We start from the raw sequence: 63,021 nt of genomic DNA, 5'->3' as shown, positions 1-63,021 counted from the left end.
AAATCTTCAAATCTTCACGCGAACAAGTGAGTCTTCATATCACCATACCTATGATAATAATACATGTGTTTGTCCATACTTCATTCAAAATATCTGTTTAAAGTTGTCTTACCATTATGCTTATGCCTTCTTCTAGAGGCCGTGAATAATAGAAATCGATGATTATTATTTAATCAAACATTCCTTAATGGCAACATAAAATATTATTAATGTTGCTCTTCAATCTCGTATGAATTAATATAACACATGTAATTATATACATTGATCATGGTTCTTCTAGACCATAATAAAACACTCTCACACATAAATATCCTGTTGATATTCAGTAGAATATTCATAATTGACATGATAGTTCTCTTGCAAATACAAATAGTAATTCTCAGTAACTTGCATATGCTCAATCTTTAGGTTGAGATGTCAATGATGTAGTCACATAGACTAAAAGTTTGATAATAATTACAATATTCAAAATATAAAATTTGTAGGGCTACAAATACGTTGCATATAAGTTCTTCGGAAATTTTTCTTACATTATTCATAAATAATATTAGATCAACGTCATATATAATTTCATCATAATTATAAGCCCATTGGAATATAAATATGTCTTTCTAATTTTCCATCAAAGTTGTAAATATGCCTTACTATATATATAATGAACATTTACATATACCACAAATATTATATGGAAACTAATGCATGCAATTTGAAATATTGTAAACATGATAACATATTAAACAAAATATACAATAAGTAATAATGCATCTAACAACTTCTTACATATGCAATGAACAATCCATTAACCTATGACTCATATATACATGCATATGAACATACATAGGACTCAAAAATAATGCAAGACACTGTATAGTGTGGATTTAGAAATCACTATTTCATTGGACTTCTGGTCCATAATAAACTTTTGATCATTATCATTATGTCGACAACAAAATGGACAGATATTTCAAATTCCTTATTTACTAGTCCATTCTATCATGCATATGCATATTATTCATCGGTTCCATTGTGTACCGTATCATAAAATTCCTTTAACGTACATTTCGCATTCTGTTTTACTATGATATCTAAATGCATATCTCATTGGTACCATTATAACTTTTCTTACATAATAGGCCATTTATTATAATAATTCAGATATCTATACCACCTATCAAGGGTGTTTCTCACACTATTGTATCAATATACTATTATTATACTTTAAAAGTATCAACTGCACTATCTTGCCATATATCACATGTTTGTATTGGAGCCGATCATACAAAGTACACTTCAGGTGTAGTGGTTTAAAGAAAAATTGGCAAGATCTATCTTAATGTATGCACATAATATCATTATCACTATAATCAAAATATATCTCTCTATGCCTCTAGACGGGTCATAACGGTATACAAATCAAAATCATAGATGTGCAACATATGTTGATACAAAAGTTGGGATGTAACTTTACAATGTATCATTATTAGAGGGATCAACTAATTATAATTTTATAATTTTGCCAACTTACTTCAATTCTTCCCCCTAAGTTGGTAAATATCTCAAATATTGGGGTAATTCTTCACCAACTTAGAATATAATTTCATGTGCAACAAATTTCATCTCGTAGGATAATCATATATATTCAAAAAAATTCTAACTCTTCTAGAGATCAATATTAATAGGGGGTAATAAATTGTGTAGTTGTCTATTTTTGTATTCTATTTCTTATGTGCTGACATACAATAGCCCCAATCAAGAGAATTGTAATACAAATATAAACTTTCGTATAATTTCTCTAGGTGGTGATCTTCGGGATCATTGAAAACATTAATAGTAGGATACTAGCTACTTAAAATTTCCACATATAACTTGTACGTGGTGAGCTTCTGGTCACCTAATATTTGTCAACATATAAATTATTCTAGTGAACTTTTGGTTACCAATTATTCTTTTGTATATATAAAAATCAAAACCTATTAACTCTTGAAATTTTCATCAACACAAATTATTATTATAGCTCAATCTCAATGTTATGTCTTGCCATTCAATTCATTTCATGTATCTAACATTGAGAAAGTGTCAGCACATTATTAAATGAAAATTCAGGTTTTCATAATGGGTAATTATTAAACCCGGATGACCTAATTTAATTGTCACATCCAATCACTTCTCTAAATTTGAACTCTGGTCAGTTTTCCAACACTAGTGATCACTTTATTAAACTTACTTTATGCATGGCCATGAATATGATGTGATAGTTGAACACAACATGTGTTTCTTTATACCATTGGCAAGACAATCAACTAATATTTTATCCAATAATTAATCATATACTCTGCTGGAGTTTTGACTATAATCTTGATACATATTAATCTTATTGGATATTTCATACACTTCAGAAGTCTTTTATATAATCATGAAACATATGAATTTTACTAATAGTGATTTCTTCTAGAAATGTAATGAGATTTATCACTTCCTCAAATTTGTCATTGTCAATAGTATGTAGCTCATTTCCTTATCAAAGATACTTAATTATCTTTAGAACCTATTGATCTATCACGCTTCAGGCGTGCTATAGGTTTATCAGCAATCGATGTTGTCCTTCTAGGACATCAATTTTAATTGGAGCATACATTTACAAATAGTATATGATCAATGACATTTATTTATATCTATCTTCATGATAGTATAATTTTTAAATATTTAATTAACATGAGGCCTTTTCTATTAGATAAATCGTTGATATTTAAGTTAATGTATGTATCAAACTAACCATTAATATATATTATTATTTATACATACAATATCCCCCTAATCCTTGCATATGGAGATATGGAATCAATCCAATTCAACAACCTTTAAAATCTTTTGCACCTTGTAAGTCATAAATTCTTTTGATAAATTCATGTATTAAGTAAAGTGTTTCTCTTGCGTTCATTTTAAATTGGAATATCCTATAAGTATGGGCATAATAAATATATTTATCAACGAGTTGCTCAGAATGCCATGTTCAATTTCTTAAACTCATGAATAATATGTCTTGCTCAAAAGATAATATGCTCATGTTTGCAATTCTTATGAACTTTTTCATGAATTATATATAAACAAAAGAACATCATGCAAACATGCTTATAACTCTTTCAAGTGTGCAATTTTTCATTCACTTTCTAGGAATGTGTATATCTAGTTATTTATTAATACTCATCTAGAGCTTGGTATCTTGAATATCCACCCAAAAGACAATATATAACTATACAAATTAGGGTTGTCAAAAGCTGACACGACACGATAACCCGACACAAACCCAACACGAAATAAGCGGGTTTGGGTCAAGAATTCTCAACCCATTACATAATTGGGTCGACACGGACACGACACGAAAGCAAACAGGTTGAGTTTGGGTTGAAATTTTCAACCCGAAACCGACACGCATAACCCGATTATATAAATGGGTTGAACGACAACCCGTCAACCCTAACCCGACACGCTTAATCTATTAATTGAGTAGTAAAAAAAACTGAAAATTTTTATTCAAAACTTGTAATTTTGTAAATTACCTTGACACCATTTATACATTTTGGTAGTTTTTTGGCGGTTAATTTGGCGAAAAAATTATAATTTTCATCTTTTGTAAATAAAATCTAATTTTACGGTTAATTTGAAACAATTCTTATGTATGGTTATATAGTTAAAACTACTAACTTTAATCCCTTGTGGTATATATTGTTAAAATTACTAACTTAAAACTGTTGTAGTATCGATCTTTAATGAACTAATGATGTCTGTTTTTTTTTTTGATTGAATTATTAATTAGTTTATTACATACTATGTGGGTAAAAAGTTACACGGGTAATCCGTTTAATAAGCGGGTTAGGTTTGGGTCAAGGGTTTTCAACCCGTTTAATAAACGGGTTAGGTTTGGGTCAAGGGTTTTTCAACCCGTTTAATATCGACACGAACACGAACCTGACACGACACGACCCGTTTGACAGCCCTAATACAAATACTTTGTATTTTCACATGACATTGTGTATATAGAAACACATTATTTATATAAATGGTGGATTATCTAGGCAAAAGCTTGAGAAACTATTAGAAAAGTCTAGGTTAGTATATGTCTTCATATTGAACTTCAAGTCCATATGTATTAGTACTCTTTATATATATCTAAGGAACTTCAAGTCCATATGTAAATGAGCTTCATCACAATAATCAATTTCATGTAGGTGTATATAATTGAATGTAATTAATCACACATCAATCAACATAATATATAGTATACTTCATAGTATTAATATAACCAAGTTATTAAGTTAAAGACAAAGTGTAATGCATATACATGAGATGTTAAATAATTAAAGATGATAGTATTATTTTAGAGTAAGACAGTATCACTTGTAAGTTCCTAGCGGCACACTACTGGACTTATGGCACATTTATTAGAAAATTAAATTTGCAATACGTCATAAAATTGTCATTATGGAATCACTATCAATTATAATCCATAAATCGATTCATTTCATCTCAAATTAACAAAATAAGAGACTAAGAGTAGTATGAGTATATAGTAAAGTTAATTACTTAAGGTAAAATCAGAAACATATTCCAATCAATTACTCCGTATTATATAACTTTTACATAAGCTTTTAGTATTAGATGCAAAAGTATGAATGCCAACAAATATTATACCAAACATATACATCCATTTGTTTGGCCGATTCTCCCACATTAGATGTTACATACGGAATACTTGATGTAATTATAAGATCAAATAAATCACATATAGAAGCATAGTATAATTTTATGTAAGAAACAAAGTAGAGGTATTGAGACAAAATAGTATTTACTTTGTATTATACTAAGACAAAACTTATAAATCAAAGACAAATAAAAATAACATAAGGTTTTGTGTGAGTCTGTTTCACGTGAGTCCGGTTTATAATGCATATTTCCATTCTCTACCCACTGTCACTGCTCAGCCTTGGCCAGCGACCTTCTCCCTCCCATTCCCCGGTGTCGGCAACCCTCCCCCACCCATCCCCAACAACTGTCGTACACCTCTAGTATTTCCTCTCACTCTCTCTCCTCAAATTCCCGACTCTAATTGCAATATGAATTTGGATGTGTGGACTCTAATGATTGCTCTAGGCTTTAATGCAACAGTCAGGTAAGCATCAATATGATATCTTCACTCTCCACATCTTGTTATTTTGTATAGACAGATCGAAGAGCAGTGCTTATATGTTTCATCATGGTTTTGCAGTGTGAGAGTATCTAACGAGTTACGAGTTAGGAGCAGGACACCCCAAGGTTGCTAAATTTGTTGTTCTGATGGCAATTTCGACATCAGCAATAATAGGGTCCATTTTTCACAGTCATGATCATAGCAATATAGCATTGAAGGACCAGTTTTCGAAGTTGTTTTCTGACAAGCCGCTTATCATATATGAGGCTTCGAAGCTTGGTTATTTTTTTAATATCTGATATATTTAACCTATTTTCTGATATAAATAACCTATTTTCTGACAATTATAATATAATATCTTATATTTATAATTTAATATCTGACCATTATGATCTAATTTTTAACCATTATAATCTAATATCGGACTATTGTTATCTAATTTCTGATCATTAAGATTTTTTTTCCTCAATATCTGACCGTTATAATCTAATTCTGACCGTTATAATCTAATTTCTGACCATTATAATCTGATATCTGACTATTATTATCTAATTTCTTACCATTGAGATTTTTTTTCTTCAATTTTTTTTCCTATTTGTATGATCGGACTCATGTGAGTCCGTTCTACACAAAACTTTTACTAAAAATAAACTTATTTATTCAGTTATGATCATTAAATTAAAAATGGATAATAATAATCAAATTATGTATCATGGTAATATTTAATCAACAAATATTCTTTGGTATATGAATATATATACTTTAAGCCGCAATTCATAATTTTAAATTATTCGATGCTTTAAGTTGCACAATGATGCATATCCCCTTAACAAACTTTACCTAGTTCACTATAAAAAGTCACATATAATTATATTACTGACTCTTATAAACAATACTAGAAACAAATCCATATATTTCACTTATAGTTTAGTAAGTCAGAAGTCTCAAATTCAATTTCTGTAAGATTCTAATTCAATACATATTGCTACATAGAAAAATATTAATTGTGAATCGACTGAATTAACAAACTATTATCACATGTACATAACTGAAAAGATTTAGTCAAGTTTTAGGAATTCCAAAAATTAGTGAAAAAAACATGAACTAAGAATAACAATTGTATACTACGTGTACACTATACATAGACTTTATTATTATAATAGGTAAATATTGCTTTATCTTAAAACGATAGAAAATAAATAAAAAAATTTCTTAGAAAATATGTAAATATCTTTTATTACCATCTTTATGTTATGTATTTTTTTTCTCCTTATCTGATCTTGGGATCAAGAGATAAATTTATCCTTTTGGATAAAACTTGTTAAATATAAATCGGACAAGTGCTCATAGCTTTCATGTCGGTTCAATGATAGGATCAGATGTATTTAATAAGATTGAATATTCTCGCCACTCATGGACTCCACATCCTCCAGGAGCTTAGCGTGAAGAAGCTAAAACCAATTTAATTATCCCAAAATTGTATTATATTTAGATTAATACCACAAAGCAATAATAAGCCCGACCGATTATTGTGACACGATTATTGAATAAATTGGAACATAAGTTTGAGCATTCGAAGGACTTATTTAAGGGTTGGTTTCTGGTGGCTTAGAGATTGGTGCTGATAACATGTTGTAAAATAAAGGGAACATGAGAGAAATTGGGAAGAGAATGGATCAGTCTACATTATTCCATAGAGTGGGGATATACATATATATACATACAATATAACTAGGGTTTGCTTAGATAACAATAAACCCCAGATCTAGAACATTCCGGTATGATAAAGGAGTATAATGGATATCCACACAATATTTCATCATAATTTTTTTTTTTTTTTTCTTTCTCATGCTTTTAATAAATATTTTATCTTTCCTTAAAAAAAAATATTTTATCTTAAGTATTAAAAACTTATTTATAGATGCATTAGCTAATAATTCAAAGCTAAATATGGTTACCAAATATTGTATGCTAGCTAAAATTTTGACAAAATCTTATGTTGACAAAGTCAAGTTTGTTATTATATAAAGTAATCAAAAAATTTAAATTTAAAAATTGTAAAAAAAAATCAATGAAAGGTGAAACATACCGTACAAGTGAATGTGTACAACCTATAATCTTGTAAACTATAGTCAATTTTTTTTTAAAATAAAAAAAGGAAAATAGTCTACCTACCTATATGTTAGCAGTGCGTTTCTGCTAGCCGCACGGTGCGACAGGGTGTCAACCCTTCAAGTAATTCCTCTAGTAACCCCTCAAGTAACCCCACTTGAGTAAACCCCCAAGTAACCCCTCGGTAACCCCTCTAGTAACCCCACTTAAGTAACCCTTCTAGTAACCCCTCAAGTAACCGCCTAGTAACCCCTAACCAAAGTAAGTAACCGCTAATCCTACACCACCTCAAAGCCTTAAACTCCACCACACCCCCACCTGCTACACCTCACTCATCACACAAACCACTGCCCCACACCACCACCCTTATCACCAACAACCATGCCACCACTTGCATCTTGCTCACCAAAACTCACAATGTCACAAGTGCTTGCAATTTTAATATTCTCCATGAAAAGATCTACTAAAAGTAAAATTAAGTGACAAGCTAAAGAACTGGACTACCCTACCTTACCTTGAGTACCCTAACCCACAACCAAATTAAACCTAGATTCAACCAAAACAGCAACAACACTAACATAGCGCAAGTAGTAGTAGCGTCCCCTGCTCCTCACACCACTTCTCACAGCATAGCAGCCAAGGGTCGGTGGTTTCGGGTCCACGTTGTGGTTGAACAAGCAGCACGCTTACAATTTGTGGCTAATTGCTCAAATTTGAACAATAAAGAATGAAATTGAAAGAACCCTAAAAATTGGGGAAAATCCAAGAATCAAGAATCGATCAATCCAATTTGTTTTGAACAAAATCAGTATGAATATAAGAGTCAAAATTGACTGAATAATCAAAATAGGCTCAAAAAATGAATTAAATTGTTGATAAACTCAGCAATTCGAGAAGAAGAATAGAGGAAAGAGAAATAGGAGAGAGAGAGAAGCAAGTTTTTTTTTTTAAATATTGTGGCTAGCCACACCGTATGGCCAGCCACATATGAAACTTTGTGATATGTTAGGATTAAGATTAGTCAACATCACGTACCTCTTAGTTTCACAACTCCTAATACACATGACTCTTTTTTTTGGTGGTGATTCTCGTTGGCGGGCATTGATTATTTTTTTTTTTTTTTTCTGGGTGTACCTCTTAAATTGTACTCCCTCCGTGTTTTTTTAAGTGTTACACTTTCCATTTCCATCCATGTTTTTTTAAGTGTTATACTTCCTTTTTTGGCAAAAAGTTACATTTAAATATTATATCTCTCTCCTCTCATGTTCCCCACCCAAACCCACTACTACTTTTTTATATTATATCTTTCCTCCCACATTCATTACTTTTCAATAAACTATTAACCCCAATATCTTTCTCTTATAATTTTTTAATACTCCAACTACCTCACTTACCTCTTATTTTATTTAAGTCAATTAAATTGCATAAAACTATGTGCTGGTCATATTGTAACACTTAAAAAAAACACAGAGGAAGTAATAATAATGAAAGCTCAAAGGAACAGGGCAATTGATTAAAATTGGAATATTATGTTATTATTATGTATACGACACATAACAAAATCACATTTTTCAGAAACAAAAAATATTAATAATACGCAAGTACTAAATGCAGTACAAAATAAGCTAAATGCAGAATTAAATTAATGATAATAATAGAATAAAAAGACTGAAATACCCTTTTACAAAATTAAAAGAATGGAAAAATCACTTTGTTTCAGTATTTCACGCTCAACAACCCTTTTTTCCAGTTTCTCACTTCAATTCATTTTGTTCTCAATTTCTACCTCTTGATTCCCTAATCCCTCAAAATATTTCAATCTCAGAAACAAAGAACTTGTTCACCATTTATAAATCTTCTACTCTAAGGTATGTTTTTTTGTTTAATTTATTGATAAATTTGTTGATTTTGAAATTTTTTTTGATCGTACAATTGTTCTCAAATTGAAGAATCTTGTGACTATTTCTTCTGATTTGTAATTTTTCATATGAAGTGGCTTGATTTTTTATATTCATTTGGGTATTAATGATTTTATTAATATTGGAAGAACCCAATTGAAATTAGTTTAATACATTGAAATTTATTGAAAGAATTGGGGAATTTGGGATTGTAAATTATAAGAATTTTGCCCAGATTGTCATAACATGAACATGCATTGTAGCTTGGACCCTTTGTGTTGATAATTAAATAATGATTACTCGTAGAATTGTAAATGTTGAATTTGAGTGGGGTGAGGTTTGTTCTGACTGCAGCAAGCTTTACTAGTACTAACAGTAGGGGAACAATTGTTGTGCCTCAAACTTTTGCCCATAGGAACAATTGTTGTAATTTTTCTCATGAAATGGTTTAATTGTTCTATAAATAGTTGCTCCATTTGATTTCGATTTTCACAAACTCAATTTCCTTGGATTTGAATGTTTTAGATGAGAGCAACGCATCAACAACAATCCATCAATCATATTAAGATAAACAATTGTGCATCCATAAACTTAACTAATTGACCGGTTTTCTATTTGTATTCTTCGTTTTATTTTTCCCTTTTTTTTATGATTAATGTTGTTTCTGTGATGATATGAATGTTGTTTTAGAGAGAAAAAGTATTTTGTGGACATTTTACTCAGTGGGATGGTTATTAGTAGATTATTTTACAATGTATCCTTGTCTTTTCTTTCGTCGATCTTTTCCCATTTTCTCCCAGCTCTTATTATTGGATTTTGTCCTTCTTACTTAGCTATATTAGTGTGCTTAATTAGACTAATCATATTTAGCTAGCTTTAGTCAATGACAACCATTTCGTGCCAAATTGCTTACTAATTACCTACTCTTATGTTTAATGTGATCTTTTATCTTCTTACCAACCTAGCAAGCTTTGCTATAATTTAGAGTGGTCCAACTACCTCTTAGCTTGGTGGTGGTGGTTTAACTATCTTACTACTATATAAATTAGTTTTTACTAGTTTAATTTGCATGCAAATCATCATAGTTTTTAATCGATTGATCATTTTTTTATAAGTATTTGCTTGTATTGGTTAATACTCACAGTAGTTTAAATGAGAATCAAGTTAGATGAAAAATAATGTATTATTTATATTCTTTTTGCATAATTACTCAATTACTACAAATTATTATAACTTTTTTTATCATTATAATTATTTAATTATTATAATTTTTTTTTTTTTTATTTTTTTTTTTGTAGATGTCACAGGGTTGTAAAGGAAGAGGTTCAAAAAGTAAGAGGTTAAAAGAGAGTTCTAATATCAATGAGGATATTCCTATTTCACGATTACGTCCTACAGTATCCAATAGGGCTAAGCGTGTTAAGACCAACAAACTTCTCTCAATCGGTACACAAAATCCTAAATTTAGACTTGAATACATTGCACAGGATAAAGGGGAGCAAGAATATTTGGATTCCTTTGAAATAGCAATTCAACAATCCGCTCATACTAGTCAAACCAATGATGATGAAGATGATGATGATGAGGAGGAGGAGGAGGAGGAGGAGAAGGAGCATGAGGATGTGGAGGAGGTTGGGGAGGAGGAGAAAGAGCATGAGGATGTGGAGGAGGATGGGGAGGAGGAGGAGGAGCCATTGTCAAAACAACAATTTGGTTCAAGAATGAGTAGTTCTCGAGGTAATTTTGAGGTGCATGGGCGATTTGGGGGAGATAAACAGGTTTGTCTTGAAGACTATAGTGAGTTGCAAGATTCAATTGATGGTGGCCCAACAAATCCCGAATTGCTAAAGAGTTTTCGTGGTCACGTTGCATATTATATTTGGCATGGTCGGGTAAGTCTAAGTAGTTAGTTTATTTTTTTTAATTTGTAGTGTTTATTTAATCTGTTTCACACTCTACATTTCAACATTTTAATTGGTAAGAGATAAATACATATTTTATATTGAATTCTTACACTTTATTTGTGACTTGAATAGGAACGAAATGTATTGAAGGGTCACAAACAAAGTGAGCGTTTACAAAAGTGGAAACCTCGTAATAAGGAGGTGAAGGCATTAATTATACCTAGTGAGCTTTTTCATCTGGCTGATTGTATGCATTCTAATTTGAATATGCCGTTAATATCTGCTTTTGTGGAGAGGTGGAATCCAGAAACAAATTCATTTCACCTACCTTTCGGAGAGCTAACAATAACGCTACATGATGTTGCATACATTTTAAGTATTCCTATCACCGGACAAGCAGTTTTTGGCAAACCCGTAGTTTCCCAATTAAAAGAGCATCTAAAAACCACTCTTAATATATCAACATCTGAGGTGGATAATGAATATCGTAGGGGGAGCGTGCGGTTAAACTTTATACAAGGTTGTTGTCCATTAAATAATTTGCATTCGTCATCAGAAGCTATTGGATACTTGTTGTGGTTGTTAGGGTGTACTATTTTTGTAGACAGGTCATCTACTAGTGTTAGTCCTTATCTTCTACCATACTTGGTTGATTTGGAAAAGGTTAAAGATTATGCTTGGGGTGCTGCTTGTTTGACATATATGTATCGTCAATTAGGGGTAGCTTCCAGATTTGACAATGCTCAAATTGCTGGATGTTTAACGCTCCTTCAGGTATTATTAAATAAAACATTTCCTTACATTTTAATATCAAAATTGGTAATGTTAATAAAATACTATTACTTTTTTTTAGGCTTGGATATATGCTTATTTTCCGACATTTCGACCCCAAAAGAACAAGGAATGGGATTTAAGATTACCGCATGCACAACAATGGATCCCTCCACATGTTCATAATGTTGGTATTGATTCTTTGGTGTCTTATAGACACATACTAGATGATATGAAAGTTGATGAGGTTAGCAAATTATATATATTTGTACTATTGAAAATATTTACTATATCCTTCACCATTTTTTTTTCTCATATTGTTATTTTTAAAATTTAGGTAGTGTGGACTCCATTTGATAGAAATCCTCATCAGACGTATCCGATCACATTGTATTCTGGTGTAATTCATTATAGGGATATTACAGAGCCATATATGCCTGATCATGTATTGAGACAATTTGGATATGTTCAAATTATACCCCTACGTTTATTGCATCCCAAAACTAGTTATAGAGGACTAGAGAACAACAAATATAAATGCAAACACGATGAGAACCTTCGTGCATGGGATTCTTGGATGAATCATTGTTTTAGAGTAGGTGAAGCAGGTTCTTACAGAGCAAATTTTTCTACTGAAATGGTAGAAGGATATCTCGACTATTACCAAGCTCGCACTCATATTCGAATTCATAGAGATGTCGCATTAACATCAATGCCAATAGAACCATGTGATATGTCTGAAGTTGCAGTAAGTTTTATTTTATTTAATTTTATTATTTTTATTATGACTATATTGTCGTACGATAACATTTATTTAAAATTGCAGTGTCTGCAATACTTAGGTGCAAGAGATTATCCACTCCACCCAGACATTCGACACCGAACTGATGATGTGACATTTTGGCAATGCCTTGATGATTTAACCCGTCATTTAGAAGATTGGATGCCAAGACTACAAGATGATCGTCAAAGAAGAGGTGGAGGTGGTAACTCAAGGAGGGGTATTCGTAGGGGATAACATTTGTTTTATAGGCAGTTTTTTTTTCTAGATGCAAAGTAACACTTGCTATAATCATATTGTTTCACATATATATTTTAAATTAGATGCAAAGTTTAATATCCAAAATTGACACTTGTTATAATCATTTTGATTGATTTATAAACACTTGGTCTAAATATGAAGCAAATAAAAGGAAGTGGGATAAAATAAAAAATTATAACAAGAACAAAAGTAAGATCCTTTATAAATTCAATAACAATGACCAAATTTCCTCCATAAATTTGTAAAACAAAAACCAGAAAATTGTCTATTTATCACCATTTAATTGACGATATAAATCAAGTTGATCCTTGAATATAGTTGAAGCCCATTGTTGCACATCAGAGCTGCCATTATGGATGTTAGAGGAAAAAATAGGTGGTAAAGGAATATTTAGTGGCATGTGGAGAGAAATATAATGATTACTCCATACGTAAGCTAAATTGATGTATATAGATGGCGGTTGATCAACCAATCGAGTCTCCAATGGTAAGAATGTAACAGATTGATCTTTTGACCAACTAGTCACAATTCTTTGATATCTAGTAGCGACTACCATGCTCAAACCTAGTGTATCATACCAATTCTGAAACGGAGCTGGACACTTGTCACAATTTACCACATCAAGCATTCTATTATACTCTTGAATACTTCCCAATGCTTCCTTATCTCTATATAACTCCACATGCTTGGTTAACTCATCTTGTAAATCACGCCGCACATCAAGCCATTTATTTTCGTCGCCATACTCAAAAGTGGCAATTGCACGAAAACCACAGTGTCCATCACCACGCACATTTATATGTCCTTCAACATAAGGCAATATGAATTTGGGTAATTGACAAGGCCATGGAAATGAATATCTAGTTGACTTTGTTGTTTTCTTTTGCCCTTCATATAACATATTAAATCAGAATTTTTGATTTGTTAACAACACGAACTATTATTAATAAAAGTAAAATAACAGTCAATACCTTTTGATTTCTTTTGGGAGGTTGGTACATGTCCGGTACAACTTTCTTTTGCACTCTTTTCCTTATTTGGTTCTATATATGTTATAAATTATAATTATTTTTGAGATAACTAAATAATGCACTACATAGTTAATCAAATATAAACCATTAAAAATGTACCTTTTGATTTATTTTGGGAAGTTGGTACATGTTCAGTATGACTTTCTTTTGCACTCTTTTTCTTCTTCGGCTCTGTATATATTATAAATTATAATTTTATATATATATATATATATATATATATATATATATATATATATATATATATATATATATATATATATATATATATATACATATATATAAGATAACTAATAATGCACTACATAATTAATCAAATTTATACAATAAAAAAATATAACCTTTTGATTTTTTGTCAGCAACTTGTTTAGAATCTTTATTCGAATTCTGTTTTTTCTTCGATCCTGCATATAAGTACATACATTAAAATTAAAGAAAAATATGTTTGACACCGTGACAATAAAGTTGTTAAGTTCACCTTTAGTAGCATTCTTCTCGGAATGCTCCCAACCAGATTTATCCCTCTTTGTTGGATTATGTTTTGGACGACCTTTGTGGGGACGATGTATTGTCTGCTTCAAATTGGTAGATTCAGGAAACAGTATATTATACATTGCATTTGCAAAAAAGTATTGTTGATCAGGAGGGTATTGTTTCATCATTGCTACTAATTCGTCTATTCGTTGTGAAGATGTTTGTCGTAAACCCTCTTTCTCCTGAAAATTCCGTCCCTCCATGTCCAAAGTCTTCCAGAATATATGGACATCTAACAAATCAATTGGAGTATACGTATTCATTAATTCACACATTTCATGGGCACACGGTAAACCATAAATGTTCCTCATTTCACATCCACAAGCCTCGGCATTTGTACCTATTTTCTTGCATCTATCATTGTATTCGTTTTTTAATAACGAGATAGCATGATGAGATACCTTACACTTAAGACGACTAAATAACTGATATCTAGCGATGTGCAGACTTTTTGTACGAGATTTTTCCATTTCAGCTTTGATTTCATTAAGTTGCATCTCCACTAAATCATGAATTCTTGAAAATATCACATGAAAAGCTCCGGTAGCCGTTCCTAACCAATTCTTCAATTGAGAGTGTGCGCTCTCCACCCTACAAAAATATATTATGACAATTATATCGTAAAATATAAATCTGCAGTATTATAATAATCATAAACTATAATTGTATCATAAAATTTACCTATTTGTCGTACGAGCCCCAAAATGAAGAATTGTTTTGGTCCAAGCGGATACGAATCTCTTTTTATAAGGATCTAGCCATATTTTGTGAACATAATCAACTACTGTCGATAAATTAGGACTCCATGCACATACCATTTCAGCAACAGCCACATTGTATTCTTCCTCTGTTAAAGAATCGACTATTTTTTTCCACCTAATTGAAAAAGCTTTTGCATATATTTTATTACCCGTTACATCTGTTACATATCTCTCCACGTCTTTAGCGATATGCCTCTTACAGAGTAAATGTGCAGAAGATGGAAATACATGTTCGATAGCATTCATAAGTGCCCACTCTCTATTTGTGACAACTACTCCGGGGTTATTCTCAGAGCCAAATAATTCTTTCACCCTTTGCATCGCCCATAAGAAACTTGTAGTTTTTTCATTTCTCATGAAACCAAATTCAACATGAAAGTTTTGTCCCGTAGAAGATACTCCAATCACCTCTAACAAGGGCACATCATACATGTTTGTTCGATACGTTACATCTATTAGAATAACATGAGGGAACAATCGAAGCAGATCAACTGCTTTTGGATGTGCAAATAAGACATCCCCAACAGCGTTAGTCCCATCCTCTTTTCTATGCCATTGATAATACCCATAGTCCTTCAATAACTTAAAAAAATATTGCATAGGAGATAAATCACCCATTTGTTTTCTTTTGATTTTTTGTAATGCATTATCGATGTGTCTCCTTCCACTTACATTTTTGGGGTTTTCTAATTGTATTTGTTTTAACATTTGTTTTGGCTTCATGTTGCTTCGTGTAAAATTAGCAACCTTCTCAAATTCTTCTGTACTCAATTCTGCAGCCGATGTATGCCATTGCTTATATTTACCTAACATGTGGTTATGTTTACTTTTATTCACATCAACTAATAATTTCCATTTACCCCCAACTTGCTCAGCTCCAAGAAGTTCAAAGAGACAACAATTCCTTTTTGTACTAGTGTTGTATCTAGGTTTGATTTTTTTGTCGGGTGAAGGAACATTATACCTATAGGGTCCACTTCTTTCACATCCAATATAAACTCGTCCAAATCCCAATCCATTCCCTCTACGAGAAGTTTTGATAGCAAAATACATATCATTATTTTTGCCGACTTCTTTCACCCATTCTAAAAGTTCTTGGCGATTATTAAATAATGTGTCTGTCATAAAAAGATAGCCAACATCAGGATAATTCTCAATGTTCTCATCAGGTTTAAAATGATAATCTTGTCCATAGTTTTGACAAAAATCATCTCAATTAAACATCACTTAGAAGAATATTATTCTTATCTATTAAAATAATGATTAAGAATAAAAACAATTTTTAAACAAGTGCAAAAGTTAATGATAATAACAATAATAATAATAAAATTAATAATAATAATAATAATAATAATAATAATAATAATAATAATAATAATTAAGCCCTAAAAAATAGAACCCCGAAAATCATATCCGGGGGTCGACAATAACCCCCGGAAATCAAACTCGGGAAGAATAGTTAACCCCCGGAAATCATATCCGGGGGACATTGTCGACCCCTGGAAAATTTTTTCGGGGGGTTATGTCGATCCCCGGAAATTATATCCGGGGGTAATAATCTATCCCCGGAGATCAATTTCGGGGGTTAATGTCGACCCCCGGAAATCATATCCGAAGGTTATTGTCGACCCTCGGCTATAATTTCCGGGGGTTGTTGTCGACCCCCGGCTATGATTTCCGGGGGTAATTGTCGACCCCCGGATATGATTTCCGGGGTCATTGTTGATCCCTAAACTCATATCGTTGATGTTCAGTGCAAGATGAAAATTTTAACTTGTTTGATTGTTCATCGATGAATTAGATTTTGCGGAAAAAAAAAAGTTACAGCACATAATATTCATACCTCAAAAAAATCGTCATAGTGCACTTCGTTATTGTCCATGAGATTGTATATTATTGAATATTAGATAGGATGAAAGGATGTTGAAATATGTTTGTAAATTAAACGGTACAGATGATTATATAGGTGGGAGTGTAAAAGATCAAATTATAATAAGGGCAAAATTGGAATAAAATCTTTTTTAAAAAATTAATTTATTCTACATTTAGGAAAAACTAATCCTGCATTTAGTACCCCCTAATAATAATGGTGAGAGCTCTTGCATGGCTTCCTTCCATTCGAACCGTATAAAGCTTACACCGGGATCCCATTTTCTTTCATATCATTTTCTTTTGATTTTTCTTCTGTCACCCCAGATTCTCTGTTTTTTTTTTTTTTTTTTTTTTTTTTTTTTTTAAGACACCCCACGAATTTATATTTGCTTCCCAATTCTTAAATGATCTTGAATTTTTCTGGGTTTGATCAATTTTTCGAGCAATTTGATTCATCAAACTAATTTTAAGCAATTTCTGACGATTTGACTCCGAAGGTGAGACTAATTTTAATTTTGTACTTGCTTAGTATTGTGGCATTTTTAATTTCATATTATATGCAATTTATTTGAGGTGGGTCTTTGTAATTTTGCTTGAAATCTTTTATTTTTAATGGGTGTTGATTTTTATGTGTTTCTTTGTGGTGGGCATTTGTTGTTTTTATTGATTTTTGAAGTTTATAGGTTGATTACTTTTCAATTTTATAGGTTGAATTATGTTTGTGTTAGTGCTAATCTTTGTGGTCAAGCTAAGTCAAATTATTTTCATTTTGGATTTTCAAGAATTTCTTGTTTGTTGTTTTTCATAATTCATTGCACTATTGCAGTAGCTTATTCTTATGTAACAGCCTCTTGTATTGTATTATTTGATTGTGTACTGATTTTGGACTAAGATAAGGTATCTTTAAAACCTGAATGTTCAATGTTCCAGATTATAAATGTAGTAATTTTCTTAGGGGTAAATTATGAATTATATTCTTTGTGGGTTACAGATTGAGCATATGCCTGGAAACAAGTATAATGGTGATTCGAATGCACCAACGAGTAGAATATCCAGGCTACTGGAACTGAGGCAGTTAAAAAGAGCAAACAGGGCTAAAAATAAAATTTCGGATGATAACAATAACCCCAAGCCTGGTGGCAGGCATGATTGTTCGCATGTAGCAGATGGTGTGGCTGGAAGTCCTTCCCAAAGACTGTTAGTGGTTGCTAACCGTTTGCCGGTGTCTGCTGTTAGGAGAGGTGACTCTTGGTCATTGGAAACTAGTGCTGGAGGGCTGGTTAGTGCACTTATAGGTAATCTTACACTTTCATTTTGATCAGTCATTTCTGAATTATGTGCATGGAACTATATTGTAGGAAGCTTCCTAAAGTTCAATTATCAAGTAGAATTTTGAATTATATGCAAAAGGTATAAAGGAATTTGAGGCAAGGTGGATTGGATGGGCTGGTGTTAATGTTCCTGATGAAGTCGGAAAAAAAGCTCTCACAAAGGCTCTTGCAGAGAAGGTTTGTTACTTTACTTAGATTAATTATTGGAACATATGTACTGCATAACTTTCTTTGCAAGAATTCCTTCTGCATGACATTTAGTATTCTTACTGCGCTACTTTTCTATCTGTTATAAGATTTCAATCTCATGCAATTGCAGAGGTGTATACCTGTTTTTCTAGATGAAGAGTTAGTGCATCAATATTATAATGGTTACTGCAACAACATATTGTGGCCTCTTTTTCATTATCTTGGTCCACCTCAAGAGGATAGGCTTGCTACCACAAGAAATTTTCAATCTCAGTTTGCTGCTTACAAAAAGGCGAATCAGATGTTTGCTGATGTAGTAAATCAGCACTATGAAGAAGGTGATGTTGTTTGGTGTCATGACTATCATCTCATGTTCCTCCCAGAATGCCTAAAAAGACATAACAGCAAGATGAAGGTTGGATGGTTTCTCCACACTCCATTTCCTTCCTCTGAAATCCACAGAACCTTGCCATCTCGTTCAGAACTGCTCCGTGCAGTTCTTGCTGCTGATTTGGTTGGGTTAGTCATCCTCTATATATCACTGTGTTTTGTTAATGCGTTGTCTGTATTCTGTATATATCTCTTACAAGCACAAACTATGATTTGCCCATGTCATATCTATCACAATTATACCCTGATCCTAGTCCTACATCTACAATGTTGAGACTAATGCCTTCATCAAATACAATAATATACGTATAGACGTGCTTGGGTGTTAACAGTGTTATCTATCTAGCTTTGACACTCTTCAGTAATTCAAATATTGCCTTTTCGTTTATTGAGATTCTGTTTACCAATGCTGTTATGTTGATTGAGTGAACAAATTACATTCTCAGAATCTCAGTTGTACAACCTTAGATGAACAGTTTAATAAATCATTTTGTAAGTAATTTGTCAGAGTTTTTGGGAGTCTTGGAACCCCTTGTGATTGACACAAGGATTGGCCGATTGGGATCTAATATGTGCCTATGTTATGTAACTGGTTATTAAATGTTTCATAGGATGTAGTTGAATAAATCATTGGAATACGGATGGATAGCTGTTCTAGAAATTGGTGAAATCCAAGTATAGTATGGAGTAACATTTTATGGAGGACGTAAGCATTTTATACATGATCTTATGGCTGCTTCGCTCACTTGATAGGTTTCCTTTGCTTGCTTCATAGCTATATTTTAGTCATAGATCTATCCCAGCTCAGTGCAAAACTGTATTTTGGTAAAAGTTTTTGAGTGGCATTGTGATAGGTTATGTTTCTAGACTTCTTGTTATCACCATTTTATGAATGCTGATTCAAATTATGAATTATGTAAAATCTGTATTCAACAATAGGTCATTTTGTTGACCCGTTAATATACTCATTAGCTTAAAGGAGAATTTACATCTGCATTTTCAGTGATAGAGTTTAAGTTGTTGTCATGCCAACATTATTAGTTCTGACTATTGAGTGTGTACAGAATCACTCCTACAAATATCTGGTGGTTGGTTATATATTACCAATTGGACTTCTGGAGTTGTGCATTATTTTATTTTTTGACAGCAGAGAATTATATTTCGACATCAACTAGATACTCATGTGTACATATTGACTTAAGTGCTTCAACTATAAACAGTTAATATTTCAAGTTGCAATACTGTTCAAATTTTGTCAACTGTAGTATCAATGTTGTTCCTTGCAGTTTTCATACCTATGATTATGCGAGGCATTTTGTCAGTTCTTGCACTCATATTCTTGGACTTGAAGGCAGACCTGAAGGTGTAGAGGATGATCAAGGCAGATTGACCCGTGTGGTAGCTGTATGTTCAAGCAATATGTTTTTCTGATTAGCTCGTTGATTTCGAATTAGCTGATATATATTATTTGGTTTCATTTTATAAATTTCTTTTTGTTTCTGTTTCCTGGTTCCTAATTCTTGAATTGTGTGCATCATGGTTGATAATTTTCAGTTTCCTATCGGGTTTGATTCTGATCGTTTCATTCGAGCACTTAAAGTTCCTCAAGTTCAAAAGAGTATTAAGGAATTAATGGAAAGATTTGCTGGTTGGAAGGTAGGCTGTTGTCTATTTTGAGCTCACCTTTTGGAATCAACTAGCTAATTATTTATTTCTTTTATTTTATTTATTTAAAACAACTACCTCTGTCGACCTTTTTGTTTTGGTAGCACTACTATTTCATCCATGTGGCTCACTCCAATTCTTTTCCTCTATTCTCAAGTCACAACTGATTTTAGATTTTGAGTTCACCATTAAAACCATTCCATACACAAAAGCTGAGCAACATCAAACATCCAAGCAAAAAAAATGAGAAAATGGGGCTTGGGTTTTCTTCTTGTCAACGTATTTTGTTAAATGTCCTTAGTGTTTTGGTATTATTCAAGAATATCCATATGAAGCTATCCAATATTAGGGACATTTTTCAATATTCAGATTTTAGAGTATTTGCTTCCATTTGAGATGATTGAATGAATAATGCCCCTTCTTAATAAGGGGTAATATCTATGTTACTTCGACACCTTGTTCGCATGTTGTACATTGGCTTTGTCACAACACGACGCGACACCCAAATATATAGTGGCTTTATATGAAAATTTATCGTGTTGGAGGATCTGATCCCAAATCCGAGTATGAGCAACATAGGGTGATATAGTAAATTTATATGTTAGTAAAAGGGACAACGTTATAATGGGCCCTATGGGCCCTTAGAGAGAATCAGTTACGGTTTTCATGAATAGGTACATTCTAGATTTTACAAGCATGATTTTACACACACACACAAAAAGTAAAAAAATACTCTTGTACGTTGCAAATAGTTTCCTCTATACTTTTTCATTCGACCTGCTTCATTCATCACACTAATCAATTTATAAGTTTAACCATCAATATCCACTTTGTATGGATTGAAGGAAATGGAGGGAAAGGAAGGAAAGGGAAATAAAGGGAGTTATCTGTCATTTGGATAACAAATGAGGAAGAAAGGGAATTGGAGGGGAGAGAAATGAGAGGAATTAAATAGTATGATATTGATCTCTTCAATAGTGGAGAGATTTGGAAGGAAAACTCATCATTTTTTATTCCCCTCCCCTTCTTTTCCTCCTCTTTCTCTATCCAAACACACTGTAAACCTCAATAAGTTAAAAAATAAAATAAAAATGTCTAATAAATAGGTGAGCGAGTTAAATTGCATTATGGTGCTTTAATAGGAGTCTTCAATTTTCCTATCATGTGCAAAATCTGGAAAGCTACTGCTAATTATATTCTTCCGAATCGTCTATTTGAATTTTGTCAAATTATCACTATGCTACACAATTATATTCTAGTGCTATCTGAATTTTTATGTCGCAGGTAATGCTAGGTGTTGATCGGCTTGACATGATAAAAGGAACTCCACAAAAGATACTCGCCTTTGAAAAATTTCTGGAAGAAAATCCTTCCTGGCGGGATAGAGTTGTTTTGCTCCAAATTGCTGTTCCAACAAGAACAGATGTTACTCAATGTAAGCTCTTTCCCCAACAACCTGCCTCTCCTCAGAATGATATAAACTGTACATATGCATATATCTGCACATACACACACAACTGTACGTGTATGAATAGCTAAGGAAATATTATATTTGAGCGAGCATAATTTATGGAAAATAGCAATAATGGGATATAATTTACTTTGCTTGTTTCTCCATTATAAAATTTTCTAAGTTCTTATAGGTTCAATGAAAAAATGACATGTTATTGCATGCATATATTGAATGTTACTGTTGTAAAAGTATTCTTTTGCATCACTCTTTTCACTAGTAAAAAGAGCTGAATAGCTTCATGCTGGTTGAGATTTTGCTCAACATGATGATAAATGGTTCAATAAAATTATCTATCATGGGCTATAAAAGTTTTTAAGTGCATGTGGTAAATTCACTAATTCAGTGACACAATAATGTTACCTGGTTATTGGGCGGGTTGGGTCAGGGTCGGCATGGGTCAATTATGGGTTGGGTAAAAAAGGGTCATGTTTTATAGGGTCAATGTGGGTTGCGGGTCAATAATGGGCGGGCCAACGAAATATCATTTAAATAAATATTGGACAAAGCCATAATTAAGTACATATGAATACATAATATGTATGTAAATTTTTTTACATTATCTATTTTCTTTATGTATCAAATTGGACAAACATTTTGGCCCTATATTGACCCTACCCAATAAGAACCTTATAAGCTTGGCAGTGACCCTATTATCATTGGACTATCCTGTCCAATAACCAGGTCTAAATAATGTTACTAGATTGCATCTCATTGCATTAGGACTTGTTTGTTTTCCAATTCTGGATATAATGCAGGTATATGTGGCACATTTAACATATCCGATTTGTAATGTATTTTTGCAATGATGTCTGATTGTTATTTGTGCTCCATGAGTTGCTTGAGTTTATGTTCTTTATCTTTATTGCTCCATTTCCACATTCTGGTGTTTATTTTTATCTTCACTCTCTATTTTTATAATCGTTTTACAGATCAAAAACTTACTAGTCAAGTTCATGAAATAGTCGGACGCATAAATGGGAGATTTGGAACTTATACGCGTGTTCCTATACATCATTTGGTCTGTTTCTAAACTCTTACTATGATTCTTTATGCATGTAATCTCAATAATTCTAGATAAGTTTTTTGAGTTGCTAAGGGAGAATTGGGAGTTGAGATTATATTTTATTTTATATTTTTCTTTCTTTCTTTATTTATTTTCCAATTAGAGCTCTGAATAGGTTATATTTGCTTTTCTTCTAAGATGTTAAATTTGTTGCCTTATCTATATCTGGAGTCAAAAGTTTATACTAACCTCCTCTGTGTAGTATTTACCTCATTTGATGTATCTTTATGATTTATATCATTTGAGGGTTCCATGGGATGATGTAGTCAATATAATACTGAAGATTGAAGCTTTTTGTCGGTTTTTCAGTCCCTGTAAGTGATAATCATGTTTTTGTGTTAGGCAGGATAGAAATTTCACAGTGCTGGTTTCTGTAAATGAAATTGAATGTTTGCAGACTAAATATACTGGAATGGGCACAGAAAAGAAGCTGCTTGTTTCTTAACTCGGTTTGATCACTTTGATATGCTTTCCCATGATTCATTCTCTGCCTGTGCTGTACACCATGTATGCTGAGTGTAGTTTCGTTACACTTGTCCTATGATGAAGGATCAAAATTGAGAAGGGCTTCTTGCTTAGGTTCTGTTGTTGTTACCTGATTGGACAAAGTGACATTGGCCGACTGGATGATACTTGAGAAGGCATCAATGAGTAGGTAATACTTTGGAGGGATACTTTGGAATTGCAATGCCTAAAATTTTAAGTTCAGTAAATCCAAGTGATGTGGGTATGACCATTGTAAAAAAAATCAGCAAGAGGGACAAAAATCTTAGGATGGAATGAGAGATGCAATGACAACACCCCGTGGAAGTTCTTCTATTGGTGAATGGAGAATGATAACAATTTGAGTATAAGCATACAAATATATGACGAATGGACACACCCTGCTTGGTAACACTTATGAGCTACCCTCTTGTGAAGTGTTTAAGAGGATTTCAGAGAGGAATTAAATAGAGAATGTTGTGAAAGTGATATGATGATATTTTCCTAAATTAAAATGTAAGGGAATTGTGATATGCCAAATGTTGGCGTATCTATAGGCAACCTTAGGTTTGTAATCTTTTAGAACTTAAATATTGGTTAGCCATTTAAATGTTATCAATTGTCATGCTGAGGTTGGTCTTTGCATCTTGGAACTCAGATATCGCTTCTACTTGCTGTCTTCCCCTTTGGTTAGGAGGGATACTACTGAAATCTTCGTAAGACTTATTTCATAAGGATATATCTTTCTTTATAGAATGTCCATTGATCACAAATATGTACAAGCTGAAGCTCGATTACCTAGCAGTGAGTTAGTGTGCTCCTACATAGGTGGTCAATGTGGACATTACTTGCATATGGTTTTCTTCTGGCAAGGGTTGGGTGTTGCAGTAAGTCACAACTATACGCAAGTTATCATTCTGTGCTTCTGTCATAAGCTTCTTTTTGGGGGTGGGGACCATTTGACATATTGAAACGGTAAGTAATGATGGACCATGGATGTCTAAGAGAGATTGCAATAGATGGCCATCGATCATGTTGTTCTGTGGTCAAGTGGTCGACCTTGTTCAATCAAGAGCTTTCTTTTCAGCTGAGGGGTTCCTTTTCTTTGGTACTTGATTTTCCTTTTGTGGGTTCATCATCCAGACATGTCTGTATAAGCTGTCCAATCAGGACATCCACCATTGCCACCTTGGTCTTTAGGTTGAACTACACAACACCAATTCCATGGAATGTAATAGCCAAGGCCTCAAACATAAGATTGGGTTGGATGTTTGCTGAAACACAATATTTTTACCAGTTCTAAGTGGCCAGTGCTAGAGTTGCATGCATATGAAACTCTCTATATACGGGATCTGAACTATGATTTATATTGTTCAGGTAAGATAGTGAATTTAAAAAAAAAAAAAAAAAAAAAAAATTTATTAAAAAAACCTCCTTGACCTTTGTGTATGGAGATCAATTTTCTCATGAAGCTTCTTGTTGTCATCTCTAATTTCATAACTTTCATTGGAAAAATTAATACTCTTCCATCCAGTCAAGCATCCGTTTCTCTATTTGTCTCATTATTGAAATGAAATTGTTGGATGTGACCCTGTGAAATCTTATTAGCATGATTTGTTGGATACATCTGTGGCATTTAATCATTCTGCCTTTAGTTTTTTCTTAGGTTTCCTACCCAAAGTTGAAATAGATATATGATCTATGTGCAGGATCGTTCTCTGGACTTCCATGCTCTCTGTGCTCTATATGCAGTGACTGGTATAAGTCTATCACTGACATCTTAATTATTTTAATTTCTTGGGTGTTTAAATTTTTTTTGTTCCACAGGTAAATTCATGTGTTTGTTGAGGTGTTTGTGTTTTAAGATCTGGTTGAGATGCCAATATTTGTAGCTAAAGTACAAGACTCACGGGCACTATTGTAAAATTTGGTTTACTGTAATATCAGCTAACATTTATCTGCACGTTTATGTTCACTCATATTGTTTTTCTATAATAACCATCACTTCACAGATGTGGCATTGGTCACTTCATTGAGAGATGGCATGAATCTGGTCAGCTATGAGTTCGTGGCTTGCCAAGATGAAAAAAAGGGAGTGCTCATTCTTAGTGAGGTAAGACTTAAGATTTGTACAGATATATATTATATGCATGCATCATGCACCAAAAGGAACCCTGACAGTTCATTTTACTGGAACAAAGTGGATGGGCACTTCTGAAGTCGAATTTGACAATATTAGCAAAAATTGTTGTCAAACCAAATGCATGATAATGTAAATCTCTTATTTTCTGAACATGACAATTTGGGTGGTGTTGAACCTTGACTGGACCATTCAATTTTATTTACTTTTGTTAATATTTATATGTATATGCATACGAGGACGACAATCTAATCACATTCTCTAGAGATAAGTCTAGTTTTGGATATTATATGTGTTGAATCTTGTAATTGGCCACTACATATGTGCCTAATTGTTGTATTACACATGTCTTGCCTTTTTTTCATTTTAAATGACACACTCCAATCACACACACACACACACAAGGAAGTAATCCAATGAGAAATTTCTTACAAAGAGAAGGGTGAGAAGGACAATACATTGTTTTTAAACACATGGTACATTATTTGTCTGCTTAAGATGCATAACTTTTGAATTACAGTTTCATCTTCTTTTAGGTACATAATTTGTGAACTGTACACGTACTTAATTTTTATCAGATAGCTATATCTATAGTATTGATTTTAGGAAAATTAAAAATTTACATACCTGTAGTTCAAATTACAGTTTGCTGGTTATTTTCCTTTTTCTTTATGTGGATAGTTTGCTGGTGCTGCACAATCTTTAGGAGCTGGCGCTCTTTTGGTAAACCAATGGAATATCACAGAGGTAGCTGCTGCAATTGGCAAAGCCTTAAATATGTCAGATGAAGAGAGATCAAATAGGCACCAAATTAACTTTTCACATGTTACAGAGCATACTGCTCAGGAGTGGGCTGAATTTATTGTAAGGTATGTGAATATAGATTCATTTTTCCGGTTATTCTTTCTAGTTTATTACTTGTGTTAAATTTCCATGGACATCAAATCCATTCACTGTATCAAATACATGCATAAGACAACTTTAAAAATTTGGCACAGTAGGATTGTGTAAGGATAACATAACAACCTCACAGTTATTCCAGAAATGAGGTAATTATGAAAATTTTGGTTCGATAAAATACTTTTCGTTTCCCTGGTAATTGAAATATTGTTCTCAAACACTGACTTATTTGAAAAATGCTGCATTCTGGCTAGCTAATGTACCTTCCCTATTTTGTGAAACTGTATTGCACCTGTGCCACCTGAAACAAACATTCTTGAACTGATGTCAAATTGTCGAGAATTAATAAATCGTGTATGAAACATAAGACTTTTTATTCAGAAATTAAACCTAAGTGGATCGTTCCTTACCTAAAAATATATGAAAACTAATTTTCCCTAAATACCATTCCATCTAAATGCCCCCACAAACCTTTTCCATACAAAACTGTAAATTTTTCGCATTTTGAATAGTTTTATTTTTTATTTTACAAAAACAGAAATGCAGCCACCAATTCTCTCTCTCTCTCTCTCTCTCTCTCTCACACACACACACACACAACTACTACTACCCACGACCTCAAAACACATCCTAGTTTTTATGCCACCTCCCACAAACTCCCATCTCCCACAGAACACAACAAACACCACCAAAATCCTGCAAGTCTTACCATCCTCAACCCCCTGTCACCTCCATCTCCTTTACACATTGAAATTACATCCAACTTGACCCAAGCCCTGCCCCAACAACTAATGAAACAATGGCCACCTGAATGTCAAGATTTGGTGTGTGTGTGTAGGAAGAAACCTTGAAATAAGACCTATTAAATAGCACCAAGCTGATGCAATGATGAGTATTAATTTATTTATTTTTTTTAATGAAATAATAATGGAGAATAATAAGATGAAACCTTGAAACAAGACCTACTAAATAGCACCTAGCTGATACACTGATGAGAAAGATAGAGAGCACCAAACTGTTACATTGATGTCTGTAATATGGTTTGTACTTGATGGACAGCTTGTCCTTTCTCTCTGTTCTCCTTTGTTTCAGCTGTAAACAAAAGAAGTTTGGGAAGTTAGGCTTTCCTAAAATTCTGACTTGGTTGTTTATCATTTTAATTGTTGCTTCGTTTTGTAGCGAGCTGAATGAAACAGTTGAGGCTCAACTGAGGATAACTCAAACCCGCCCTTTACTTCCAGTTGACTTAGCGGTGAACAATTTCCTGAATTGTAGCAACCGACTACTCATACTGGTATTGTATAACTTTCCTTATGTGTACTCCTTCCTTTTCGATTAATTTAGCTGCAAGTTTGCATGCAAGTTTATGTAATTCTTATATGTTGATTTTGCTGCTTATTGTTATTATACATAGTTTGCTCCATGGTCTATACCAATTCTTTCAAAAAAGCTGAATCAATGTTCAAAACTATAAATCTTTGTGTGCTGTGCTAGTCTTAATATCCATGTATGAGCTGTACCTCCGTGCTGTAGCTTCGATATGTGCAAGTGAGGTCCAAGCTTTATACCCTGGTTTGAATATAGTTCCTATATTGTAACTATTTGCATGGAAATAATTAGAGTTGAAATTTATGTCAATTTTTACTGCTCTTGTCCCCCTTAACCTATTAAGCTTAACTTTATTTCTTTAACTGGCCATTTGTCTAAAAGATCTTTTTTCCTATTAAAAAAAAAAAAAATCACTTTAAAATCCATTATGTATTCTCCTAGGTAGGTAAATAGGTGACAGAATCATATTTGTATCCTTAACTAACTCAATACAACCGTATCAATTCATATATTTTCCCCTAATATAAAAGCAAAACCCAAGTATGTGTCTATGTGTTGGTATGTGATACAAAGAGATGCCGCTAGCTACAGCTTTCTTTTATCTAACACTTATTAGAGTTTAATGCATCTTTTTATTTTTATTATTCTTATTATTATTAATTCCAACTCCCACCCACCAAAATGGACTTAGCTGGAAAATACTTTAATTCCTTCTGAGATTAATTTAAGCTCTCTACTTTTTCTTATATCAATTACAGGTGCCTTCCTAGCATATTTATTAATAAACTCAAGTGTTACAATTTCGGATCCTGACTGGCCCAGCAAGAAACTCCTTAGTTAGGGCCTAGAATTAGGGTAATTTTAAAGCTGGAGTTTTTTGTGGTGAACTGAATCAAACTAGAATTGGGACGTATTGCTAATAAAGTTACAGCTTTACTATAATTGTCATATTGCATATTTTCCGTTGTATGAAAACGTTGTGGGTAACCTCTCATCATTTTCAGGTTTCAGGTTCCTATTCTCTATCTGCAAAAAGATACCACCATTGACCTCTTTTAGTAATCAGTGTATCAATTTTTACTTAAGTGCAGTTAATACAACCAAGGAAGTGGTCCGCTGTCATGGTATCCAATGTTGCTATTCAAACTTTAACTGTCATGTTCTCAGAATGCTTTTCCTTTGATTTTACATGTTGATGTTGAATTAATTAGTCTATGTACCTTTTGAGTCTCTGGGATTTGTTTTTGATTGTTAATGTTCTTTTTTTAGAGAGGTTTGTCCTTTTAACAGTCCATTTCTTCCACAGCCAGTGGATGTAAACATTTGTTTGATAATTTTCATTGAGCTACTACATCTGTCTTTACTAAGATGTCTTCTGAATTACAGGGATTCAATGCTGCTTTGACTGAACCAATTGATAGTTCCGGTAGAAGGGGAGGAGACCAAGTGAAAGACATGAACTCTAAATTGAATCCAGAGCTGAAAGGATCTCTGAGTGTTCTCTGCAATGACCCAAATTCAACAGTTGTTATTCTCAGTGGAAGTCGCAGAATTGATTTAGTTAATGTATTAACCTGTCCTATGCTTTTCTTTTCTTTTCCTTTTTAAAATAATTTTTCTGCTTCTTTGGTATGCTTTGTGGTTCAATTAGAGTCACTTCTGTTATTTTGCTATTTTTTGAGTAAAAGTTGTCATATCATTTTAGACATGAGATTGGACGTGGTGTTTATTTTTAACATGTATAGTTTCTGTTTTTGATCTTATTTGTCTAGAACTTTGGGGAGTATGACATGTGGTTGGCAGCGGAACATGGAATGTTCTTACGGCATACAAGAGGAAATTGGAAGACGACAATGCCTGAACATTTGAACCTGGATTGGGTTCCCAGTGTATATGTACATCTCTTGTCCCTACCTCATATACGAAAGTTTGACCAAGTTCTCTGAGCGATATTTGTTTTTAATTATGATCTACTTTCTATAGTCAATGTCTGATTTGATTTTGTGCAGCATATTTTTGAGTATTTCAAGGAAAGAACTCCTCGTTCAACTATTGAGCATCGTGACATTTCCGTTGTATGGAATTATAAATATGCTGGTATGCTTCATGGCCCCTACCTTTAAAACCTATGTTTCTTTGTCATGTATATTTTGATTCGGGTTCTGCAGATTTCAAGTTTGGAAAATTGCAAGCAAGAGATATGTTGCAGCATCTTTGGACTGGCTCTATTTCAAATGCACCTGTAGAAGTTGTGCCAGGTAGTACGTCTGTTGAGGTTCGACCAGTAGGTATTACAAAGGTGAATTTTCTTCTCTTTAAATTTATTTACATTTCTTTATTGATCTTCATTTGTGGGAAGGTATTTTACATGTTAATTTTTTCCATTTGTGCTTCTGAGTGCAGGGCTCTGCTATTGATCTCATACTAGGAGAGATAGTGCACAGCAAACCATTGAAATCACCAATAGATTATGTCTTATGCATTGGTCATTTTTTGGAGAAGGTATATTTCAAATCTTTGATCCCAGCATTTTGCTTGGTTGCTTTAGCTGAGGGAAATAAATGTAATTGCATTTTTTATTTTTTGTTGGGTCCTAACATCTCCTTCATTAAACCCTATCTTTTTCCAAGAGATCCTACTTGGTGCTGTATAATAGCTTTTCATGCAGTAAAGCAAGATGAGTGTGATAAGATCTGATGTTTAATCTATTCTCTACTGAGGATTGATAGCAGGATTGAGTTTACTTATATGAATATTTTAGTGGTCATATAAAGTTTAGATGTCTAAGAAAAGCCACAATGCTCAGTGCCAAATATATAAGTATATTTGTTAATTGATGTAGTATATTTGTTAATTGATGTAGTACTCTCTATTTTAAGTATATGATTAACTAGTTTAAAGCCAATGATCAAAGAACTCATGGGGTGTCACTATCTGAGGTTTGAAATATTTATGGGAACAAGTTGAGAAATTATATTCTCGTATCTATTTTATCTGTTAATGTTTATAGCAGCATAAAGTCAAAGGCATTGACCTTTAAGAACCCACCATGGATGTTCTTAGTCTATTGTAAGCTTATTTAAAGCATGATTCATTCATACTTTTAATTTCATTAGCTGATTAGTACTTGAATTGACCTTGTTGGCTTGTTACCCTTTTATGATAGGTCGGTGAAGTTTAAATGCCCTTATATGATCCTTCATGTCTAATAGCAAACCAATGCTTTTAATCGCCATTCAGGAACACACTGATGTTTCTTTATAGAAAGTTTAGGTTCCAACATGCTTAGGTTCCAAAATGCATAAAGACTGAATAAGGTGCCTTAAATACTTCAGAAGAGGGAAGAAAAAAGATACTACTATATTAAAAACACAAAATCATATGGAGAAGTTCAATTTTAATATTTTTGAGGCCATTGCCAGATTTGCCACTGACACTTGGTCTCTGATTTCTAAAAAATTCACTTCATTTCTTATATTTTTCTTATCCTAAGTTTTCATGACAAACTTTAGCTCATTTCTTGTCACTGCAATATTTTGTTATAATATGAGTACATATATCCTTCTATTCCTCACTATTCCACCTCTCCTTCCAATTTAAAGAAAAACACTAAGGATGGACTTTGGGAGCGCTCTTATTTATTGTTTTAATCTCCCTCCAATCTCTCTCCCACCTTTATATAGCTTACCATATTCTTTCATGTAAAATTGTATTTGAGTACTACAAGAATAGTTCATGGTTAAACTTCCCTGCCCATTCACTAAGGAACCTCTCATCAACACCTCACTTATCATTGGTATAGAATCACTTCTTTTTTATGTTTTTCTTCTCAAAACTTCGTTTATTAATCAGCTCTAGTCTGCAAATACAGATCTGATATGATTGTTGCTAGCATGATTGCTTTTCATATAGGTTGAAGTAGTTAAACTTGAGGTGGAGAAACTGTGTTGCCAATGGGTATATGTTTCATTGTACTGGATATTTCATCTAGGTCATTTATACTGGACTCAGATAAGCCCGACAATTAAGCCAACTCTGAGTGTCATTTTTAATCATAACTCAAGGACATCTATCATCAATTCATTAAAAATGTATAACTGTTCATCTTAGTATTGAACCTTTCCATATCTCATCTGTTACAGGTCTTCTTATTTCCATTCTGTAATGTTGTTCCGATTGCTTCCCTCCAATAGGCTACCTATTATCATATTCTGTCATTTTCCTCTTTATATGCACGCCGAAGACTAAAATTTTAATTGTGCACACCATGTTATCCCATACTACGTATGAAACAATTAATGTTTCCATGCAACTGGCTGATAGATGAGTTGCACAGAATTAGTTTTACTACGACTTTGTTTAGAGTCTTCACTTGCATTTTACTTGATTGACCCCTGTGCTCATATATTTTGTTCTATTAGTTGTTGATTTTTTATTGAATTTGACATTAATATTTTGTTTGATTGTGTCCAGGATGAAGATGTATACACATTTTTTGAGCCAGAGCTTCCCAATGACAATGGCAGCCTCCAATTTCCTGAATGGCCATCGCCAATTTCTCCAGGTGGATCAAAAGCATCGCATGGAAAGACCCAACATTCAATCTCAAACTCAGAGAAGATAACAAATAATGGCAATGGTGGGCTCTCACAGAAGCAATCATCAGAGAAGACCAGCTGGAACGTGCTGGACCTGAAGAAAGATAACTATTTCTCTTGCGCTGTTGGGAGAACTCGTACCAGCGCTCGTTACACAGTAAAATCTCCAGATGACGTCGTCTCACTTTTAACAAAATTAGCTAAAGCTGTGTCATCAACTTTATATTCCTGACCTTATACCCTAGTCTCAATTCTTGTATAGCATCGTTAGTTCTTGCTACCTATAGGCATCATGAATAACCTGAATAGTTGTAGACCATAGTACAAGGCGTGTCTGATGCGGAGTAGTTCAGACTGCTAATTTGCTAATTGATTTTAATAGTCAGGATTGTTTAATAATCTTCTTACAGTATCAAAGGGCAGAAGAAAAGTATTGGTCTGCAATTGCTGTAAAGCTTCAATTAGCTGTACTGTTACGGCTTTGTACTAGTCTAAATGAGTAGTATATATTTGTAATGCTCTCTCATAATCGAGCAATCGGATGAACTGCCACAATCGATGGAGATCTTCAAGACTGAAACAGTTTGCGATCCCATTTTTTGATATACAATATTACAATATGTTGTAGTCATGTAGTGTAGTTATAATAACATGTAGTAGCGACATTAATCAATCAAAGGAAGTCACAATACTTCTACATTATCGAAATGCTAATAATCAATGTATATTGTCTTGATCATTCTAGTATAACTAGCAAAACTAGTAGTATCATCTCTCATAACATCTACGTATAAACTTATGCTTACAAGATTTCGATCCAATTCCGATCAATTCTTATTGCGTACAAAAATCATTTTTGAAATGTTCGAAAAAAGTTGTCACGATTGATTAAATTTTTTTTATTTTTTAAATACCGCCAATAGCTAGGAATGAAGGTAATAACATTGAATTTTTTTTTTTGGGTAATATTATGTTAAATGTTTAATCATACCCATTAACACGTTAGCAAGATAAAATAATTATTTCTTTTAAATGATCATATAATTGTTTCCCGACATATAAGATTTATTTTAATGAGGTAAAAATTATTTCTTTCATGCATGTTATGTTGTGATGTATTTATGATGATATTCCTACTTGCTTACAAGAATGATACGATTTAGTTAGTGGGTCGCATGTGTAATTCATTAAGTAGTTGACAAAAAAGGTCGTTTTAGGATTATTGATCCGTAATATATGGGGAGGTGGAGTTGTAGTTCCATACAATTTTCTTACAACTCTCGTTTTCTGAATTATTGAAATCGGTATATAATACGTATAATTCTTAGCGTTGCACATATAGGAGGTCAAAAGTTAACATATAAAGTTTAATTAAATATTAATTATATCAATTAACGTGTAATTTGTCATATTTCCTCCGTTCTTTTACTGATCCGTTTTGACTTTTACACTATTCATCACCTTTTTATTTTACCGTCTTTTGTGAATTATATGCACAATAATAAGTCGGAGAATTTGTGTTATATGCAAGGAAAAACATATTCATGTAGAATCTTGTTAAAATCATCCCAATAAATACTATCATAATATAATAACTTGTATAATTTTTACTTATGGAGAATCAAAGTTATTAAAATGTCTAAAATTCAGCATTGGCAAACATGCATATTATAAATGAAACAAGACAAGTAAAAAATAACCTAAAAGTAATAATTTAGAATGATATTAGTATTTCTTTTTTAATTAAAGATTAATTAAAATATACAGTATGTTAAATGCTTATACGTGCATTATCTTTGATTTTTAAACTACAGGTAATAATATATTCTATCCTTGGGCTAGTGGGCTACATTTAAGTTTTTTTTTTTTTTTTTTTTTTTCTAAAGATATTTATTATGTTTTGGAAGATAAATAATTATGTTTTGGAAGATAAAAAAATAATAAAAGGGTCGATGGGTGATAACTAAGGAACGAAAGAAAAAAATAATAATAATAAGAATAATAATTGAATATAGGTGATAATTGAGGAATGGGACACAATAGAGAAGGGTTAATTGAAAATATTAATGGTGGCTTATGTAGTTGTGTGCAACACAAAATTAGGGAAATATATGTAGTTTGATTTGATTGTGAGGGTAAGTAGAACTGGTTAATGGGCGGGTCGGGTCAAGGTTGGATCGGTGCGAATCGATTATGGATCGGTGCAGGTTGATTATTATTGTTATTACTATTTAATTATTTTTTAAAGACTATAATTATTTATTTAAATTACCTCTCCTTATTCCATTCAAAAAAAAAAAAAAAAAAAAAAAGAAAAATATTGTCATCAATTAATATTTGCCTGTTTGGTATTAATGTTTGATTTACCGTGTTTTTCAAGTGACACTTTTCATAATCGATTTTTTGTTTCCCTAAGTGACACTTTCACACTACTACAATTATAAATTATTATTCTCTTCTAATGGTCTTCATTCATACACCAGATTTTTCTTCCAGCAAATTCTTTAATTTTAAACAAAAGAGATATTGAGTACTCCGTCTGTTCCTTTTTTACATTTCTGTTTGTAAAATTATACGGGAATTAAGAAACTAAGAATAAAACAAATAACAATAAACCAAAACACAATGGGAAGTACAAAATATAAAATGATGTCTTTGAGTAAAATAAAGATAGATTAATATTTAATGATGTCATGTCATTAATCCTTTGCAAAAAAAAAAAGGACCAATTATGCTCCTATTGGAAAATTAAGAAGCAATTATATTCATCTAATTTAGGCACAAGGATTAATGGAGGAGTGAGAAAATAAGAGTGAAATAGGAAAGTAAGAGTGAGAAAATAAGAGTGAACATTAATTACAAAACAGAAAAAGAGGAATAATTTGGGATATTTGGAAAAAAAAATACTTACTAAAAAAGAAAATGAGGAATGTAATTTTAAAATACCCAAAAAGAAAAGCAGAAATATAAAAAAGGGACAGAAGATGTATTAAATATAGTCATAAAGGTAAAGGGTTACACATAGAAAGCTGAAAAAAAGACAAATTTAAGAATAAACATTTATTGTGCCAATTTACACTTAATCAAATAAGTGTCAGAGTATTTCCTTCAAAAAAAAATAAGTGTCAGAGTATGAACAGGTTTAATTATTGTAGTTGGAGAAGTAAGATGGTTAAAAAAGGTTCATCAAAAATAGAATTTAAAAAAAAAAAAAAAAAAAAAAAAAAAAAAAAAAAAGCAGAACAAAAGAACGAAGGGAGCTACGAGGAAGAGGTGTTAGAAGAATAGCTCCGACTCCGAAAGTCATGCTGATGGAAATATAGAATAACAAGCAATTGCAGAAAATAAGTCCCTTTACCAGAAGTCGAGCTATGCTTTGACAAGAGATGAGCAATATAGCCTAAAGTATACAAGAATTCGGAAATGAGGAAAACAAAGCATAAGCAATATAGCCTCAAGTATACAAGAATTCGGAAATGAGGAAAACATCAGATGGGCGCGCTAATATGGTTGAAATACAGATCAACAGAAAGAACGTAAATACAATCTAAACAATAAACGAGTTTTAAAACAATTTGATGATAAATAATTATATGAAAATTACAAATGGGTGAGCAAATAACAGAACTGTTATATGTAACAAGCTACAATCTCTTTTCAAATTCCCAGGAACGGGAAGAGGAAGTGTAATCACGTTTAAACAGAAGACGTAAAAAGGTAAAAGATGAAAATGTAAACACCTAATAAAAACTCTACGAACAGGCAATCTAGGTATATAAAAACAGCACAATGTGAAGCTAAAATAAATGAATGTTTTGCCCAAGACCCAATGGAATAACGCTATGCAACCACAATGCCTACTGGAACGCTATGCAACCACAATGCCTACTGGAAAAAAATTGCAATCCTGCTTACTACGGCATCTCTTAATTCTGCAGAAAAGTTCGCTCAAGCAGAATAGTTTGTCTTCTTGTTTGGCTCGAAAACATACTTGATTAGCGAGTCCTTAATATGCAGCAATTCAGGGAATTCCTTTTTCAACTTGGAGGCGTCCATCTCATTGTTGCTTCTTGGAGCAACAATAACCTTGGCTTGCTCTTCAAGTGTGAAGTTTGCCCACTTGAATTCTGGGTCCATGTAATTCTTGTACATCTCGAGAATCTCATTGTGGCTAACCACCCCTGGGTTTGTGAAGTTGTAGATGCCCTTAAGATTCCTCTTTGCCATCTCAATGGAAATGGGTAGAAGCTCGTCCAAAACAGTCATGCTGTTGGGAATGTCGACCACCTTACTGTAGCGAGAGATCTTTGTGATAAAGTTTCGTGGGTTGTTGAGGTCAGAAGAAATGGGCATTCGGACCCTAAGGGTGCACACATTATCAAACTCTTTCAACAACTCCTCCACCTAAAAAAAAAATAAGTCAGATATAATAATAAGTTAGTGCACTAAGATAGCACTTCAAGTAATACGGAGTAGTTACAAGTCAACAAAAGAAACTTGCATTGAAATGGATGGGAGTAAGAGAAAAAGGACTCGGAAATAATACCATAGCCTTGGTCTTTGAGTAGAAAGAACCAGTGAAGTTTGGTGTATCCTCTTCCTTGAAGCCAATCCCAGAGCCCAAAGGATGTGCAGCATCATACTCAAAGATGCAACCAGTTGCAAAATTCATCATCAAAAGCCCATGCTCTCTGCAGACATCAGCCAAAGTCAAAGTACCAGCAACATTGGCACGAATTGTCTCTGCTTTGTGAGATTCACACCAGTCAACATTCGGCCTACCAGTCACACCAGCAGCATTAAAGACGTGAGTAGGCTTGACATTCTGGATATCAGCAATAAGAGATGCTCGGTTCTCCAAACGGCCCTTTCCATACTCAAATGTAATACCTTGCTTTTCACACAACTGGCCAAGAAGACCACCAATCCACCCAGTTCTACCATAGATCAGGAACTTGAAAGATGGCTTACGAGGAGAACTGACACTTTTCGCAGGGGGTACCACCATTTTAGACTGGGTGTTGGAAAATTCAGAAGAAGCAGCATTCTCATTGTCTGCTTCTTCAAAATGCCTCTCGATCCCACCAGGCATCATCAGCATCCTTGGGTGAGGAAGCAATGCTCCTGAGACATCACCCCACCAATCGGGGTTACTGGTATACCACTCCATTGTCTTCCTCAGGCCCTCTTCCCAAGTGGTGCGCTCTGACCACCCTAAAATCTTCAATTTTTCATCATCAAGGAAGTACCTCTGATCATTAAACGGCCTGTTCTCAACAAACTTGATGCTTGCATCTGGATCCATTGAGAACAGTTTGCATACATCTGTGGCCACATCAATGACTCTCCTCTCCTTTTTGGTTCCAATGTTGTACACATGGCCAACCTCTCCCCTGTGGAGAATGACCTCAAAGGCCTCAGCAACATCCTCACAGTAGAGATAACTTCTCACATTAGACCCATCTCCGTGAATTGGAAGAGGCTTCCCTCTCATGGCCAAAAGAATGAACTTTGGGATCAATTTCTCAGGAAACTGGTTAGGGCCATACACATTGTTTCCACGGGTAGTAATAACTGGCAAACCGTATGATCTTCCATAAGCCATGACAAGCATCTCAGCACCAGCTTTTGTAGCAGAGTATGGATTTGTTGGAAGAAGCTGAGAAGCTTCGTGATTACCCACAACAGCATCCTCATCTGTCTCCCCGTAAACCTCATCAGTACTAACATGGATGAATCTCCTAATTTGCCCGGTGACCTTACAGGCTTCTAGGAGGACATGGGTCCCATAAATGTTGTTCTTGGTGAACTCAAAGCTATTACCAAAAGAATTGTCAACATGGGTTTGTGCAGCAAAGTGCATAATAGTATCAATGGACTCGGTGATGAGAAGGTAGTTTACAAGGTCGGCACTAGCAATGTCCCCTTTGACAAACTTAAAATTAGGGGATGATTGAGAAGGACGTAAATTTTTAAGGTTTGAGCAGTAATCAAGCTTGTCAAGAACGACAATCTTGTAATCTGGGTAACTCCTAATGAGTCGGTTTGCGACATGAGACGCAATGAATCCAGCAGCACCAGTAATAAGAATATTCTTTGGGGTGTATGAAGACATGATTGCAACCACCTTCTACAACAAACAAATCACAACCATGAAATAAGTCAGATCCTACTCATATCATACACAAGCATAACTAATCTCAAAAACCCACAAGATGCACACTCATAGCACACACTCCCACATAATGTGACAACTAGTTCCAGGGCAGTGCAACAATATCCGATCCATCTCACCCAATCTGAAAACCCGGTGATCAAAACATAATTTTCCAAAATCCTAGAAAAAAATTCGGGTTTTTGGGTCGGATACGGATTGAATTTTCTCAAAAAATCTGGTGATCCGATCCAAAAACCCAATGACTCTGTGATCCAATCCGCGGATCGGATACAGATTGCAATTTTTCCGTGATCTGAGATCGGAAATTGCACAGCCTTAGTGACAACAGTCCAAACAGAAATTTATTTACTTGTTCACCATATCACATCAAAGCACATGATCCCAGGTGCAACTTAGAAATTAACAAGCCTAACATTCACTGAAATCCACAAAATCAATAATTCGAAAATAAACACAAACAAAAAAAATCCAAAAATCGAAAAACAAAATTGATCAAACATTCAAATCCTCAGATCCGGCAATAAAAATTCAATTTTCATACTCCATTCTAACATATAACAACCAAAACCATACAACACATTATCAACCAGACTCAATAATCAAATCAAAATTCTAGCAACGAAATTCCACGTTAAAATTCTTAGTAATCAAATTATAACAAATAGTTCAATATTCAATCGACCTTAGAAGAACCCTAAATCAAACAAAATCATCGATTTAACACTAGATTGTAAAATTGAAATTCGACGATTAAAAAACCAAAACAAAAAAATAGAAATAAAATATAAAAAATCAAACCTTAGAAGCTGCTTCAATGAAGGAGAGAAAGCTGAAAAGCCGCTTCAATGGAGAATTTCAGAGCATACTAGATTCAAGAACACAATAAAAGAGAAAACGTACGTTTTTTTTTCCCCTGTATTTTCTGTGTGTATTGCCTACCGGCTGCGTGATATATATATATATATACAAGAACACAAAATACACAATTAAGAAAAAACTTTTCTTTATTTTGTTGACGATTTTGTCCTCCGGTTTATTTATTTATTTATTTATTTATTTTTCTTTTTTTTTTTTTAAGAATTATCACAAATTTTCATATGCTCCTTCCGTGTTTTAACAAGGGTTACAGATTAACTTTTTTCAATATTCACATAATAGTTTAAATTGATTAATTTACTAATATTAAAAACTATATATATATGTATATATATATACATATATACATATATATATATGTATATACATATATATATATATATATATTTGTTGCATTCGTTATAAACTTATAATATACACTTTCATAAATTCATAATATCAATTTTCCTATAATTTTACAAATATATAATTAGTTAAATTAACAAACCCATATTTCGGCATGCATATTTGGTCAAACTGTAATACTAGTATAACTGAATACGCGATGTGATCAGGGTTTCTCGATCAGGATTTACTCAGTTAGAAATTACTCTGTACCAATTTAATATTTTAGTGTGTATCAGCTTTTCCCGCACTATGGCTTACCACACCAAAAAAAATGATAGAATTATTAACCAACAAATTTATTACTAATTAATCACTACGTGCTACTCCCTCCGTTTTAAAATATTTGCTCCATTTCTCTTGGACACGCATGTCGATGCTAATCTTTTATCACTAATATCTTTATTTACCAATAAGTATAAATTCTAATAATTGAAAATTAATAATCTATTCATTGAGATGAATCCAACAAGTACCCACAAGACTATATTTTTTCTTATGTATAAATCATAAACATTAGTTAAAATAGGACAAATGAATAGTGCAAAAAATAAAAATAAAGCAAATATTTAAAAATAGAGGGAATATGTTTTTTTTTTTTTTTTTTTTTGACAAGTGCTACGTGCTAGTTTCAATCTAACTAATTTGTTTTAATTGTTACCGCGTTCACGTCACATGGACCTCGTGGCTGGGTGGACTGTGTTATTGGAAGTTATTATTGATGTAACACCACTTTTGAGTTTTGATTAATATAGACTATTTTCTACTTTATAATATACACATATACGGGGTATATATATCAATATCAATAAATGTTGGCTAATTTCTACCATATGATAGAGTCCACCAACCCTCCGTAGTGCCTCGTAGGATTAAGATCGTTCATATGGTTGCCTAAAATTTTCTACAACTAGAATGTACATTATGCAACCGTGTAATAAGCACGGGATATATTCTCTGTAACTTGTAACATTGGGGTTTTAAAATAAAAAAAAAATAAAAAATTATTGAAAAATGTGATAGTTATATCTTATATCTTTTATATAATTGTAGAGTTAATTTTGTAACACTTCACCTTAATCTTTCAAATCCCCAATTCTCAAATTTTATGCATTTCATTTTATTTATTTATTTATTTATTTATTTTTTAAAAAACACCAATAACTACCCATCCCACTAATTTTTTTTACACCAATAAATAATCATTCCAGCTACTAATTATTTTTTAAAGGGACTCTAGTAATTACTAATATTTCACTTTGTATGATTTTCTTTCACGGTTATAATTTAAGAGTTGTTTTTGCAGTACTTAACCACATCACTCCAAAACCCCAACTTTCAATTCTCATGCACTCTTTTTTTTTTTTAATTACTATTTTTATTTATATAGTTTAATAAAATAACTTCCAAATAACTGCATGCTATAACTCCAAATTAACACTTATCCATAACTTCCTTAACAAAAAAAAAAAAAAAAAATAATAATAAAATAAACTTCCACTTATATTTTTTTTTCCCCTAAATATATGTATATCCCGTGCAGTAGCACGGGTACTTTCTAGTATGAAGTAAAATGAATAGTTATTGGTTATATTTAAAAATGAATTTTTTTTAAAAAAAAATAGTATATGGGGTAGAATTGCAAAGATAGAGTTTTGGAGTGCTGTGGTGAAAAGTTATTAAAAAGTGGTTACATTATAATATCAAATAGATATCTTTTTCAGATTACTGGTAGAATTATAAAATGATATATTTGATAATTCATACCTTTAATTATCAATATTTAAAATGATATATTTTTTAATTCATATCTTGTTTCATTCATCTCAATTTATATTCCACATTATCAAATTTTTATGTTTTTACTAAGCTATAATTAGAGATGGGTTAAAATTATATAATAACAAGCGTGAAAGTGAAAGTATTATAATTAAAATAATTTTATTTTTTTTACAACAAAAGAAAATGTTTGGGAGTACACATTTAAATTTTAAATAGACCCAACAACATCATACTTGCTAACTTTTGCTTTCATAAAAAAAAAATTAAAAAAATGGTCAAAATAAGCTGTGTGGATATAGTCTAAAATATAAGTAATTAGGGACGGAGGGATGTTGGATTAATGGCTTCAAAGCCTTATTAAAGTTTTTCTTGGAATTGTCTTTGTTGTTATGAACTGCATTAAACAAACAAACTTCTTGAAACCCCAAATTGATGGCGTTTTATGAAAATATAATGGTTGCTAGTCCATTTTAATTGGAGGTTACTAACTATTCATTTGATATTCTCATTTAATTGTTATGTTTACTAGGTTAGAACTCGTGCGATGTACGGTTTATATAAAACCTATTTTTAATTTATACATTTTAAAAATAAATCGATATTATATATGAATATAAATAAGAATTATGAATATTTTTTAATTTTAAAATTTTGTATATTCATCAAAAATTATGATATAGTATTTGTTCAACGTTGTCTAATTCATAGTTCAATATAGGAGGTCATTTATTAGTGTGCTATTTAAAATTGTTTTAATTTCCTACGATAAATTGATAGGTTTAAGTTGTAATGTAGATGCTTCCAAAGTTTAAATTTCAAAAATGTTAAATATGATAACTCTATAAAAAAAAAAAAATAAAAAAAAAAAAAAAGGATGATATCATCATTGCATTTAGCGCGGGAAATTTTTTTATTGAGAAAGCGACACGTGGGCATTGGTGACGTCAGCAACTCTGTTTTAGTAATAGTTAATAGATGAGACTTGTAACATCCTTTTAGGTTAAATCTCTAGTATAAAGCTATCCTATTAAGAAAGGGCACATGAATACATGATGTTGTATTTTATTATTCTTCTAGAATAGCCCATGCATTAAATATAATTACAATTTTGAGCAAATCTTGTATGACTTCAATCCATCAGGAAGAAATTGACCATAACATTTTACACTTTGGATAGGCCAAATGTCATTTTTAAAATAGTGTTTTTTCCGCAACATCCCATATATAATATCTCTAAATCATATACTTCCTCCGTTTTTATTTTATTGCACCATAAGGACTTTTACACTATTCACTTAATCTTTTTTTACCATCATTTGTGATTTATCCATTCGGAAAAATATAGTCATGTGGGATCTGTTTCGGGGTTTTTTGTGTCCCTTGGGAGAGTTACAACTCAAGACTGGATTCAGCAAGAGCGCCTGTACCTGCAAAACAAACGGAACTCTGAATGGTCGAAGGTCCGCCTCCGAAGATTAAGTTAGTACGGAATCGGAGTAAAAAGTGCAAAAAGTAAGTTATCTGCTCGGATTCCAAGCTCAGGAGTTCTCTGTTTTAGAGAGCAATAAATGCCTTAATGATTAAGACGTAAAGTTTGAGGTGTCCAAAAAGATTGTCCCAATAATTGGGGGAATCTCCCTATTTATAGGATCCTAGGATAACGTGCCCTACCCTAGGGTTTGATGACCTAGGGATTAGGGCAGCGCCGTTTTGCGGCACCCTTGGAATTTGGGCCTTGAAGGCCGCCATTTCCAGGGGGCGTATCTGAATGACACGTGTCACCTGTCTGGAGAGTCCATTTGGACGCCTCTTAGAGGGACACATGTCGCTCTCTTATTGGTCCACTTGGGGGTATTAAATACCCTAAATTATTTTCCCCTCACAGGGTTGACGTGGCATGCCACGTGACACCTGTGACAAGTGCCGGCCTTTGATTGGTCGAATAGTTACTTTTACAGTTGAAGGGAATCTAGGGTTTTACCCCAGGTTATTTACCCCGTCTATAAATAGGAGGGTTGACTTTCCTTGGGTTCACACATGCGTGAATCTTTGGGAGAATCTTGAATCTCTGACTTTCAAAGACTTTGACTTCTTCAGCATCCAACACTGTCTGTGCCCCTGCAGGACACGATGGCAAGAACAAAGCAAACGACTCGGAGATATAGGACAGATGGTTCTTGGTACCATTCGGAGAGCTCGACGGTCTACTCGGATGGCTCCATTAGGGCGCCTGCCTCCGAGGTTAGCAGAGACCCCCCAGGCAACATTAGTACTCCGAGCGACTCAATTTTAAAGGAGTCGGATGATGAACAATAATTTCCCGGGCTGAGTGGGTCGGTGCCGGATGTTGAGATGGGGGAGGACACTACTGGCACCAGCCAGCAGGCCCCCAGCTCTAAGGAAACTTTTGATGATGACTCTGTGTCATCATCTTCTGACAGCGCCTCCGTTAGCTTGGAGGAGGCGCGGTCCAACCTTCAAACCGCCCGAGAATCCCTCTCCGTAGAGAAGGGAGAGGGATGGGAAGAGTCGTCTGCTTTACGGCGACAAGAACGTGCGCCCTATTTTTGCACGTCGCCGAAGGCAAGCGGAAATTAATGTCGGCTGAGCTTCCTAAATTTCTTTCTACCCATGTCATGGAACATGGCTTTTTGTTGTCCGTGCCTGATGCTGAGGACACGGTCACTTGACCAGAAATGGCCAACTATGGTGACCAATGCTTCGGATGCTACGAAGCATCCATCCAGGCAGGACTACGCTTCCCTCTCCATCTGGTCGTGAAGAGGATTTTGGACGGATACCAACTGGGTGTCTGGCAACTAGCCCCCAATTCTTGGTTAACATATTGGGCTACGTTGCCGCCTGTAAGATGCTGGAGGTGGAGCCTAGCTTCGAGGTATTTTCTCATATGCATTACCTGAGCAAGACTCCACATGCAAGCGGGGCCGGCTGGTTTACTCTGACCAGCCAAAAGGGTGACATGATGACTCTGGAGAAAGAGAACGAATAAATGGAAAGATTGGAGGACTAAGTTTTACATAGTCTCTTCCCCAGAGTTCCAAAAGAACAAGCGGTACAATCGCTGGACCAAGGAGTCGCCCCCTCCTTGTTGGGAAGAAAGCCATGCCACTTGTACCCAGGCAGTCGTAGGAGGAGATTTTGGATCGAGGCCTGTTTTCTGTGGTCGTCCGAACCAATGAGGAGACGGGGGTTAAAGAGGTGACCCCCCAGAGTTACATTCCCCGATTCGAGTGGCTCTCGTACGGAACATATTTGGTCGCCTGTGGCCTAAGCTCTGAGAAGCCGAGAGGTAGTGAGCCACATGCATTTTCACTGCTCAATCTGCTCATAGTGATTATTATCTTTGTCTGAGTTTCTAACCCCTTTGCTTTATTTGCGCAGACTTTGCAATGTCGAAGCTTCCTCCTCACAAGAGGCCGACTGTTACTTCTGCCGCCTTCTAACGTTCGAACCTCAAGCGAACAAATGAAGAGCAGCCAACAGGCGGCACTCCTCAGGTAAAAGTCTCTTTTACTTGTTGAAATTTTTCATGAGATCTCAACTAACATGCGAACTCTTGTAGGGTGGCTCAACAAAGCATGCTCCCTCTCCACAGCCGGATCCCAAGCTGCGAAAGCAGGTACCTGGCGATGTCACCTAAAGCCGCAAAAAGCACATTGCCTATAGGCTAAGGAAGGGAACTGGCGCCTCCACCCCCAGCCAAACGCCCACAAAGCCGGATGCTCAGCAACGAGTATCGAAGAGTGGAAAGCCACTCACTACTGTTGTCGGCTTAGCAACAGGCGGCAGCGATGCCGCCCCTGGGGAGGAGGAAGGTAATACATTCGGCCATCCTTCATTTTTCCAATCACATAGCATTGATTACAAACACAACTGCCCATTCTTAGTTTTTTACTTACCTTATTTTGTGCGTTTTGACTGAGGCTCCAGCGAGGCCGACTGTTCTACAGATGGCCAAGCAGATGCTCCGGACGCTTGATCTTGAGGACAAGGCGTCTGTCAAAGGAGTTGGGACTCTTGACCTTGACGCCATACTGGCGCTTCTTTGCGAGGTAAGGCTTGTGTCTTTTGACTTGAGTGATGATTTAGCTGAATGTTTCCTGATTTCTTCTTTTTATTTTGGCTGTCTGCATGCTATGCTGTGCGTGAGTGGTCTTAAAAAGCCACTTAATGACAAGACCAGAGAGATAAAGGCAGCGAATGCTCGGGCCGCCTCTTCCTTGGACAAAGCTTAGTTTGAGATTGCCCAAAATGAGATTCTGACACTTGATATGTTGTATTCTCAGGCGTTGGTCGATCTGCAAGTCCAGCAGAATCTGGACGCAGCGAAGAGGCGGGTCAAGGAGCTCCAAGACGAGGTCAAGGGCCTCAAGGAGAAGCTGGAGCCCCTCCAAGAGGCGCAGAAGAAGGCTGAGGACCTCGAGGGTACGGTAAAAAAACTCAAGGGGCGGCTGCAAAACCAAGAAACTCAACTCAGGACCAAGTATAGGTCCCTGATGGAGGAGGAAAAGTAGGCCCTGGTCAAACAAATGATGGACGATAATGAAGTCATCATGCGTGCGGCCTGGGCAGAAGTGCAGCCGTCCGCCGACTATCAGACTTGGAAAGTCCAGTTTGATAAGACAAATGATGAGTTTAATGCCCAACTCTTGAGGGAAACAGAGGAGGCGGCTGCCAAGGAAGCCGATGAGGAGTCCGACTCCTCAGATGACTCGTCCTCTGGGGACAATGGGGATCAGGCAGAGGATGAAGAGAAAAAGGAGGGGCAGACGCCGGAGGACAAGGTGGATGTCAATGTTGAGAACCTCCCCTGATCTTTAAGCTTTTAGTTATCTATTTTCTGCGACCGAATGGCCAAGTATTTGCTTTTCCGGCCTGCATGTTGAGTATTCAGTGTATCTTTTTACCGACCAAGGGGTCGGGTAAATTAACAATCCCTGGCTATGCCATTCAACATTCACAGTCGTCAATTTTGACGGCTGTTTTATATATTTGCTAATCATCTGGTCGTTTGACCGATTCATATTGGTGTTATGCTTTAAAAAATTTTTATGCATAGAATTTTGGCTAAGTATATTTAACTTATATACCATGCGAATGTCCTTGCCCCTGGCCGGATGTCGGTTGGTTTCAAAAAATGGATTGATTGACTAGAAATTATTGATACTTTAAGGAGTATGCATGGTTTCTAAGTCAATCAATCACTATGGTGATTGCCCCAAACAAAGCAACAGACGGCCATGTGGAACAGGCGAATTTTTGTATTTTAACGCATCCGGCCATAGGCCTTATGAAGTTTTGTTAAGCTGCTAAGTTTTTGACTTAGCCCATTTTTTGAGAAAACAATCGTTCGCCTACCTTGCCCCAAAGCAAGGACTGACGACTGTATAGCCTCTAAAATGAAATAGTAGCCGCTTTCTGCATGTACTAGAACAGTTCGAAAAACTCAATGCTTTTTAGATTTCAAGTTAGATTATCAAACGACTGCGGGCGTTGCCTTAATGCATTCGGTAGGGCCGCTTGTTTTTGTTCATAGAGTAATGTGCCACCTAAATGGGAGATGCTTCTCTTCGACGAATTCGCCCGAATGGATGTCGCCGGTTGTCTGACTCATGTTGGAGCAGACAGTCGTACTCATGTTGGAGCAGACGGTAGTTTAAATAACGTATATCCGGCCATTGGCCTCTTTTGAAAAGTAAATAGCCACTAAGTCATTGACTTAGCTTGTAAAAGTTGAGTTAGGTTAGGGACGACTGTTTTGGTGCAGTCGGCTCTTTTAGTAAGGGTTTAGGTGTCTGCTGTTGGGGCAAATGATCCCTTTATGAAATAATTTAAACAAAGTATAAAGCACGCAAGCTCGTCTGCACATTGTGCAAGCGGTACTTTATAAAGATCTGTACATTGTCCACCTGCACATTGTGCAGACGACATCCTGCAAAATTGTGAGCATGGTCCTTCTGCACATTATGTAGTCGACACTCAAAAAACATGTCTGGAAATGAAGGCAGATTTTCAATAACAAGTCAAAAATTTACAAGTTAATTTCAGAAGTAATACTTTTTTAAGTTATCTACATTCCAAGTTCTAGGTAGCTGCCTGCCGTCTGATGTTTCCAGGCGGTAGGTGCTGCCTCTTACTTCTTCATAGATTCGGTAGGGACCTTCCCAATTTGGGGTTAGTTTCCCTTGCTCATTCGCCCTACCGACTGCCTCCATCTTCCGTAGCACAAAGTCCCCAACTTTCAAAGGGTGCTTGTGTACTCTTTTATTATAGGCCCGAGTCATTCTCAGGCGGTAGATCTCATGGCGCAAGGCGGTATTGCCCCTGCGCTCTGGGAGTGAGTCCAATGCCAGGCGCGTGGCCTCCTAATTTGTCTCCTAGTCATATAGCATGATCAGAAGAGTCGGCTCATAATGTTCAATGGCAAAGATGGCTTCTGCCCCATACACCATGAGAAATGGGGTTTCTCTAGTTGCCCCTTTTGCTGTTGTTCTGATGGCCCATAGGACGTGTGGTAATTCATCCGCCCATAGGCCGCCAGCTCTTTCAATTTTCTTTTTTATGCCATCTGAGATTAACTTGTTAAAGGCTTCGACCTGGCCGTTTGCTTGGGGTCGGCCGACTGATGCGAAATAATTTGAGATCCCTTGATCTCCCAACCAACTCTTGAGTTGAGGTGCCTCAAACTGAGGACCATTGTCAAAAACCATGGACATAGGCACCCCAAAACGGGTGATGATAGTCTTGATGTTTTTGACCACCTCTGCCTCTACCCATTTGATAAAGTAGTCCACAACCACTAGGATGTACCGCTTGCTGCCTGGAGCAGCCGTATATGGTCCCAGGATGTCCATGCCCCATTTAGCAAACGGTACTGGGCCGTGGATTGCCGCCAGGTCAGTGGTCGGACGATAGATTAGCTTGCCAAACTTTTGACACTTGTCACATTTTTTAACCATCTCCATAGCATCCGACTCAAGGGTTGGCCAGAAGTAGTGCCACCTGGCCCTGACGGCTAAGGATTTGCCGCCTATATCCGGAATGCAATTCTTCGAGAACTTCTTGCCCCTTTTCTAGGGTCACACACTTCAACAGAGGCTTCAAGAAACCTGCTTTGAAGAGCTCTCCTTTTCTTATCTCGAAGCTTGCAGCCGGTTTTTTAAGCATGGCCGCCTCTTGGGGTGAATTAGGGAGCGTGTGTAATACTGTAGACACCAAATTGTGTCTCCCCAAAACCAAACCCAGTGATGAATTCCTTTTACGTTGTGTTATTATCGAATTAGGTGAAAGTGGTTTGGAAGTCGAGTGTTGCGGTTTAGTTTTAATTAAATTCTTTTCTCTCTATTTTTGAAAATGACTTTATTTATTTGAAAATAGCCGAACCAGTTTATTTTGGTCCATAATTAAGGTCCAATAATGGTGTAGTTGGATGGGGCTTGAAAAGACCTTTCCAACGATATATTATAAGCCCAATTCCGATGAATAATGAGGAAGTTATGGCCAAAATACTAAACTGGGCCTGGTTAATTATTTTAAATACCGCCCAATGATCTAGAGGAGGGCCCAATGTTAATTATTATTCCTAAAATTATTAGGATTAATTATAGTTTTCTAGAAGTTTCTAGAAAGTTCCTTTTAATTATAATATTATTAGATTTAATAATTAATTATTTAAAATAGATTTTTATTTGGAATAAAATATCGTTTTGTTATCTTAAAAATATATATTTTATCTTCTGTACGGATTCCGTAGATCAAGTTGATTAAAGATCGGATTCCGCGTGAAGAAAAACGCGCTAATACAGGTTGGCGCCAAACGACAAGTCTGTCGCCGCGCGACAGACCCTGTCGCCTCGCGACAGACATTGTCGCGTCGCGACAGAGTTAATTCCTGGCCACAACGTGGAGTTTTATTCCTTATCAAATTCTATGATTTTTCCGGACTATTTTCATTATAAATAGCGTCCGACTCCCTGTTTTCAGGATCATCAATTCACATTCAATTATTCTTTAATTTTCTCAATTCTCTCTTTTCTCTCTTGAGCAATATAGTTTAATTCTTTCTTTCTAAACTACCTTTTTACAAACAATATTCCGCATTCACAAGAGTTAGAGTCTCTTAGCCAAGTTCGAAGTTGCCTTCGCCCTAGACGTGAAAGGTTGATATTTTCTGAGGGTTTGGTCCAAAACTAGTCTAAACTTTATTTAATTTGATTTCAATTTAATTCTTTAATTCTTTAATTAATTTTTATTATTTTCATTGAAGTTTACTAACTTGTGTATTTTGTTATTAGAAAGAGGTACGAGGTTTCAAAGTATGTAATCTTATTACTCTCTTTCAATGTAGATTGCATGCTTATTATTGTTTTATGCTTCCTAGTATCATGTTAGGATGTTATTTTATGCTTTCTAGTATCATGTTTAGGATGCCTTTACTCTTTTCTAATATCATGTTAGTACCATGTTAGGTTTGAAGCTTTGATCTTTATTATTTAGTGACATGCTAGGATTTGTTATTAACCTTATTAGTATCATGCCTAGGATCTTGCTATTATTATTTAAGCTTTATTATGCCTTATCATGCTATTATCATTATTGCTTTTGATTTATTATTTATGTTTCTTGATATGATTATATATTATTGTTATTGCTTGATCACACCTTTTATGCAGGTTTAAAGGGAATTTGTACTTGTAATCACGCTTAATAAGATAATTATTAATTTGGTTTAGGCTAATGTGATTTTAACTCAAGTGATCGCCAATAATAGATTTGTTTGTGCATTAATATTCAACCAACATAGATTAAACAGGGTAGGTTTAATATAATGTTTGTATGTTATTCGAAAAGCGCACATGAATACGAGCAGAACAAAGTAGAGGCCTATTTTATAGGGCGGGTCCTTTCTTTTGTAGATTGGATTCGTACCTTCATCCCCGGACCCTGTTTGGTTCAAGACCTTATGGAGTAGTTGATGGTCCTTTTGGATTGTCTTTTAGGTTTACAAGTTCCTAAAACTTGTTGGCGACTCTTTTTGCTCTTTATCTTTCCCTTTGGAACGCCACCGTACTTTAGTGTATGATCACAGTGGGGTTCAAGTTTGGGGTTATCGTAATGCTTGAAATATTCCCTACAGTTTTTGGCGACTCCACTGGGGAGGATTTCTATTTATTCCTGAAATTTATTTAATTTTGGCAATTATTTAGAATGAGCGGACGAGACTTGAAAAATTCTAAGTATTTCATGTGCGTGATTTGATTAACATTATTGTTATATGCATTAAAAGGTCCTCATGGGAGCACCCCATGAGTCAATCCATAGGAATTTTACACGTAGGAAATTTGAGAAATATCTTTCATGACTAGAATCGAAAAGATGATGCGAAATCTGGAAAATTCGAAGAACACAGAAACTTGCCAATGCATGTAGGAACTAGCGTCTAGAAAACAGGGCTTGTCGCCCGTAAAAAGTTTCTGTCGCCTGGCGATTGTTCTGTAGCCTGGCGACAGAAGCTTTTTTGCGGCGACAGTCCCTGTAGTCTGGCGCCAAGTTCTTCCAATACCGAGCCAGGGGTCTGCCTTCTTGCTTTGACCATTTCTAGTGTTGTTTGCTCGATTTTGCTTATTGATTGAGTCATTTTCTCACTTTTCTGAACCCATATGTGTTCTACATATGGAAATAACCCTCTGGGGGTTCCTGCTTCACCTGCCCAATGGAATATTCCACTATCATGTGCAAAGTTCAGATTTGGGTACGTGTAATGTTTGTGAATCCACCAAACCATGGCGTCGAGTTCGATTTCATCACGAACTCGCGGAATCCTGTCCATTCGCTCCAACCCTCCCGGTAGGCTTGTGTGCAATGCATATGGATTCTTAACCATGGACCTTTTTGACTTAACCCATATCCTCGAACTTTAGAGAACTAGAGCCATGGTTAGGTTGCAAACTCATCTTGTGACTGTGTGAACTACTTGTGCACCCTTGCTTGTATTTATTATATATGTGTTAACCGTTTGTTTGACTTGTGTTAAAGACTAAATAAATTGACTAATGACTAAAAGGACTTTGTCTAATTAATTAATTAATTTTGAATTAAATAAAGGCTAATAAATTAATCAATTCGACTTAGCATGACTTTAGGCATGTCCATTTAGAGTAAAATTACTGGAAACAGTCCAGATTAATGTTCCAGCAATGGCGCAGGAATTTGAACTGTGGCGCTGCAGTCTAGTGTCTGTCGCCTGGCGACAATTTTGTCGTCTGGCGACAGGCTCTAAACAGTGGCGACAGTTCTGTCGTTTTAGCGACAGTCCAGTTTTCTTGCTCGAGTCACCATGACGAGTGTAATTAACAGTCTACTAATCGGATTAATCAATTTGTTAAAACCATGTTTAAGTCTTTAATTGAGTTTAGGCACTTAAAATCCCATGGTCATACACTAGTAGTCAAAGCATGTCACACACATACACATAAAGTACACACATAACATGTTTGTCACATTATGACCATGTCTAGAGAGTCTTGAATGCGTGTTTTCCGTCATTTTTTTTAGGGGGTAAGTCGGATATTAATCCTCCATTTTTTAAATTCCCTTAAAATATATACACCGTTTTTTTCTTTTTCTTTTAATCTTTTGAACATAAAGTCAAGTCAATTAGAGTCAAGTATTAAAACAAATATGGTTTAAATTACAGCGCGTGGTCAAGAAAGGAAGGGCGTTTAATCAAGGACAACACTTTTGTTCAAGTCTTACTTTTTGACAAACCAATCGGTAGGAAAAGGAAAGCTAAGAAAGCAATGGCTAGTCAAGAAGAACTTAATGAAGTCAAGGGACAGGTAGCCAACTTGGCTGAAATGTTGCAAAACCTATCGCTACAAATAAGTAATCCTGAAAAACAAAAACAAATGGACCTAATCCAGGAAAGCTTGGGAAAACTGTCCAACGACTTTAGATTTCAAGAGATTAGCTCCCAAGGGGTCTCGGTGGATAAAGACCTTCTCCCACAAAAGTTCAATCCCAATGACATCCCTAAGTTCAAGGCTATGGACAATCCTTATTTTCATTTAAGAGCTTTTGAAACTGTAATGAGTATTAAGGGGATAGATAGAAAAGCATTTCATTCTGTATTTTCATTATCCTTAGAAGCTGTATGTCAACAGTGGTACTTTTCACTTGATAAAGAAAAAACCTCTAGTTGGGAATCCATTGTGAGCGCTTTCATTGAAAGGTATAAATGCAATATACAAGTTGAAACCGATCATAGAGAATTAGAAATGTTAAAACAAAAAGAAAATGAAGGTTTCACCTCCTTCTTTAATAAATGGAGGGAAACTACTGCAAAAATGGTTGAAGTGCCTAGTGAAAAAGAATCTGTTAGAATGTTCATTAAGAACCTCCAAGAAAAATACTCTAAGCACCTTAAGTACCAAAGCAACTTAAACACTTTCAAAGCTGTATATGATATTGGAATTAGTATTGAAGATGACCTTGCTAAACAAAAAGTTGCTAATAACAACTCAAGTAGTGGCTGGAAAAATAAGAAGAACGACAATCCTTCTTCATCCAAATCTACCCACTCAAATAATGTTAACACTTTTCCTCTAAACGAAGTTTTGGCAATGAATAATAATCAAGGACAAAAGAAACCATTTAGGAAGAATTATACTCCTATCGGTATGAGTTATGACACCGCATTTGATCGCTTACATGCAAAAGGTCTTATAACTCCTATTGGACCATTTGGGGACCCACCTGTCGAAAGGAGAACGGCTAGCTGGAACCCAAATGCACATTGCAAATATCACCAAGGTAGGGGTCATTCTACAGAAAATTGTTGGAGACTAAAGGAAGCCATTCAAGACTTGATCGATAGTAACAAACTCCCATTGCCTCCTGCAAGTAAGAAACCAAGTATCAATACCGCACCGCTATCAGATTCTTTGGCTATTTCCGACGAAGAAAATCAAGTGGATCCATCTAGCCTCATAGAGCCTATCAAGACCATTGAAGAAGAAATCTTCGAAGATGCTCTCGAATTCCATGGCCAGGAACCTGCAAGCAAGCAAGAAGTAGTGGCATTGACATTAATATTGACAGAATTGAAAAAGTTGATCTCACAAACCTTTGAGGCTATAAAAGAGAAAAATGAGTTACTTAGAAGTAGACCCCCATCTAAACAAAAGAAACCTTTTCTCTCCAAGTAATTGACACTCCCAAAAAGAATAATAGAAAATATACTCCAATTGGGACGTCATACACAAACATGTTCAAAATGCTCTTCGAGAATGGAAAAGTTCAACCTCTCGAACCAAGACCATTTGAATCACTGAAAAGAATAGACAAATATTATTGTTCATATCATCAATCAGGGGGACATACAATAGAGCAATGCTTCAAGTTTAAGGACTTGGTTCAACGTTTGATTGATGAGAAAAAATTAGTTCAACTTCCACAAGATGCCATGATTAATGGAGTATGGGACAGTGACGATGAGGATGTTTACCTTAAAGACATTGAAGAAACTCCTTTATCAACAATATACCCAGTAAGTGACATTTGGGACGAGGAGGATTCGCCCATAGATGTCCTCACTAGGTCCGGGAGAATACAACCTCCCATTTCAACACAACCTATACCTTCTATTCAGCAAATTCCCGTGCCTATTATAGAAGACAACGATGTTGTCAAACAGTTAAAAAAGACTAAAGTGGAAATGAATGTATGGAAACTTTTAGCCACATCTCGAGAACATAGAGTTGCAGTCATGGATGCGCTGGCTAAAGTAGGCATAGATTCGGACACTACTCCTGAGGGACTTGCTAACTTCCTCACGAGTGACCTTCCAAGTCCAATCAATTTAGTCACTTTTTCGGATAAAGATCTACCACCGGAAGGTGACAAACACAATAAAGCTCTAAACCTCACAGTCATATGCAGAAGAATGAATGTCCCCATGACTCTTGTGGATAACGGTTCAGCAATTAATGTGTGCCCACTTAGAACCGCAAGAATGTTGGGAATAAGAGATGAGGATTTATCCCCATCAACCCAGGGCATAAGAGCTTATGATAACTCACGTCGTCAAGCACTAGGGACAATTACCATGAATATAACGGCGGGTGCAATTGAGCATGCCACTACATTTCAAGTAGTAGATATCAAGGCATCTTTTAACTTGCTATTGGGACGCCCTTGGCTTCATGATTTAAAGGCCGTCCCTTCATCTCTTCATCAACAAGTAAAGGCCATAGTTGGAGGCATTCCAATTACCATTGATGCTTCATCTATGAGAATCAAAACAGTAGAAAATCCACTAATTAATGTGGAACATGATGAAAATGATGAAGATTTGTGGGGCTTTAGCGAAGAGGTCTCCTTAATAAAGGAAGATGAAAGGACCCCTCTTCATTACGACCTCCACTCAAACATGACAACGAATGCTATCCTAAGAAAGCAAGGACACTTTCCTGGAATGACTCTAGGAAAGAAGAAAGGAATAGCTAAACACATGGGCTTACCTGGCCTCCCTAAATTGGATACTTTCGGACTTGGTTTTGAACCAACTCGCGAAGACCTTAAGCGGGCCCAGGAAAAATCAAGAGCACGAAGAAATGCCCGCACACAAAAAAGGGAGATACCCATGGATCAATATCCTCTCACTTTAAATGGACAATTTATAAGAGAAGGAGAGGACTATCCTTGTCATGAATTTCCTGAACCCTTCGTTGTAAATGGTATAAGACAACCTGGGTTCGAAATATTTTTGGATTGTTGCTTCCTAGACGAGATCCCAGCTCCAATTTATAAGGAGAAAGCACCTCCTTGTTTCGACTTTAATGTCATGGGACTCCTCTTTGGAAGAGAAAAGAATGAATCAAGATACACGGAGGATGATTCTTCACTTATCCAAGCAGTTCTCCAAAGTGAAAGTTTTGACCTCTCCGAATTTATCACTCCAATAAAAGATCAAGAGCGTGGATGGCGCAAGACGGTGGAGGTAACCACTACAAATGGAAAGAAGATTTCAATGACTACAGGACAAGGACCAATGTTCGAAGAATCGTCCGAGTCAGAGTCTGAGTTAGAGTCTTCCCCTATCGAGTCTTCTAAGTCTTTAGTTGTAGCACCCTCATCTTCTATTTCTACTCCTAGGATAGTTAGCAATCAAGTCCCGACGGACATTTCTTTATTTGATGTAATGATTTCTGAATTTAATAATATGTCTTCTTCCCCGTATTCTTCTTGTTCTTCTTTATCTAAAGATGACGAGCATTGCTTAACTAATGATGAAAATGATAAAGAAATAATTAAAGCAATGGAAACACTTGAAAATAAGACACCAATAATTGAGGATACAGAAACGGTTGATATCTCAAAAGATCCAACCATTAAAAGAGAAGTTAAAATCGGACTAACACTAAACAAAGAAGAAAGAACCGATTTAATTAATCTACTTAAAGAATTTATCGATGTATTCGCTTGGTCATACGAAGATATGCCGGGCATTAATAGAGAAATAGCTTAACACACAATACCATTAATTCCAGGAATGAAACCTGTAAAACAAAAGTTACGTCGAATGAAACCCGATGTGGCTCTTAAAATAAAAGAAGAAGTACAAAAACAAATAACTGCAGGTTTTATCAGGGTATCCAAATACCCCGAATGGGTTGCCAATGTTGTCCCGGTTCCGAAAAAAGATGGTAGAGTTCGAATGTGTGTCGACTATCGAGATTTAAATAAGGCAAGTCCAAAGGACGACTTCCCTTTACCACACATCGATATTTTGGTAGATAACACAACAAATGATGCACTTCTCTCATTTATGGATGGGTATGCAGGATACAATCAAATCCTCATGGCTGAAGAAGATATGGAAAAGACAACATTCATAACACCTTGGGGTACTTATTGCTACACGGTAATGCCATTCGGGTTAAAAAACGCGGGTGCTACTTACCAATGAGCAGCAACTGCCCTACTCCATGATATGATGCATAAAGAAGTGGAGGTCTATGTGGATGACATGATTGTAAAATCAAAAGACCGCCAAGGACACCCAATAGCCTTAAAAAAGTTCTTTGAAAGACTAAGAAAATACAACATGAGATTAAACCCCTCCAAATGTGCTTTTGGAGTTACCTCAGGGAAACTCTTGGGATATGTCATAAGCTCTAGAGGAATAGAGATAGATCCCACCAAAATTAAAGCAATCATGTCCATGCCACCGCCTAAAACCGAAAAGCAAATTCGGGGATTTATTGGCCGGTTGCAATACATAAGTAGGTTCATATCCAAGTTAACCACGATATGCGAACCAATATTCAAGAAGCTTAAGAAAAATGTACCAATCATATGGGACGATGAGTGTCAAAAATCCTTTGAAAAGATCAATGCCTATCTCTCGAATCCTCCTGTATTAGCACCAGCACTCCCCGGAATACCCTTAAGACTATACTTAACTGTCACAAAGGAAACAATGGGAGATATGCTTGCACAAGAGGTAGAAAGCAAAGAAAATGCTATTTATTACCTAAGTAAGAAGATGCTCGAGAATGAAACACGCTACACACCATTGGAAAAGCTGTGCCTCGCACTGGTGTGGGCCACAACTAAATTAAGACATTACATGCTCGTGCATACCGTTTACGTAGTCTCACGAATGGACCCCCTTAAATACCTATTCGAAAGATCTACACTTAACGGGCGAATCTCAAGATGGATAGTAAATTTGGCCCAGTTCGATATAAGGTTTATGCCTCAAAAGGCGATTAAAGGATCAGTGGTCTCGGATTTTCTAGCAGATTTCCCAATAGAAGATTCGGCACCCTTAGAAGAGAATGAATTCCCAGATGAAAGTTTAATGATGACAGAGGATGATACATGGACTCTATACTTTGATGGAGCCTCAAACCAAAAGGGATGCGGCGTAGGAGTCTTGTTAGTATCACCTAAAGAAGAACATGTCCCTATATCCATTAAATTGGATTTCGACGTCACCAACAACGCAGCCGAATATGAAGCATGTGTGGTAGGCTTCGAAACCGCTTTAGCCTTAGGCGTAAAAAAAACTCCGGATATTTGGAGATTCCTCCCTAATTATTAATCAAATCTCCAAAAGATGGAAGGTTAGGAGTGAAAGCTTAGCTCTTTACCAAACGTATTTGGAAACTCTCACCGATCAATTGGAAAAAGTGGAATACACTTACCTACCTAGAGAGGAAAACCAATTCGCCGATGCCTTGACAAGACTAGCCTCGATGGTCAGAATACCTAAGGAAATTGAGCAAATGCCTTTAACCATAGAAAAAAGGCATAAACCAGCATATATTCAAGCTATAGAAGATGATGAAGTGATTCAAGAAGAAGAATCTGAAGAAGAACCATGGTTCATAGATATATTAAATTATGTCACCAAAGGAGAATATCCTCCTCATGCTGACAAAAGAGCGAAAAGAGCATTAAGACTTTTAGCTTCCCAGTTTGTACTCATAGGAAATGAACTACACAAAAGGGTACCTAAGGGTCGAGCTCTATTATGTGTAGACAAAAAGGATGCCCAAAGAGCTATGAGAGTAATCCATGAAGGTATATGTGGAACACATGTTAATGGCAAAATGCTAGTCCAAAAGATAATGTGAGAAGGATATTACTGGACCACCATGAATAGAGATTGTCATCAATATGTAAAAAGATGCCCAAAATGTCAAATTTACGCAAATTTGCAACATATCCCACCATCTCTTCTCTACACCTACACTTCACCATGGCCTTTCTCTACATGGGGAATAGACATAATTGGAAAGATTACACCTCCCGGAACAGGAGGTCATGAATACATCTTAGTTGCAATAGATTACTTCACAAAGTGGGTGGAAGCACAATCATATGCCAAGCTCACTGCCAAACATGTAGCACTCTTTATCGAAAGAAACATAATTTGTCGATACGGAGTCCCACATGAAATGATAAGTGACAATGGAATTCACTTTCAAGCCGAATGTGAAGAATTGCTACAAAAATATGGTATTCAACATCACCATTCTTCACCTTATAGACCTCAAGCAAATGGAGCAGTTGAGGCCGCTAATAAAAATTTGAAAACGATCATTGAAAAAATGACTGAAAATTATAAGGATTGGCCCGACAAACTTCACTTCGCACTGTGGGGTTATCGCACGTCAATCCGAACATCAACAGGAAATACGCCATTCAACTTAGTATATGGAATGGATGCCGTACAACCTGTAGAGTTAGACATACCTTCTCTACGCATTGCGTTAGAAAGTAAACTTGATGAAGTCGAATGGACTAGAGCACGATATGAAGAGCTAATCCTACTCGATGAAAAGCGACTAGAAGCTCTACATCATAATCAATGTTATCAAACCCGCATGGCTAGACATTTCAATAAAAAGGTCAAGACTAGAAATATCAAGGTTGGGGACTTGGTATTAAAAGCATTAAGAAAAAATGTTTTAGATCCAAGAGGCAAATTCAGGCCTAATTGGTCCGGACCATACATTGTCAAAACAATCCTGTCAGGAGGCGCGGCTAAATTAAATGATATGGATGGCAATGAATTTTCAAACATGACAAACCTTGACCAACTTAAGAAATACTACCCATAAGTACTTGAGTGAAATACTCAAGAGAGCTACGTTTGGCCTGATTCCTTAAGCAAAGGATACGTAGGCAACCCAGACAGGGTGCGACCACTTTAATCTCTTCAAATTCTGTATCCCCGAAGTAAAAAACGCATGTCTGCAAAATTTCAAGACTGGCGCCAGAAAATAAACTCTGTCGCCAGACGATAATTTTGTCGCCAGGCGACAGAGCTCAATCGTCAGCGACAGTAAATCAGATAGCAGCGCCAGCTTTCTGCGAGTGTTTAGACCAGTTTCGCATGTTCTGGAAATTTATTCGACTTCCGTACTCGAATTAATTCTCCGAAAAATAAATGTTGTAATTGTTTTCATTGCTTTAATTGAAAGTTAATTAAAATAAAAGCTGGAATTTTAAAGTACATTATTGATAAAATAAAAGCTGAAAAATTAACTAAAACAAATTAACTTTGTCTAATAAATCAAAGGAAAAGCAATGCTCTAGTCTTTTTTCTCTTTCTTGATTCTTTTCCAATTTGTATCTTCATTCTCTTCCTCTTGATCCATAACCTTCGCTAGGAGACAACCATTAGAAGACCTACACTCTATCTTAGTATAAATGGTTTCTCCCTCCGCTAGAACTCCATGTTTCTTTTCTACCCAAGCTTCCTTCTTTGTAGAGTCAACTTTTCTTTTTCCTTGATTTTTCTTAGAACTTTTCTTTCCTGGCATAATAGGAGTTTTGAATTCAATCCTTTCCCCTAGACGTTCTTTAGCAGGGACCTTTTTGTCACCTAGACGATCCTTCACATTGGTCTTCTCAATTTTGACTTGAGATTTTTGGAATCTTCCATCAAGCCATTGTTTCACTTTATTTGACAAACAAGGTGGCTCCTTATGGGTAATCACCTCCCATAAGGGCCTACCACTCCAGTATCCGTCAAAACGCTCAATCTCTTGTGACACAGGAAATTCATAAGGACGACGGAGATCTCCTATAGGGATGATTTGTGCAAGACCATATTGTCTCATAACTCTACAAGGAAAATAAAAGGTTAATCTTGACAAGCTCGGGAGACGACAATATGCTTGGTTACTGCAACCAACCATTGCCTCAATCTTCCACCAAGGAACAATCCAGCTTATGGTAAAGTCACCGGCAGCAAACACCTTGCTCCACTCACGGCGACCTATTTTCAAAAATCGTTTCTTTCGCCGGACTATGCAATTTGGAACATATGTGTGTATATCGTCAGGAGGATTAATAAGCTTTAACCTCTCCATGAGCCATATCTGTAAAATATGTATTTAATTAGCATTACAGTGTAAGATAATATTCTTTAATTCTTGGTAAATTAAAAATAGCATTATTTTATACCTGTAATAAAATTGGAGAAATTTGGTGCTTTTTGATCCCCAGTTGCTATGGGGAACAAAGGACGAAATACAATCGATTTTTCAACCTCGAAAAGGTGCTCTTGGATTCTTTCTTAATGCATCCAACCATAACATAGTCTCTCCAACAATTAGCGGCATTGGATTCCTCCCAGATTCAACTTGTTCTATAACAGATATAATCATTGATTGACCTTCATTATCCTTACCACTAACTAAGAGTAATTGGTTAAACAAGCAATAAAGAAAAGCCCTTCTCTTATAGACACGAAAATCGGGATTAGGATTATCATAAAAATAATGTGCAAATTCTGTCAAATCAACTATGTTACCATGCACTATATGTTTTAAAGCTGTACCCCTCAAATCAAAAAAGCGTTCAAAATCCTTATAATAATATTCATTGATTTTAGGCATTACCGCAAGACCTGTGGAATAATAACCTACAATGGCTCCAAATTCTTCCGGTAAAGGACATATTTCGTCATGGAAAAATCTACAACAATGAGTATCAATATCCCAATAGTCTATGGCAGAATAAATAAAATCAATGTCAAGACTCATCCCCTTGATTCCAAACATACCCCCCATATGACAAATATCTAATGCTTTTTTATCTTTAGCAGTTAAATGACGACACCATTCATCCATGTATCCACAAAAAGTTCTTTTAGCTAAAGGCATGATTTCTAGTTAATTAACTATTTAATAAACTGGTTAAATTATGCAGTAAACGGATAATTCGGGGGCTATTTATAACTTTTTTTTTCATGGCAGACTTCAAATCCTGTAGGAAACAGGAAAGCGCGTCTGTCGCCAGGCGACAAAATTGTCGCGTGGCGACAAAGGCTGTCGCGTGGCGACATACCCTGTTGTGTGGCGACAGGATGAATTACACAACACTGGTTTATTTCTTTGCAGCGACACCTATTACGCGTAGGAAACCGTGTTTTTACGTACTTGATTTCGACTTTGACTTGACTTACTGTTCTATTCCTATTCATACACCCTTATTATCATTATTATTATATTATTACTATTATTATTATTATTATCATTATTATTATTATTATCACTATTATTATTATTATTATTATATCATAAGCTTAATTAATTCTAGGCTTATCGTATTTTCTTCCTTCATTTTTCTTTTTTTTCATTTCTTTATTGGGGGAGAGAGTCGGTACCCTCCACTAATATTACAAATGACGGAAATTTTGCGCAAAAATTACACTTTCTCACACACTTACATGCACAACACATTTGTTAAAATAATAATAAATCAGGCAAATAAAATGTTGATAAATAATAAAGTGCATATATATACAAGTGCCTAATACATGAGTCATATGAATAAAATAGACAAAGTCCTACAAAAGTCAAAAATAAATAAACACATGTACAACTATGGCGCCGGAGGTCGCAAGTCGCGAGGGATGCCGAATGTATCGAAAAATGCCCTACTCCGTGGAGTATGTCCATCATCGCCCCCTGAACCACCAGGCGGCGCGAACTGCAACTCAGGGCCAGGCCACCTAACCTCACCCTGAAATCCGACGGAAAGAGGCTGAGGCTGCAAAGGCTGCTGCGACGACGAGCCAAACTCAAACGTCCCACCACCCATCCCACCTCGAACGGACGGCCCGGTCGGAACCTCCTCAGGTGATGACGCCGAGTCATCTACCGCTGCGGCCTCAGAACGACCACCCCGGCCACCTGAAGTAGTCCGGCGACGCCTCGAGTCGGACCTAGTAGTCTCTCTCCTAGGCTCGGGTCTCGACCGAGTGCGTGGAGAAGGAATAGGCTGCCCCTGCAAAAGTAAATCAAGTTAGCAAATGCAACAAAAATAAAGTCAAAAATAATAAAAACAAAAGTAATACCACCTCACGAGAAAACTATCAAAGCAACTAAGTCAGTAACAATTACGAGGCAAATATGAAGATAATAATGGTATTACAGAGCCTCTCCTTATGGTTTTGTGGGTCTATTTTAGTGATTTGGGTTCCTTGGTACGCCAGTTAGCCCCTTTAAGCAAAATTGACATGATTTAGTCAGCTTGATTGCAATG

The 63,021-nt window shown here is 35.2% G+C and overlaps 3 protein-coding genes across 4 annotated transcripts; 1 reads left to right on the top strand and 2 right to left on the bottom strand.

Annotated features, from left to right (window-relative positions):
* Window positions 1-13,177: 13,177 nt before the first annotated feature.
* Window positions 13,178-15,856, bottom strand: LOC145575507 (uncharacterized). Its single transcript, XM_081633370.1, has 4 exons — window positions 15,159-15,856; window positions 14,422-15,068; window positions 14,285-14,347; window positions 13,178-13,716 (listed from the first exon to the last, which is right to left on the bottom strand). The coding sequence occupies exons 1-4, from the start codon at window positions 15,854-15,856 to the stop codon at window positions 13,178-13,180; spliced, it is 1,947 nt and encodes a 648-aa protein (XP_081489496.1).
* Window positions 15,857-17,229: 1,373 nt separating this feature from the next.
* Window positions 17,230-33,336, top strand: LOC145576657 (alpha,alpha-trehalose-phosphate synthase [UDP-forming] 1-like). The gene is made up of 18 exons (XM_081634377.1): window positions 17,230-17,607; window positions 18,102-18,405; window positions 18,521-18,618; window positions 18,761-19,149; window positions 20,307-20,424; window positions 20,575-20,676; window positions 21,970-22,120; window positions 23,128-23,216; window positions 25,454-25,502; window positions 25,757-25,857; window positions 26,566-26,753; window positions 27,964-28,078; window positions 29,500-29,679; window positions 29,886-30,008; window positions 30,123-30,210; window positions 30,282-30,412; window positions 30,517-30,615; window positions 32,587-33,336. Exons 2-18 carry the CDS (start codon window positions 18,111-18,113, stop codon window positions 32,941-32,943), a joined length of 2,673 nt encoding a protein of 890 aa, XP_081490503.1. The 5' UTR covers window positions 17,230-17,607; window positions 18,102-18,110; the 3' UTR covers window positions 32,944-33,336.
* A 2,986-nt stretch (window positions 33,337-36,322) lies between these two features.
* LOC145574769 (trifunctional UDP-glucose 4,6-dehydratase/UDP-4-keto-6-deoxy-D-glucose 3,5-epimerase/UDP-4-keto-L-rhamnose-reductase RHM1) lies at window positions 36,323-39,846 on the bottom strand. 2 transcript variants are annotated; one of them, XM_081632625.1, is made up of 3 exons: window positions 39,688-39,846; window positions 37,258-38,841; window positions 36,323-37,115 (listed from the first exon to the last, which is right to left on the bottom strand). In XM_081632625.1, exons 2-3 carry the CDS (start codon window positions 38,824-38,826, stop codon window positions 36,660-36,662), a joined length of 2,025 nt encoding a protein of 674 aa, XP_081488751.1. In that variant the 5' UTR covers window positions 38,827-38,841; window positions 39,688-39,846; the 3' UTR covers window positions 36,323-36,659. The 2 variants fall into 2 exon arrangements, with proteins under 2 accessions (XP_081488751.1, XP_081488752.1); XM_081632626.1 differs by having other exon boundaries at window positions 37,258-38,838; window positions 39,688-39,819.
* Between the last annotated feature and the right edge of the window lie 23,175 nt (window positions 39,847-63,021).

This window comes from Chenopodium album, chromosome 13 (genome assembly GCF_948465745.1).
Source record: "Chenopodium album chromosome 13, dcCheAlbu1.1, whole genome shotgun sequence".
NCBI lineage: Eukaryota > Viridiplantae > Streptophyta > Magnoliopsida > Caryophyllales > Amaranthaceae > Chenopodium > Chenopodium album.
The sequence above is the reverse complement of the archived record's forward strand: the minus strand, read 5'-3'. Positions and strand labels throughout refer to the sequence as shown.

Coding starts and splice junctions, on each gene's coding strand:
- LOC145575507 (XM_081633370.1), bottom strand. CDS start 15,856: ATGGGTGATTTATCTCCTATGCAATATTTTTTTAAGTTATTGAAGGAC. Junction 14,348..14,421: donor CGAGAAGAATGCTACTAAAG/GTGAACTTAACA, acceptor ACTTATATGCAG/GATCGAAGAAAAAACAGAAT. Junction 13,717..14,284: donor TGCTGACAAAAAATCAAAAG/GTTATATTTTTT, acceptor CTTATGTTGAAG/GACATATAAATGTGCGTGGT.
- LOC145576657 (XM_081634377.1), top strand. CDS start 18,111: ATGCCTGGAAACAAGTATAATGGTGATTCGAATGCACCAACGAGTAGA. Junction 18,619..18,760: donor CAAAGGCTCTTGCAGAGAAG/GTTTGTTACTTT, acceptor ATGCAATTGCAG/AGGTGTATACCTGTTTTTCT. Junction 30,413..30,516: donor GACCAGTAGGTATTACAAAG/GTGAATTTTCTT, acceptor TTCTGAGTGCAG/GGCTCTGCTATTGATCTCAT.
- LOC145574769 (XM_081632625.1), bottom strand. CDS start 38,826: ATGTCTTCATACACCCCAAAGAATATTCTTATTACTGGTGCTGCTGGA. Junction 37,116..37,257: donor ACTCAAAGACCAAGGCTATG/GTATTATTTCCG, acceptor TTTTTTTTTTAG/GTGGAGGAGTTGTTGAAAGA.